The following is a 72089-nucleotide window of genomic DNA, read 5'->3' as shown; positions in this document are numbered from 1 at the left end:
GGTAACGCCTGGAATTGATGTTCCATAATGAAAGAAAAGTTTCCCCATTACTCCTTGTATTTACTAACCGAATCATTCTTATGACACTTTCTTGTAACGGGCGCAGTGTACGCCGCACGCTGTAAACCGCCAAACCAAAACCCTAATGAGCATCCCCCAGTTTGTGACATGTGTTGATGTCTCTAGTGTTTTCGTGGAAAACGTGTAGCATGTTGTTGTTGTTTGGCAAGTTGAGCTTGGGAGACTTGCCGGCTCGGTGGTGACCCTCGACGGTCGAGATTTTTTATCTTGAGAGGAAGGGTAGCTGTTGATTGTTGCATCCCTTCGTTTGGTATACAGCGGCATGAAAGCATGGCCGGCATGGTTTGACATGGTTAGGCGTGGCCAAGCTAAGATTTTGGCATAGTTTAGGCGCGGCCAAGAACAAGGGTTTTGGCATAGTTTGGGCGCGCCAAAGGTTGCCACGCGTTAGCTGGTGACATTGGACGGCTAAGATCAGCATCTTAGATGGAAGGGCAGGCGTTGATTATTGCAACCCTTCATTTTGGCAGCCAGCGTCGTGCATGGCTTTGGCATGTGTTAAGCGCGGCCAAAATTAGGGTTCGGTGTCATGACCAAAGAATGGGCATCGTAGCCAAGTTGGTGTCGTGACCAAAAGTTGCCACAAGTTTGGTGGCGAACTTGCACGGCTGAGATCTTGCATCTCAGGAGGAAGGATAGTCGTTGATCGTGTCTACCTTTTGTTTGGAGACCAGCAACATGGTGGTATGGTTGGCATGCTCGTGCATGTTTTAGGCGCGGCCAAAAATTAGGGTTTGGTACAAACCGTGTATTTTTGGCGTTGGGATAGAAGTTGCCACGCGTTTGGTGGAGAACTTGTACGGCTGATATTTGCATCTCAGAATCAAGGGTAGCCGTCGATTGATGCAACCCTTCGTTTGGCTTGGAAGGGAAGCACTTGCGGCTTGGAAGGGAAGCGGGAAGCGCTTGCGGCTTGGAAGGGAAGCGCTTGCGGCTTTGTCTAAATTAGGGTTTGGTATGTTGCAACTCTAATTAGCGCCCTTTACTAGAATCGCTGTAGAATTCTCGTACGGACTCGGATTTTGATGGTCCGCCCCTCCATTCTATACAGAAAAGAATTTCCTATCTATCTACATCATAATATTTAGGTTTTGAGCTCGCTTGGGAGGTGAAAACAGCCCGAAAGTAAAACTCAGGAAGAATTCAGGAGGGATGTTGGTAGCCAGCGGCATGGTCGGCATGCTCGTGCACGCTTTAGGCGCGACCAAAAATTAGGGTTTGGTACAAACTATGTGGTTTTGGCATTGGGCCAGAAGTTTCCACGCGCTTGGTGGCGAACTTGGACGGTCGAGATCTGCATCTCAGATGGACGGGTAGCTGTTGATTGTCGCAACCCTTTGTTTTGGCAGCTAACGTCGTGTATGGCTTTGGCATGTGTTAGGCGCGGCCGAAATTAGGGTCTGCATAAATCGTAATGTTTGGCTTTGGGCCGCAAGTTTCCATACTTTAGGTGGCGAACTTGGACGGTCGAGATCTGCATCTCAGAAAGAAGGGCAGCCGTTGATTTTTGCAACCCTTCGTTTTGGCAGACATTGTTGTGCACGGCTTTGGCATGTTGGGACGGCTGGCATGGTCGGCATGCCTCGGCGCGGAGACGCGGCTGGCACGACATGCCATTGGCACATGTCGCACGGTTGGCATGGTTGGCATGCCTTGGCGCGGAGACGTGGCTGGCGTGGTTTGCCATTGGCACGGTGGTGCGGCTGGCATGGTTGGCATGCCTTGGCGCGGAGATGTGGCTGGCACGTCATTCCATTGGCACATGTGGTGCGGCTGGCATGGTTGGCATGCCTTGGCGCGGAGATGTGGCTGGCATGGTTTTTCCGTTGGCACGGTGGTGCGGCTGGCATGCCTTGGCGCAGAGATGTGGCTGGCACGACAAGTCATTGGCACATGTGGTGCGGCTGGCATGGTTGGCATGCCTTGGCGCGGAGATGTGGCTGGCACGACATGCCATTGGCACATGTGGTGCGGCTGGCATGGTTGGCATGCCTTGGCACGGTTTTCCATTGGCACGGTGGTGCGGATGGCATGGTTGGCATGCCTTGGCGTGGAGATGTGGCTGGCACGGCATGCCATTGGCACATGTGGTGCGGCTGGCATGGTTGGCATACCTTGACGCGGAGATATGGCTGGCACGAGATGCCATTGGCACATGTGGTGCGACTGGCATGGTTGGCATGCCTTGGCGCGGAGACGTGGCTGGCATGGTTTGTCATTGGCACGGTTGTGCGGACGGCATGGTCGGGATGCCTTGGCGCGGAGATGTGGCTGGCACGGCATGCCATTGGCACATGTGGTGCGGCTGGCATGGTTGGCATGCCTTGGCGTGGAAATGTGGCTGGCACGGCATGCCATTGGCACATGTGGTGCGGCTGGCATGGTTGGCATGCCTTGGCGCGGAGACGTGGATGGCATGGTTTGCCATTGCCACGGTGGTGCGGCCGGCATGGTTGGCATGCCTTGGCACGGAGATGTGGCTGGCACAGCATGCCATTGGCACATGTGGTGCGGCTGGCATGGTTGGCATGCCTTGGCGCGGAGATGTGGCTGGCACATGTGGTGCGACTGGCATGGTTGGCATGCCTTGGCGCGGAGACGTGGCTGGCATAGTTTGCCATTGGCACGGTGGTGTGAGAATTAGGGTTTTGGCCTATCGAAACCCTAATTAGCATTGAAAAAAAGGTACCCTGGTAATTTTCTCGCAGACATATTAAAGGGTCCAATAAATATGCTTGGTGGAGACATTATTACTCAAATTTTGTGACGTCACTGTCTGAATAGGGTTTTACGATTTTAATCCTAAACTAAAAATCACCATCAACACACAGCATTCCAATATCTTTCAACTGGAGAAGTAATTCTTTGTGTTGATGCTTTTGGAAGTCCACTACTGCTCCTTGTTAACTGAATCTGTACCACTCTTTTCACGGAGAATACAGATAGCCCTACAAAAATTATATCGGAATCCAAACCAATTAGCAAATCTTCAATACGAGTTATCGACATCAATATGGTGCAATCAACATCGAAATATTATAGTTGGTGATGGAGAAAAACAAAAGCAATTTGAAACTCGTAGTAAGGACCTAAGACATCTGGCCTTTATGTGTGTTTCCCCTGAGACTTATCTTAAGAAAATGATTGTTGGTGGATTTGATGACGTCTCTGAGATATGAAAAAAATCCAATAGAGATTGACTTCATTTCTCATTTTAAGTATTTATTCACACAATTATCTTTGGTGAGAAATGATATGCAGGTTTGATAAAATGAATTTCAGTGTAATAATATATTAGATGATTATTAAGATACTCTTCGAAAAAAGTTTTATCGAGAGAGAATATAACAAAGGACATCTGTAATTACAAGACTAAATGAACGCTCAAGTAAAAAAAGAATGAATATGAATGACTACTAAATCTAATAGACCACCCGTAACCTACTACATGCATCAAAAGAGGTGTAGGAAAAAAAATATTAATAATACACACCTACAAACAAGGAAATCTAGAGAAGTTTGAGACAAACATCAAACAAAAGAAGAAATCCCTGGAATGACAAACAAGTCAAAGAACTGAACAAGAAACAAAAGATCACTAAATCTCAACAATCCCCAATAGTTGATGCATAAGCCTTGTGAATGTTGGAATGAGTAATCCCATTGTGAATAAGTCAGCAAATTGATCCTCAAATGTGGTGAAACTTCTACAAATTTAGACTTTCCCGGCATGGAAAACAAGATTAGCATCTAAAGCAATTTGTTAAAGTCTGCGGGCATCCAAGTCAAAACCAATTGACAATGAGTAGAGCGTCCATTCTATATTATACTTTAAGTTAATTAAACGAATTATAGCGATGTGGGACTATTGTCCTTTCACACGCCCCCTCACGTGTAAGGCCAGTCACTGGGTCTCACACGTGGACCTACGTACGAGTTACCAGTTAATCGGTAACAAGTGTACACAGGTGAGTGACTAAATCGTGGGGTACACCTCGTCCAGTATAACCTACACCCTGGGTGTACAACTGACAAATTAGGTTAAACACTTTGGCCAGTAACTCGGCCTATACCAGCGTACGGAGGTCTGGGTCTGGGGCTTAACTCTGATACCATGTTAAAGTATGCGTTCATCCAATTCAAAACCAATTGGAAATGAGTGGAGCGGCTCTTTTATATTATATTTTAAGTTAATTAAGCAGATTATAACGATGTGGGACTATTGTCCTTTCACACAATTACACATGTTTTGTCACAAAATATGAAGACTGCTGAAGCAACAAAACTATTTAATTACTTTAGAATATATATAAGAAATCCATTTCACTGGCAATAGGTAAATACTTTTACTCTTCCTAAACTGAATATTTTAATAAAGTTGAACTTCTTTTTTGGAGACTAAAAAATTGATGAAGACCCTAGAAAAACTACATATCCTGATGTATATCCCTTAGTGCCAAAGCATCCAACCAAATGTAGTTGCAGAAAATCCTACAACACACCTCTTGTATTATCATGACTATGATTTCTAGATCTAAACTTATTTGATATGAAAATAAAGATAAAGATAATGAAAATAGAAAATAAGACACAAGATTTACGTGGTTCGATCAATGTGATCTACATCTACGGGGTTAGGGATCTTCACTATGATTGTTTGTAATTACATCTTGATTACATGGAGACTCCATTAATGAGTATTTGGAGCTCTAGGTTCTTGAAGGAGGAAGAAGAAGGAGATAATAATAATACAACCAATTTCTACTTTCTCTATCTACATAATGTATCCTCTCCTAAAGTGTGTCTCTCTTTCTGATTATCTATCTCCTTTCTCTCTCTTGCCTTTCTCTTTATATAGGTGTTTATATAGTGGATGACAGCTAATGTACAACTAACATTTCCCCTAATTTCGGATCTGGCTTGCGACATTTTCGCAAGCTTACAAATGTAACATTCGCAACATTCCTAATTTTCGCAAGATCATCACACTTTTCTCATGTTTAAGTTGATGTCATCTGTTATATCGTTTCTGAAATCATCTTGCGATGTCTTCGCGATGTGTTGTTAATAATTTCGCAAGCATATTCTTCTGTGCGAGATTCTGATCCTACATCTTGCCTCTTTTTTCTTGAATATTGCTTGAAAAGCGATCTTTAAGAAAAAATCCACCTTGTTGTAGTTGTTGGAGGAACGAGCGAAAGAATATTGGACTTGAAAAGTACTTACTTGCCTTTATCTTTTGTGAAGTTCCGCAGCGTTGCGAAGTAAATAAGAAGTATCAACTCTTGAAGTATGTGAAGTATGAAGTATCCTTGAAGAAGTATAAGAAGTACTCAATCCTCGAAATTTAAGAAGTATTTGTCCTTGAATGAGAATAATAAGTATTGCCTCTATTCGTGCGAAATTATTATTCCATTTTTGGTGAGGATTCTTGTTGCTCATTAGTGAAAGTCCACTTTGGAAATGATTCTTTCCGAGGAGATAAAGAACATAGAATGTTTTCTTGGTAATCCATAGTTTCCTCTATTCTTTATCTATGAGGGTAGAATCTTTGAGAAAATGTTGAATGTGCGAATTGTTTCTTCATTCTCATCTTGCCTCTATCTCATGTTTTCCGCTCATACGATAGTATAATCTCTTCAAGTTTCTTATAATTGTGCGAAATAATTGAGCGAAATAATCATATCGTTCGGAATAATCATATTCTGCGAAATAATCACATTCTGCGAAATTCGGACACACTCTGCGAAATTATGAACAATCTTGCGAAATTCTGAACAATCCTGTGAAATTCTGAATAGTTCTTCGAAATTCTGAATACTCCTGCGATATTCTGAATAGTTCTGCGAAATTCTGAATAGTTCTGAGATATTATTCCGTAAAGTTTTGTAAAATACTTATGCGAATCTAATGCTTATGTAATGATTATGTTAATAAAATGTGTATGCGATGCTTATGCCATGAAATTCTTATGCGATGCTTTGATGATGCGAGTGTGATGCTTGTATGATGAGAATTCTTATCTATTGCAATGTATAGTCAATGTTTATGTTACTTAGCTCATTTTGCCGTCTACAATTGATGTAGCTTTAAATTGCTTTCATTCTTCATTTCTCTGGCTTTTTCTTTAGTGTATGCATTCATCTTCGTGTAGTTATTGTTCTTCACAAGTTCTTACTTGTGTTTCATCTTTCCTCTTTCCTACACTATTAGTATCTCATAACAGTATGATCATAATATCAAGTTTTCGGCATTTTCACTGCCTCAATTTCATTGTACATATTCGCAAGCTTATTTGCTTACTCATTTTCTTATGTGGTCTTATTTTTCCTTCCTAGTTAAAGGTCTTATTTTGCCACCTCTTGTCATTGCGATAAAATCGCAGGACGTCTTTGCACTTTCATGCAAAAACCCATTGATCTTGCCTTAACTTTTTCTTTTGTATTATTGCCTCTTCAGGATATTTGTGGAAATATGACAGACCTATATATTCTTGCGAAAATAAAGCCCATGACATTGCCGTATTGCGACGAAATCGTAGGACGTCTTTACACTTTCATGTAATGACCCATTGATCTCGTCTTATCTTTTCCTCTAGTATTATTGCCTCTTCAGGATTGTTGCACAAATATGACAAGCCTTAATACCCTTGCGAGTAAAAAGCCTCATGACATTTGCGTCTTAAGACACTTATCAGCTCCCTAATGGAGGGTGCCGCCCTTATCTTCCCCCTGGTTGCCCCTTCAAGGAGGCGTACTTCTACCATACAAGGTTAGCTCCTCCCATCCAGTCTTAACAACAACCAGTTATTTTCGTATCCTTTTATCCCTTTTTCCTATAGGGCTTATGGTTACGATACTGCACCCTAAGTGGGGTTTTATTCGGGCCGAGTGTAGTATAAGCCAAGACTTGTCAAGAATGTCAAGGTACGGTTCAAACGCCCCTGGTACTCTTGACTCAACCGTGTACCTCGGCGCCTTGATCAGATTCTGCACTTCTTGGGAGAGTCCTTATTACCTTAGTCGCCTAACCTAAGTCATATGCTTAAGCTGAGAATCCAAGGTGCCTCTCCTGGATGGGTTTTATTGACCCCAAATCTCCATGACTCAGGTTCCAGGGGCGGTGTAACCTTTTCCCTGAGTCATGTAACAGGTACCCCCTTATATGACGTATTTTAGGTCTTACATTTGCCTCTTGCGAAATTGTATTCGCGAACTAGGGTGTACGCCATAAAGGTTCTCCCCTTTCTTTTTGTTTCTGCGAAATTTTCGCGTTTCTTTATTCTCTCATTCGTCTTTTCATTTCTGTCATTTCTTTCATCAATTCTTTCATTCTCATAATATCATATCATTTGAAGCAAAATAAATATTCAAGAGAAATTCTAATACATTGTAATTCTGAAATCTTTGTAATTCTGCGATTGTATCGCGTTTTGTAAATCAAATAAAAATTGTTTTTATTCTATGCAAAAGAAATATTCTAGAGAAGTATATAAATTGAGTTTTCTCAGTTTTCTGTAATTTTGAAATCTCGAAATCTTTGTAATTTTGAAGTCTTTGTAATCTTGAAATCTTAGTAATCTTTATAATCTTTGAGATCTTGAAATCTTTGTAATCGTGTGATTGAATCGCTTTTTGTAAATCAAATCAAAAATATTTTTATTCGTTATTAGTATAAAGTAAAATGTTTAAGGAAATGGTACTTATCTTTCATGTGAGTCGCTGTTGTTGTCAAAGAAGTGAATAAATGCCTTGAAATGTATGAATTTCGCGCAGCAAAAAGAAATGTGAGAAGTGAGACTTGAACCCTTGACCTGCTTCTTGGATTTTCTCGTACCATACCAACTGTGCTAAGCCTCTCTTGTGAAAATAATTAAAGTTCTTGCGAAGTAATCAAATTCCAACCGTGTGAGAGGCACTTTTGTATAAATTTCGCGTAACAAAAATAAATATGCGAGAAGCAAGAATTGATCCCGCGACCTGCTGCTTGCATTCATGCCTCCTTACCAACTGTGCAAGCTTCTTCTTTACGAAATATCTCTGCGAAATTATCATCAACTCTCTTCTGTGCGAAATAATCATCAACTCTTTTCTGTGTGAACTCTCTCATGCAAAATAATCAAAAACAAATATGCGAATGGCAAGAATTGATCACATGACATTCTCCTTGCGAAGTATCACACTGAACCATCTGTGACAACTCTGCTGTGCGAAATAACTAAACAACTGTAAACCTTTATCCTCATCTTCACCCTTAATATCTTAAATATAAATATGCGAAAAAGGCACGCGTGAGGTGGGAATCGAACACGCGACAATGAGCTCATAAACTTCGCACATGACCAATTGCGCTGCCTCTTGTTTGCGAAATAATAAAACAATATTGCAAAATTATTCATTTGTTCGCTCTCTGTAAAAAAGAAGAAAACTATGTTCGCAGGCAATTCGAACACGCGACAATGAGCTCATAAACTTCGCACATGACCAATTGCGCTGCCTATTGTTTGCGAAATAATAAAACAATATTGCGAAATTATTCATTTTTTCGCTCTCTGTAAAAAAGAATAAAACTATGTTCGCAGGCGAATTCGAACTTGCGACCACGAACACACATACTGCTCTCTGGACCAATTGTGCAAGAACCTCTCTGCAAAAATAACGCAGAACTTTTTTCCTTATTCTTTTATTCTCCCATGCAAATGAGAAGAAAATGAAAAATATGTGTCTCTGCGAATTCGAACCCGTGACCTATTTATTGTTCGCTCAACCTTAAACCATTTGTGTGAATTTCTGTTTGTGCCAAAAATTACATCGTATGCCTCTTATCTTATCTTCGTCTTTCCCTTGTTTCTTCTCCTAAACATGAAAATCTTCCACTGAAACTTCCATTTTTTTCCTTAAATTTCACCACAACAACTAATTTTTTCTCTCACTCTTTACATGTATTTTAATTGTTGATGATGTTTACTCCCTGAAAGTGTGATTTCTTCCATGAAATTTCCATTTTTGAACTTAAACTTTGAAGATCAAGAAAAATATGAACATTAGCTAATCTTCATGGAAACTTCTTGAACCAACAAGCTACAGGAGGGATAAATTCTTTACTCCTCCCTGTTTCTAGCGCCAAAAATGTAGTTGCAGGAAATCCTACAACACACCCCTTGTATTATCATGACTATGATTTCTAGATCTAAACTTATTTGATATGAAAATAAAGATAAAGATAATGAAAATAGAAAATAAGACACAAGATTTACGTGGTTCGATCAATGTGATCTACATCCACGAGGTTAGGGATCTTCACTATGATTGTTTGTAATTACATCTTGATTACCTGGAGACTCCATTAATAAGTATTTGGAGCTCTAGGTTCTTGAAGGAGGAAGAAGAAGGAGATAATAATAATACAACAAATTCTACTTTCTCCCTCTACAGAATGTATCCTCTCCTAAAGTGTGTCTCTCTTTCTGATTATCTATCTCCTTTGTCTCTCTTGCCTTTCTCTTTATATAGGTGTTTATATAATGGATGACAGCTAATGTAAAACTAACATTTCCCCTAATTTCGGACCTGGCTTGCGGTATTTTCGCAAGCTTACAAATGTAACATTCACAACATTCCTAATTTTCGCAAGATCATCACACTTTTCTCATGTTTAAGTTGATGTCATCTGTTATGTCGTTTTTGAAATCATCCTGCGATGTCTTCGCGATGTGTTGTTAATAATTTCGCAAGCATATTCTTCTGTGCGAAATTCTGATCCTACACCAAATATGAATGAATATGCACCTTTATATTACCATCTCTAAGAGTCATACCAAAACCAATTGTGCCATTCGGATACCTCGAAATTCTTTCGATCAATTAATAAGAAAATGTGTATCTGTAGAACCATGCATAAAAGAAAATGTGTATCTGTAGAACCATGCATTATAGAGGGTTATAATTAACATCAAAGCAAGTGTAAGGCTTAGGGTTATAATGCATAAACTGTGTGACATAATTAACATCAAAGCAAGTGTAAGGCTTAGTGTGTGTCAAATATTATAATCCACCTACTATTGTTTTATATTATAGAGGGTTATCCAATAACTTCCCATCATCCATGGAAGCTCAAGAAATTTTCGTTAGTATTGTGTCATAAGGCTTACAGTTTTATTTATTTTCTTTTGCAATTGATTCCACGACATACTTCTTTTGAGTCAAAAAATAGATCAAATCATTTAATTATTTCACGACAAACTTTGACTTAAAAATAATTATTAAATTATTCATTATACTTGAAAAGGCCGGGATATAACAACCACACCCAATATTTCGTTTCGTAATTTGGATAGACAAACTCCATTATACTTTTAAGAGAATCAACTAAACAGTTAGACTCACTGCAAGAAAACTCGGGTTAAGCGACCAAAATCCTAGCAAGAGCCCAGAATTTCAGTGGCTTTAACAGTCAAGCAACCAAACTTGCAAGTACTCGTCAGCTGGCTTGCTATTAATTTATGGCCGTTAAATTTGACCCACTACCGGATATGTTTGCTCGCTTAATATCTTCTGCAAGTAATCTATAACGATCAAAAATGTGCTTGTATAGCTATTTACTTTGAGACACCTCCCCTTTACAACTCAAAATCCAATGGTTGATTAAACCTCTCTGAGCGATTAACTTCCACCCACCACCTGTTCAAACCAGAATTTGGTTTTTGAAGTAGGGATTTGCAATCTTAGTATTCATGCAGCAGTCTTAATAGGATTTATACGGAAACATGAAAACTCATTCAATTTAATGCTTAATTTGACTCAAATGATCAAGTAAACTCTTTCCCGCTACCGTCCAGAAACGGAAAATAAACAAAACCCATCCGAGAAACTTAATGGGAAACAAATGAATCCTACAAAACATGGAAATCCATTCAATTAATGTTTTGAATCACCAGGATTCAATGTTTGGACATGAAAATTGAAAATTTGAACATGAATTGGCTGAATGAGGCTAGTCTGACCATAAAACCTAAAGTTTCCCAGTTTCAGACTCTTACCTCAACACCATATTGCCAAAATGTATCACTCCAGAGAAAAAACCAAATTTTTTCATAACCCAAATATCAAGACCCTTCATTAGACAAAAATTTTACCTCCATTTAAATAATCCACTTCTTAAATCTCAAAATTTTACCTCAAATTACATGAACAGACAATTCCAAAAACTCAACCGTACCTAATTTCAACCAAATGAAATCCCTGTTTGCAGAAAATAAAATTTTGTTCCTTAATTCAATAAAAATCTCAAATTGATATCTCTAAGAAAAGTAAATCAAAAAGAAAAATAGATTGAAAGAAAAAATCTAATAGAGAAAGATACAAACAGGTATAAGATCAAAACAAACCCATCGGTAGAAAAGCTAAATAAAGGAACAACCTTGAATCTTCATGAGGTGAAGATCAGCTTGCTTCTTAGCAATTTTGGGTGAAGAAACATTTCAATCACTCAATTATCAACATTAACTGCACAAAATCGAAGTAACAAATTGATTAAAACCCTCAAATTTTGTTAACAAATTGTCAACTTATAAAACCCCTGGATTTGATAGGAAAAGATTATTCACACAAAATTAAAAAAAAAAAATATTAATCAAGATCTGATCAACTATAACTTTCTCAGGGAATAGAGACGGAAATCAAAACTGAATCATGGATTTAGCCCTAATTCTTCATTGGTGAAAATGGATGGCTATGAGATACGGTTTGTCCAGCAAAGGTCTAATTGGATTCTCAATTTCTGAGAGTTTCTTTCAAACTGTGAGCTAGATGTTAAGGATCAGAGCTTTTTTTTTTTAGAAGAATGGAAACTGAGAAAGAAAGGGGTAAAATTGATAAGGTTTCCAAACAAGAGAGAGAGTAGGTGAGAGTTTCTACCTCAGGGTTTCAGTTATGGAGATTTACCAAACTTAAATTTTAGATTTCACCCAAAAAAGAAGCGCCAACATTCCCGCCAATTCATTTGACCCAAGATGTAGTAATCTGTATTCTTTTTGTGTTTTGCGTTTATAGCCATACGATTGAAGACTGTGGCTTTCTATTGGCTAGATACATATCATGCAGATCATATTTGATAGTTTTTGTGTTTTTTATTGGCTAGATATATATCATACGGATCATACATGATAGCTTTGGTGTTTTCTTGGCTAGATATACATCATGCGGATCATACTTGATGGCTTTGGTGTTTCCGATTGGCTAGATGTGTATCACACAGATCATATGTGGTAGCATCGGTTTGGTGAGAGTCCTATGTGACTTCAAACTTAGCATGAAGCTCCGGGAGGGTTCTGACTTCAAACTTAGCATGATACATCATCGAAATCGACAAATATGAAGCTCAGTGTCAATTCGAACTTCAAATGTGGTATAATGGCGTACAAACTGCGAACCAAGAAGCTACGGGAGGGTTCTGACTTCAAACTTAGCATGATATATCATCGAAATCGATAAATATGAAGCTCGATGTCGATTCAAACTTCAAATGTGGTATAACGACATTTAATCTATGAACAAAGAAGCTCTGGAAGGGTTCGGACTTCAAACTTAGCATGATACATTATCGAAATCGACAGATATGAAGCTTGGTGTCGATTCGAACTTCAAATGTGGTATAATGACATACAAACTATGAACCAAGAAGCTCTGGGAGGGTTTTGACATCAAACCTAGCATGATATATCATCGAATTCGATAAATATGAAGCTCAGTGTCGATTCGAACTTCAAATGTGGTATAACGACATTCAAACTATGAACTAAGAAGCTACGGGAGGGTTCCGACTTCATACTTAGCATTATATAAGTTGGAAACTTGGTAAGCACGAAGAATCCATCTATTTACATGTAAGATTCCTTCAGAATATTTTCTGAAATCTTAAACAAACCCTATTTTGGCATATTGTATGCAAACCCTTGCTCCAAGATTGAAACCTGCCCGGGAGTGGACTACTATAAGTCGGTAATTTGGTAAGAGCGATGAATCTATCCATTCATAGGTAAGCTTCCTTCGAAATATTCTTTGAATCCTTAAACAAACCCTATTCTGGCGTACTGTATGCATACCCCGTCTCCGACATCGAAACCTGGCCGGGAGTGGACTATTATAAGTCGGGACTTGGTAAGAACGATGAATCCATCCATTTACAGGTAAAATTCCTTCGGAATATTCCCTGAAACCTTAAACAAACCTTATTCTGGCATATTGTATGCATACCCTGGCTCCGAGATCGAAACCTGGCCAGGAGTGGACTACTATATGTCAGAAACTTGGTAAGAACGATGAATCCATCCATTTACGGGTAAGATTCCTTCGGAGTATTCTCTGAAATCTTAAACAAACCCTATTTTGGCATATTGTATGCATACCCTGGCTCCGAGATCGAAACTTTGCCGGGAGTGGACTACTATAAGTCGGAAACTTGGTAAAGACGATGAATCCATTCATTTACATGTAAGATTCCTTTGGAATATTCCTGAAACCTTGAACAAATCCTATTTTGGAATATTATATTTATACCCTAGCTCGAAGATCGAAACATGGTCGTGCGTGGACTACTATAAGTCGAAAACTTGGTAAGAACGATGAATCTATCTATTTCTAGGTAAGATTCCTTTAGAATATTCTCTAAAAGCTTAAACAAACCTTATTCTTGCATATTGTATGTATAACCTGGCTCCAAAATCGAAACATGTCCGGGAGTGGACTATTATAAGTCTGAAACTTGGTAAGAACGATGAATCCATACATTTACAGGTAAGATTCCTTCAGAATATTCCCTGATACCTAGGATGGTAGTGGATTCGCTAACTAGGTCGATTTGGAAACTAAGTCAAATTTTGATTATTTTTACCCAAAATGCCCTTTATCCAAATTACACTAATGACTGGGATGAAGGATGGAAGATTCAGATAAGTATCTAGGAGTCACTTTGTTAATGGGAAAGGAAAAAACTAAAGCTTTTAAGCTTATTCTTCAGTCTTTTGGCTTTAGACTCAAAACCTGGAAAGGTAAAACTATGAATTACTCTGCTAGGAAAACTATGGTTAAACATGTGCTTAATACTCTTCCTTTACACAAAATGGGTAGTTTTAGAATTCCTAAAACCATGATATCTCAAATGGATACTTTACTAAGACAATTCTGGTGGGAAAAAGAAAAAGGTATTTTCTTTATTGGTTGGAACAAGCATATGAAAAAGGTCTCACCTTTGACATATAATACTATTTGCTCTGATGATGTAAACAATATTGTTTCTTTAGATACTACTCCTGGAGAGGTTTGGTCTCACCTTTGGCACTGTAAGGTTCCTCATAGAGTTCAGCTTTGAATGTAAAGCTTTGGAACTGGCAGTGGACTGGATGGAGGAGATGCAGTTAGATAGAGCTATTTTTGAGATGGATTCTGAGAACGTGATCAAGTTTGTGATAGAGCAACAGTCACAGGTTCATTGGTTCAACTCAAGCATAGTTGAAAGAGTTAAATCTAAGAGCTAGCATTATGGAAAGGGATATCCCTTCCTTATCCCTCTCCATCCCTCAAAACACCAAACCCCCAAGTACTATGGTCTCCCATTTCCATTGTAGGGAAGGGATATGGAGGGATTCCCTACAAGGCTGATCAGAACTGATCACCCTTGTAGGGAAGGCAAATCGCACGGGTACTCAGTACGCGTATTATTTTATGCTTTACGCGTACTGAGTACCCGTAAAGCCGTTGATACGCGTAGTAAGTACGCGTAGCTTTTCACACGGCTGATCAGATCGACAGACATTTAGTTAAAATATTAGATAATTGAAGAAGTTGATGGAATCCGGCTAGTGAGGTCAACCGATATTGGGTTAGATTGAAGAAAAAAGTGAGGCCAATGAAAATTCGTTTGTACTGATAGGTATCATGGAATCCATGAAAAATCTAGTGAGGTAGAGTTATATGTGTTATATAATGTGTGAAATTTCCTAAAGGCGATGGACATTCGATTGGAATGATAAATAACTGAATAAGTCAATGGAAATCAGTTTCGGAGAATATTCTGATGGAATCTTACCTATGAATATTGGCTGGATTTATCTTTCTTACGAAGTTTACAACTTATAGTAGTCCACTCCCGGCCAGGTTTCGAGCTCGGAGCCAGTTTCTTTATCGAAGTCGCCAGAAAAGGTCTAATTATTCACAAGTTACCTTTGGGAAGCAAGGTGTAACCGGTCACACCCGGGAATAGGGGAAGCTATGCATACGCCTTGGATCTGACTTTCACTAGCTGGCAGTGATACACATACACCTTGAGCTTGAATTCGTGAACTAATCATAGGTATGCATATTGTTGATGGTGGATTTTTTTGACGATGATTAAATTCGTAAAATTGCATCGAGAATTATATATCTCTCACCACATAAGAGATTTTATCTCTAGCAACCTGGTAGCCTGAGTTTGTATACTGGATAACTAATTCGACCGAGGAACCATAAATTCTGATATTTTACCTCTCCATTTCATCGGATAGCTAAATCTACTGGTGAATATTGGGTTATTCCAAGTAAAATCAGACATTGTTGAGCAAAACCGAATGACACTGGTGAATATTGAGTCAATACGAGTAAGTTCGATGAATATTGAGTCAAAAGGGGAAGGTACGGTATGCATACCCCTTTAGTTTGAGTTCGGGAATAGGGGAAGGCACGCATACCCCTTGGATCTAACTTTTACGAGATGGCAGTGATACGCATAGCCCTTAAGACTAGATTCGTGAACTAATCAGAGGTATGCATACCCGGTATGCATACTGGCCGGGAGTGGACTACTATAAGTCAGAGACTTCGTAAGAACGATGAATCCACCAATTTACAAGCAAGATTCCATCAAAATATTCTCTGAAACGTTAGAAAAACCCTTTTCTAGCAACTTCGAGAAAGAAAGTGGCTCCGAGTTCGAAACCTGGTCGGGAGTGGACTACTATAAGTCAGAAACTTCGTAAGAACGATGAATCCACCCATTTACAAGTAATATTCCATCAAAATATTCTCTGAAACCTTAAAAATTTCTTTTCCGACGACTTTGAGAACGAAAGTGGCTCCGAGTTCGAAACCTGGCCGGGAGTGGACTACTATAAGTCAGAGACTTCGTAAAAACAATGAATCCACCCATTTACAAGTAAAATTCCATCAATATATTCTCTGAAACCTTAGACAAACCCTTTTCTGGCGACTTCGAGAAAGAATGTGGCTCCGAGTTCGAAACCTGGCCGGGAGTGGACTAGTATAAGTAAGAAACTTCATAAGAACGATGAATCCACCCATTTACAAGTAAGAATCCATCAAAATATTTTCTGAAATCTTAAACAAATATGATATTCAATTAGTACGAATTCAAATAAAATTCAAGAAACTGTACCGACGAATAATTCAAATTTGACCAAATATGATATTCAATCAAATTTACCTTTTACACTTCTGATTTGTGCCCACATAATTGACGATCGACGTTTTTGCACATTTAGCCGATTTGCGTGCGCGTTTTTAGGAAGGGCCAAGGGATATAGGGACATCCCATTTATGCCCACATAAATAAAAAGTCACCAAATGCATGTACTAAATATGAAAAACCATAAAATCAACATGTTTAACTTAAAATGTTTCATAATTTGATATACACTCAATTTATACTATAAAATGAATTGTTCTAGGGTTTCTTCTTCACATTTTCAAGTTCGTTCTCTCTCTGTTTTAGGTTTAGTAGCAGCGGCTGCAGGACAATCGAGGGTTTCTCTTCATCGCACACTAAATTCTTGGTAAATCATTGTTCTTTACTTCGATTTTAATTTCATGTTTTCTTTTTGAGCATGTGCACCTTTAATTTTAAGCTTTTAGATTCACTGTCTAAGGTTTAATTTGGGGATTCATCAAAAGTATTGATTTTCATTTTTAGTCTTTGAAGTTGTCTTTTTGCTAATTTGAGCTTTGATTTTAAGCTTAGGATCTTATTTTGAGCAGTCATGTATTTCATTTTAAGATTCCACCATCTAGGGTTCAGTTTGGCGATTAATTTTTTTTTTTTTTTTTTTTTTTTTTGTCTTTTGATGTTTGTGTAATTCTCTTTTACATTTGTTTTTGGGATGGATGGAATCTTCCATTAACCTTTGTCTTTTTTTCTTTTTCTGTAACTTGTCTTGTAACTTAAAAAGAATGGAAAAACTCTAAATCCTTTGATTTACCTTACGTTCCATGGATTTTTTTCTTTGAAGTTCATATACCCTTGCTGTAAGTTTTGTGTGTTGGTAAATGTGAAGTTTGCTTGTTGAGTGATTTCCCTATTTTAGAAATGGCTAGAAATAGAGTTTTTTTTTCTTTTCTTTTCTTTTGATGTATCTTTTTAGCTGCTTTAATCTTTGTATAGTTCTCTTATAAAAAAAGAAAGAATATTTACCCTTAAGTTTTATGGATTTTTTTTTTGTGAAGTTCATTTATACATTTGCTGTAAGTTTTGGGTGTTGGTAAACTTATGAAGTTTAGCTTGTTGAGTGATTTCCCTGATTTTTGTTTTCATAAATGGCTAGAAGTAGAAGCGGTCTCGTGAAACAAGTTTCACGTGGTGATCCCATGACCACTCCACAGTACTCTTCTTCTCCCCCAACACAAGAAAGGGCGCCGGCTAATATGCGATCAGTTAACGGTAACAATATTACTTCCCCTTTCTCGTAGTTTCTCCCTTATTTTGTTCATCGTTTCATTGCATTTGTTTTTATATCTAATAGTTTTGTTTACGGGTTACTGCGACAATTGGTGGTACATTTTTAAATGTACCAAAGTCCAGGAAGCGACCTGCTGCAGCACTAACAACTCCTCAAAGGTTGTTAAAGAGAAGACAATCTGTGGTAGATACTGCATTACAAGCAGCCAGTCCTCAAAGGCCCCAAAGTTTAATTCAAGAAAAACGATCATTGTTGTTGTGTGATGTAGAAAAGCGTCATTCATCTGTTCCACCACATACTGATGTTGAAGGCAACTCCAGTCAACGTTCTGCTTCTAGGCATCTATCTCATCCACAGCATGTTGAGTTTGAAAATCGCAGCAGGAAGCATTCTATCTGTGCACCGCAGCAGTCCACGGGTGTCTCCTCGACGACATACTCTGAACCATACCAATGGTACAGAGAGTTTCGCCAGAAAAGCGTATGATAGGGTAAGTCTTAAATTGTTTATTGATTTCTTTTCCTTGTTCTTCATGTGTTAATTACTTTTAACGGTGGATAACTCACAAGTTATATTTTATTAGGCGCGCAAAAATCTCCCAGTTGATCCCTCAGCATGTTCATGGTAACCCACAAGGCTAGGAAGCTTGGTAAACTGTGTATAGATTGGCACTTTGGCAGGTACAAATCTTCTTCACTCACTAGTAATAAGTTTGAATAATGCTTGACTTATTTTGCTGGTTAATAAATTCAACTAATAAAAGTAATGATGCTTCACTCACTAGCCATTTACTTCAAACTAACAACTAATAATGTTTGTCTGAATTTGAATGATAAATTCAACTAATAACTCTAGCATATGAGTGATTTTTAAATTTGAATATGAATATGTTGTAAAATGTATAGCATGTGCACAACCAAAAATCCATAGACCATCATTTAAACCTGAAATAGTTGGTTACATTAGTCGCTGATTGATTTCAGGAGATGTGCCTGTGTAAATATCTGTTTTTTTTTTCAATAACTGTAGTTGCTTCTCTAATATCATAAAGGAACTGATCAATTTTCCAACCAATCTGAGGAACTCTTGTGTTTGTGTGAGTCAATGTCTCTAAAGTTTCAGGCAGTTACTTTGTGTTTGTTTAGTCGACAGATACGCATCATTGTCTTTTTTTATTGTTGGTCTGATAGCAATCTGTAGTTCAAATTTGTGTAGCCTTTTGGTTATGCATTTGTTACTGTTGGCATGATAGCAATATTTTTATTCTCCCCAGGACTTTCATTAGCACATGTTGCAATCTTTAATTTGAATCTGTTTGGAAATGGTCGCAGAAAAATTTACTTTATCTTTTTAGGCAATAAAACCTGCAAAGAAAAGAGAAATTGCACATATAATAGACACATGCCTTTTCACTTGTGCAAGTTCTTTTCATCTTTGTAAAAGACTCACAGACATGCCACTTATTTGGGTCACTAACTCTTAGACCTTAGAATTGTCCCATGCATATCTTTTAAGCAATTTAAATTTGTATAGGAAAGATGGAGGCAAGAACTTTCTGTAACATGCTCAACCTGTTGGCATGATAGCAATATTTTCGAGCAACTCAGGAGGATATGATGATTGCGCGTAGTTTTCCTATTTTCAGGATTCATTAATTTTTTGTTCGTTGATGTTTTAATGTCTGCATGCTTTTGTGTTGTCAAACTATGATTTGTTTTGACATTGGCACCATTATGCCACTCATGAACCAGATCAGTTCAAGTTTATTGTTGCATATTTACATATCCTCCACGAATAAAGTGGCAGGCATGCACTATTTTTCTTTGCAGACTTTGGGTTCTTTAATGATACATAAAACTTTATTTAGGATAGTATTTGATCCATTCATCTTTTACTTTTTTGCTCCAGTTACTGCATTTTGAATGAACATTCTGGTTATTTTATGATTGATGTTTTGTTTAGTATATTCTTCATAGCAGCTACATAAGCTTGAATTTTGAATTAGTTGCTTGTTTTACAACCTGTATGCAGACAGAAATGAACCAACTCAGTGAGCAGGTTCGTCGAGGGGAAGTCAACTACACACCTGAAGAAATATATGCAATGGTTGTGGATCCACGTCGAATTGGGGCTAAGCGTGCTTGTAAGTCAAAAGTTGCCACCCGCTTCAGGTTATATGAGAAAAATAAAGCACAAATGGCTGCTCTTCAAGAACAGCTGGACTCTGAAAAGAAGAAAGTTGTGCTGGGATGAATGATGATTTGCAGGTAGATGGGTGTGCTGATGACAATCAGGAGAAAGAATTGTCTGGCGAGGATGAATAGTCTGAATGTTGATGGATTTGCTGTTGATAATTTGGAAAAATGATATAATCTGAATGTTGAATGTGCAGTTTTTTTTGGTGAACATACAGGTCCAAAGGTTTTCATTGGCTCGTTTTCTTACCTTTTTGTTTGGACCTGTATGTTTTTTTTTTTTTTTTTTTTTTTTTTTTTTTTTTTGCTTTTTGGGGATGACTTGCAAACCAGTACGTTAACTTGATGGTTTTGTTTTTTTTGTAACAAGTTAATTTTCTTGGGTGGGGATACTGAAGTACATATTACATGTAACGGAGGAGTGGTTTTTATAATCAGAAGTGGATAATTATAATTATAGATTCTTAATTAGTAATTAACTCCATTATTGATTTTTAGATTGTAATTAATTTTCGGATTTACTAAAACAGGAGCACAAAAATTTGGTTGCTTAAAAAGTTTAAGCAACCCCCTTCAGGTCGTATTTCATTTGCTCCTGGGGTGCTTGGTCTAGGTATTAAGCAATCAGAATAAATTTGGTAGCTTAGAAACTTAAGCAATCAACTTCAGGCCAAGTTGTTCCATGTATCTATTAACTAGGTATTACACTTGCTCTATTATGGTTGGTATATCTATGAAGCGATCGGCGTTTCACTTGCTTTATTATGGTTGGTCTATCTATGAAGCAATCGGCGTTTCACTTGCTCTATTTTGGTTGGTCTATCTATGAAGCGATGGATATTTTGGTTGCTCCAGGGGGGTCGGTCTAGCTCTAAAGCGATCACTATTTTGCTTGCTCTAGGAAGGTCGGTCTAGCTATGAAGCAATTAAGAAAAAAGACGTTATATGATAGTTGGTTGATTACTAAAGCGATTGCCTAGCTGCTCTAGTCTTGTAGAGATCCCACCTTTTGCAACTCAAGAGCGAGAGCCAAATTAAGTCGCTTTAAGGGTTAGAGCGACTCAATATGGGCTTTTTCAACCAAAAATGCCTGGTCGCTTAATCCAGTTTTTCTTGTAGTGACTCAATCTATAAAAAGTATATCGAAGATTTTTATATCTCTATCTCTTGTTTCAATCCGCAATCAGCAAATAGGAATTTGCGAGACCGATTGAATATAAGAGGATTAACTTGAACGATACCAAAGACCAATGTTCAAGTGTCAATCAATTCACTCAACAATCCAAAGGGGCCAGATACAAGAACTGACTGATCTTAACGCACAACCTGTGATATTTCTATTATATAACAAAAATATAATGCGGAAAAGAAATACACAGACACCCGAATTTTGTTAACGAGGAAACCGCAAAAGCAGAAAAACCCCGGGACCTAGTCCAGAATAAACACACACTGATTATAAGTTGTTACACCAATTTCCTACTACCTATTCGGACTAGATGTAATACCTTCTTCAACATTTCTAAAACTCTTAGCAGAATACCGATTCTCTTTAGAAATTCTTCACGCAAATCTTCTAGTAGAACCCGAAGTTCTCTTTAGAAGATACACCAACACGATTGATACGATTTGATATTTTGTTTGCACAAAACACCGGTTTGATTTCCCTTTAGATGTGAATCAAGGTTTTGGAAATCTTGTGTTTATTTTGATAAAAAAATTACTAGGTAAAAGTAATATCAAAACAAACTTGTAGATTAGGGATTATTATACTCTTCAATGAAGGAAGAGAAACCTAATAACTCTACAACAAGAACAACTAGAATAAATCTAGAGATATCTTGTTTAAAACTTCTCAAGGATTTTTACGAGATGCCTCAATAAAAGTTTTTCTTTCTAGTCTCCGATTTCGACTAACAAGTGTTGGTATACGATCGGAAACTGAAATCTATAAAAACCTAGGGTTTATGATCAACAACTCTTGAATGGTTTTATATCAGAAGAGAAAACCTTAGAATAGACAAGAGGTGAAAAACCTAGATTACAAGTTGTATAATCAATCACGAAGATTTAATTCAACTTGGCTTTGTGATCCCCAATACAAAGACTTTTATCTCACTCTTGTTCACGAAGAACAGAAGACATGGAAACAACCTGCAAAGCTTACGCCAATTTTCCAAAAGGGGATGAAAAACGTGTAAACTCACGAACCCTTTATTTATAGTGAACAATATCTTGGAAGCTAAGCAAAGCTATTTTCCTTTTTCAAGACTCTCCTAATTATGAGAGTCTTTCCTAAGTTATAAATATTATGCATAAATAATTAATTACCAAATATTTATTTATGTGAATAAATCACATTTTAACTTAGGCAGGAATTAAAAGTTATCACAAACACTTTAATATGGTAGTCAAAAATGTTTGGATTAATATCCATCTTTCCTAACATCACCAACTTGACCAAAAATAGCTTTTAGTCACATAATTGGGCCCAAGTCCGTGAACTGTTACAAATAGCCCATGGATTGTTTCCTACTAACGAACTGTAACAATTACAGCAACACTTATAATTGTTACTTTAATAAATCACTCATAACTTCATCGTTATAACTCGGAATTGAGTGATTCTTGGCTCGTTGGATTCGTAAGCTCATTCACTATAATATGAGATTTTTTATAAGGATAAAGGTTATTTTCTCCAAGGTCCTGAATCAAATAACCTCAAGCATATATACATAAATGTACATTTACCGTCATCGGAATTGTTCCATAGAGTGAGCATATATCTTGATAGATTAGAAAGGTAGAATTGAACAAGAATCCAAATGAAATAAATCACATACCTTTGTTAATGAAGTACTTTTTGATGTGTTCTTGTAGTCTTCAATCTTCAATCTTCATCCTTTAAGGATAGCTTTGATTCAACTTCTTAGACCTAATCTAGTCCGAAACTATCTTTAGCATGCTATATCAAGAATGCATTTTGGAAACTAAAATTGACAACTAACTTGACATACCAACGCTAGTGGGTTCAACCGAGCAGTGCTCTAACAATACTTACTGAACTCCCTGTTAAAATGATATCATTAACATATACAAGCAGAGCCAATAAACGAATCATCAGAATGAAGAATAAACATGGAATGAATAGACTCTAGATTTCCATAAGAAAGAAGAGATGAAATAAGTTTTGCAAACCATTTCCTTATAGCTTGTTTCAGCCCATTTAAGCTCTTCTTCAGATGATACCCATGAGATGAATAAATCTTGGAGATTATTGCATGTAAATATTTATTTAATCACCATGAAGAAAAGCATTTGACACATCAAGTTATTTGATGGGAAAATTATGAGTGACATCAAGATTAAGAACAATCCTAATAATGATTCTTTTTTTTACTACTAAATGTTTCTGAGTAATCCGTATCATCTAACTCACTATATCCTTTGACGATAAGTCTTGACTTGTACCTTGATTCTTGAACTATCAACTTTATCCCAAACACCCTTTTACGACATAAGATGCTCATATGCCAGACGTGGGAGCAACAAATCCCAAGTACCACTCCTGTCTAAGGCCTCTACCTCATAATGATGAATAAGTTGGATATGGAAGTGTTATATATCCACCACTATCTTCCTCAATTTTTTCCCCTAATTAGTTCAGACTCATGTAAGCCTTTCATACGGTACGGGAACGATGAATCCTTAAAAGGATGTGCGGTCAGAGACTGAAAGTGGTGAATGTTGGAGTTTGATATTTAAACTCAACACATTTGTATTTTAGTTTTGAATAAGTCTGTAGATTGAGTCTCAAATTAGTTCCTATTGAATAGGAAGTGCCATTAAATTAGGATATTTCGTTTCATTATTTACTGGCTAGTTAGTGACTAGTTTAACTCCTATAAATAGGAGAAGTTCATCTTTGTTTTCAATTACTGAAAATCTGAAGTTTAAGTGAATATAGTTCTTATTCTTCACATTCTACTGTCTTATCTTTTATTGCTTTCTTTCTCAGATTGTGTTCGAGATATTGCAGGTGCTAATATCTTACATTCGACATCGTGAGCTTGTGCTTGATTCTTGGTGTTTCCGCTGGTCACACAATGCAGTTTAGGTGTTTGATTAAAGGTTACAATGAAAGATTCAGTTCAGCCTCAGGTTTTATAGTTCAGTAGGAAAATTATGATCGATGGAGCATCCAGATGAAAGTCTTGTTTGGTTTTCAGGATTGTTGAGTCTGGATTATTTGATATAAATGATCCAGCAGTTGGTGCAGCTCTTCCTCAAGCTCAAAAAGATGATTTGACTGAGAACATAAAGAAGGACAAGAAAGCCTTGTACTTCATACATCGATCTCTGGATGATGCAGTCTTTGAGAAGATTGCAGGTGCTAAAACATCTAAGCATGCGTGGGAGATATTACATAAGGCTTATAAAGGTGATGGAAAGGTTAAGAGTGTAAGGTTGCAAACCTTACGAGGTGAATTCGAAACTTTGTCTATGTATGAGTATGAATCTATTTCTGCATATTTTTCTAGAGTGCAAACTGTCGTTAATAAGTTATAAGAATTAACGAGGAAACTATATCAGATTTACGTGTTATAGAAAAGATTATGAGGTCTCTAACAGAATCTTTTGATTACGTTGTTGCTGCCATAGAAGAGGGTAAAGAGTTGTCTACTCTAACCATTCAGGGACTGGAAGGTTCACTGTGTGCTTATGAATACAAAATGAAACTGAGGAAGATTGGTTCTTTGGAACATGCTATTCAAAGTAAAGATGTCATTACTAAAAAGGGAAGCTCCAGCAAAGGTATAACATCAACTTCCGGCAAAGGTGACTCTCTACGTAAGAAGAAAGACAAATCCAATGTTCAATGTTATCAGTGTAAGAATTGGGAGCATTATAGAACTGAATGCAAAGTTAAGACGCCAAAGAAGAATTCTGAACATTCTAATTATGTTGAGGTTGAGGAAGCAGAAAAGTTTTTCTTTGCTTGCAGTGTATCACGAGAAGATCATGACAGTAACGACACTTGGTTTTTGGACTCCGATTGCAGTAATCATATGTGCGGTAGCAAGGATTTGTTTTCCCACCTAGATGAATCTTTTCGTGGAGTAGTGAACTTCAGAAATAAAGCCAAGGTTCCTATTTTGGGTAAAGGTAAAGTGCTCAGTGTCTTAGTTGATAATTCCCATCATTGCATTCGTGATGTTCTTTACGTACCTAGTTTGCACTGGAATTTGTTTAGTGTGGGACAATTATCTGTGAATGGGCTTCGTTTTGTCATTGATGATGATGTTTGTACTATTGAGAACCGTAAGAAGGAGCTGGTTGCTACGGTGAAAATGACTAAAACCCGTTTATTTCCTCTACCTATAAAAACTGAATTTGTTTGTGCATTCAACAATATTGTTCTAGATGACAATTGGTTGTGTCATTTTCAATTTGGTCATCTTAACTTCAGCGGACTTCGTTCTTTAGCAAAAAAAGATATGGTCACAGGGATTCCATTATTGGAAGAAGTTCATCGAGTTTGTGAAGGTTGTATCTTTGGCAAGCAACACAGACACCCGTTTCCAGTATGAAAGTCACGAAGAGCAACAAGACAGTTGGAGATTGTATATTCAGACCTTTGTGGTCCAATGCAGACTGTATCACATGGAGGTAATCGTTATTTTCTTACTTTCACTGATGATTACAGTAGAAAGACTTGGATTTACTTTCTAAAGAACAAGTCACAAGCTTTTGAAACTTTTAAAAATTTCAAAGTTTATGTTGAGAAGCAAAGTGGTAGCAGTTTGAAGATACGTCGCACTGATAGGGGGGGGGGGGGGGGTACAATTCCACTGCTTTTGGTGATTTTTGTAGAATGCACAGAATTAGACACCAACTCACAGCCAGCTATACTCCACAACAAAACGGTGTTGCTGTAAGGAAAAATAGAACTATCGTTGAGATGGCTCACAGTATGTTGCATTAGAAAAGCTTACCAAAATTATTCTGGGCGGAGGCAGTTGCATGTGCTGGTTACATTTTGAACCGGCGTCCCACCACAAGTGTTATTGACATGACTCCCGAAGAAGCATGGAGTGGTTATAAACCAGATGTTGCGGCTCTTCGTGTGTTTGGGTGTGTTGCATACGCTCATGTACCAGCTGAAAAGCGCCAAAAGCTTGATGAAAAAGGTGAAAAATGTATTTTCCTTGGTTATAGTGAAATAACTAATGGTTACAAGCTATTCAATCCAACCACCGGTGCTGTCATTGTTAGTAGAGATGTTGAGTTCTTTGAAGACGAAGCATGGCAATAGATAAGTGCAGAAAAGGTACATATGGGAATTGAGTTAGATGTCATCGAGGATGAAGAAGCCGAATCAGCAATGCCTATTGTACCAGACAGTCCTACAACACTTGATCTGAATACTTCTAAACCTGATTCTCCTCCAGAAAAAGTGCCAGCAACTCATGTCTCCACACGAACTCATTCTCTTCCTGCTCGTTTTCAGGATTACATCCCAACTAATGATAATGATGAATCTGACGAAGAACTTGTTAGTTTTGCATTATTTGCAGATTGTGATCCCATGTGCTATAAAGAAGCAACAAGCAACGATGGATGGGTTTGTGCAATGAATGAAGAAATTCAATACATCAACAAGAATGACACCTGGGAGATGACTACTCTTCCTCCATGAAAGAAATCAATTGGAGTCAAGTGGGTGTATAAGACTAAGTACAAGTCTGATGGAAGTGTGGACAAGTTGAAAGCACGACTGGTTGTGAAGGGCTATAAGGAAAAGGATAGAGTTGAGTTGATTACTATGAGGTGTTTTCTCATGTGGCTCGACTTGAAACGATATGTCTAGTTATTTCCTTGGCTGCACAAAAGAAATGGCAACTTCACCAAATGGATGTTAAATCAGCATTTCTTAGTGGCGTACTTGAAGAAGAAGTATTTGTGGATCAACTTGTTGGTTTTACAAAGAAAGGGGAGGAAGACAAGATTTTGCGACTGAAGAAAGCTCTGTATGGACTTAAGAAGGCACCACGAGAATGGTACACTCGTATCGACTCTTATTTTCAAGAACAAGGTTTTCAGAATTGCCCACATGAACCCACTTTATACATAAAGACAACTACAAATGTAGATATTGTTATTGTTTGCCTATATGTGGATGATTTAATCTTTGTCGGTTCTAATTCAAGTATGATATCTGAGCTCAGGGAGGCTATGATTAGTCACTTTGAGATGACTGACATGGGTCTCATGTCTTATTTTCTTGGACTTGAAGTTGTGCAGGGAGATAAGGGCATATTTATTTCCCAAAAGAAGTATGTTGCTGATGTATTAAAGAGGTTTAAGATGGACTCTTGCACTCCTATCAATACACCGGTGGAAGCTAGAGTGCAATGGGATCAGATTGGTAATGATGAGTTGGTGAATCAAACTCATTATCATCACCTAGTTGTGAGTTTACCCTACCTAACAACAACTAGGTCTGATATTACATTCAGAGTTGGTTTGATTAGTCGATTCATGGAGGCACCTAGTCAATCTCATCTACAAGCTGCAAAAAGGATCCTTCGCTACATAAAAGGTACACAAACTGATGGTATTTTTTATGCGTCGTCTAGTAACTATGAACTTGTTGTCTATACTGATAGTGATTGGGATGGTGATCATATGGATCGTATGAGTACTTCTGGTTACATTTTTCTTATGGGTTCTAGTATAATTTCTTGGTCATCAAAGAAGCAACAAGTGGTAGCTCTGCCAATTGCTGAAGCAGAATACACAGCAGCAAGTGCTACTGCATGTCAAGCTATTTGGTTACGTCGTTTGTTGGAAACCTTGAATGTCAATCAAGTTTCTGTAACTAAGATTCATTGCGACAATAAGTCTGCAATTGCTTTAGCAAAAAATCCAGTGTTTCATGGAAGAGCTAAGCATATTGATTTCAAGTTTCGTAAAATTCGTGATCTTGTTAAGCATGGTGAAATTATTCTGGAGTATTGCAAGTCAGAGGAGCAGCTTGCAGATATATTCACTAAACCATTCAAGAAAATTGTTTTTTACAAGCTGAAACAGATGTTAAGTGTTTGCAGTTGTGAGTAATTATGTGTTTGAGTTTAAGGGAGGCTGTTGGAGTTTGAATTTTAAACTCAACGCATTTGTATTTCAGTTTTGAATAAATCTGTAGATTGAAACTTAGATTAGTTCCCATTGAATAGGAAGTGCCATTAAATTAGGAGATCTCGTTTCATTCTTTACTGGCTAGTTACTGATTAGTTTAACTCTTATAAACAGGAGAAGTTCATCTTTGTTTTCGATGTACTGAAAATCCGAAGTTTAAGTGAATACAATTCTTATTCTTCGCATTCTACTGTCTCATCTTTTATTGCTTTTTCTTTTTCCTCTGATTGTGTTCGAGATATTGCAGGTGCTAATATCTTAGGGTGAACTCTTAATGATGTGCTCCTGAATATCATATACCTTAAGACACGTATTGGGGGACAATATAGGGATGCTTTTGGAGGATACGACCATGCGAAGCATTTTCGTGTTGGGATAACAATTCTTGAGTCGAGAACCAAGATGAATGACTCATATAAGGACTGTATGGAAATAATTTAAAAATCTGACGCACCGCTATTGTAATCCATTTAGATGCAAACGTATGGCTACATGGCGCACAATCCGAATAAAAGGACTTGCATGTAGTTATCATTTAAAAACTGTTGCACCGCTATGTCTAACCATTCAGAGGCTAACGTATGGCTAAATGGCTGAGAGAAACCGAGATAAAGAGGTTTTTTACGTTTTTCTCTCCCATTACTCTTTCGTCTCACTTTTACTTTATCTCTGTGAGTCTCTGACTTATTAGTTGTTTTAACCAACAAAAAACCATCTGTACTTATCCTTGACGAAAGCAAAATTAGACATATTAGAAAAAGGAAGATCAACAATACAAAAGAAGAAGAACAAGAGTGAAGTTATTTGTGGGAGTATGAAAGATCTCTAGGAGAAGATCCATGTGTTTATTCTTTCCATTTTGCATTTAGATCCACATTTAAAGAACACAAATTTTCTTCTCTATTGGTCTTACTTAGTTATTCGGGTAGATACTTGAAAGTTGAATCTATGTTTGTGTATTTTTATACTTGCAAGTTGTAGTTGTTACTCGTTTTGCTTAATATAAAAAAATACTAGATGAGAAGAGAAAGTAAAGTAGATAAGACGGGACAGGCACTTTGATTGTGATAGAAACCAGATGGTTTATATTGTTGCTTCCATCCATATTTTCTTGCTTCCTTAATCACAAGCAAATCCTAATCCTCGTAAAATATTTTGAGTGCTTTCTCTTCTTTCAGAGATAGTACCACTGTTTTCTCTAGAATATAAAACCATATTAGGGTCCCAGTTTAAAAAACACCAATCTTGGTTGATGAAGAACATGTATGGAGATGGTACTGAACTAAATCATCATCAAGAGAATGAGGAAAAACATGATGATGAAGATGATAGAAGAAGAAGAAGTCCTGGTAATAACTATGAAATTATGATGAACTGGGAAGATGAGGTACTAGTAGGTGCCGAAGAAGATCTTCTGCATGTGATGTCTTATGAAGATTTTCCACCTTTACCTGATTTTCCATGCATTTCATCGTCACCCTCATCTTCTTCTTCTTCTTCTGCACCACCATCAACTTCTCCTGTGAATCAACAACATCAGCACCATCGATCGGCTACATCTTCAGCATCTTCATCAGCTTCTTGGGCTGGCAAGTCTGATCTTAAAGAAAAAGAATATCATGGCAAAAACTTATTATCTACCGCAGATTCAATTGAGATTCAACAAGATGAGCTTAATCGATTAGATTCTGGAGACTGCATGGATGTTATGGAAGGTTTTAGTGAAATGGGTTTGTTTGATACTGATGATATTTGGGATCCCTCTTGTTTCTTTCCTTGTGAAGAAGAAGAAAAGGGGTTTGATAAAGAGGACGAAAAGTGTTTGGTAGTCGGAGAAAATGATGATAATGAAGAGAAGAACAATAAGCCATCTGAAGATCTTGCGTTGGTTTTCTTGGAATGGCTAAAGTCAAACAAAGAAACCATCTCTGCTGAAGATTTGAGAAGTATTAAACTTAAAAGATCTACAATTGAATGTGCAGCTAAGGGACTTGGTGGAGGAACACAAGGAATGAAACAGCTGTTTAAACTCATCCTTGAATGGGTTGAAAACAATCATCTTCAAAGGAAAAGATTGAAAGAAGAAGGCCAACCTTCATCCTTTCCAGCTTCTTATAGCAGTCATCAAAACCATAACCCTGATTCTCATGAGTTCAGTTCATTCACTCCTGAATCTAATTTTGTACCAACTGCTAATCCATGGAATGCCTCACCAAATGCAGTAGTACATCCATCAATTTTTGTGTCTGATCCTATGGCATCAGGACATGAAGTTTATCCACCACCGGAACCCATGCAGGGTTTCATCAGTGGACATCCTTCTATGTTTGTTCCACATTTCAGTCGAAGTTCTTACCTATCTTCAGCGTTCGATGCATCTTACCATCTTCAAAATCAGCCACATCACCAGCCACCACCACTAACTCATCATTACTCACTCTCTTCTCATCCCTGCGGTGCTTCATATCATCATCAAGATCCTCATGTTCATCATCTTCAACCACCACCACCTCTGTCGAGATCTAGCTCAAACTACCATCAAAATCAGTATCAACTATGTCATCAAATATTTCAGGGCGGCAATGGTATAACTAGTACCAGTGATGTATCATTAACTAGGTTGGGTTCTTCAGCTACCAAAGAAGCAAGAAAGAAAAGAATGACTAAACAAAGGAAGATTTTTTCTCATCATCAAAGACATGCACAAAACAATCACCAAACAAGTACATCGGAACTGCGGCAAACTAGGGTTTTGAATGATACAACGGCCACTAGTTAACAAACTTTCAACAATTGGGTGTCTCCGTCTCCGTCTCCGTCTCCACGGCCGCCCACAACTGTTTGTGGTTTGATGTCCCTGGTTATGATGGTTTTGGATGGTCCGCCGCTACATGCAAATCCACCACCGCGGCCCACCCAGTCTCTTAACTGTCGCAAACAAATCAATAGTAAATATGGAAAGAGGAAAACTGACACCATGTAACTTTGATTGTTTACTTTGAATTTACCTTGTAATTTGAAGAATTAGATTATAATTATTATATATATGAACAGTCAGCTTCGTCTTTCTATGGAATTGAATTATCTCTTCTATTTGCTTCAGGAAAAGTAATATCCAGTCTGAGATTTTGGTTTCCACAATGTTTAGGAGGGTCTTGTCTATTCTTATTTGGGCTTTATCGAGGCTACTTCTGTCACCACCTTGTCTATAATTGTTCAGGTGTTTTGGGTGGTGGGTTTTGCTTCTCCCATGTCTGCAATAGTTTCTCATACCTTTACGCATGGTGCCCAACAAGAACTAGATCTTGGAATTTAACAAGAACATGTTGAGTAGTTTTGCGGCACTTCTGTTAGCTTTTTTGGTTGGAGCAAATGCCATGTATTGTTCAAACTCGCAGCATAATGTGTACTTGATTTTTCTGGAAAATCAATGATATTACTCTACTTTATAAAAAGTGGTGGGTCAAAACAGGCGGTAAATTTCTGTCAGATATGGACTAGATGGATTGAAATTTGGTGCATCTCACAACTTCCACATTTAAAAAGTGAACTATACCAATGTCTCCACTCCGAAGTGCAAAATCATACTTTTTGAAGACAAGGTACATTTTTCTAAATTGATTTGGACTTCAAATGGAAAATAACTAAATTGTCCAGGTAGGAAAAACAACCAATGATTTTCATCTTCAATCAGTAACTTTCATATTCTCCATAGAAAAAAGCCGTGGCTTTCGTCAAAGCAGTTCATATTGATATTGCAGCGGCACATATGGAGCTTACTACTCTGAGGTCAATTGCAGAAACAGCAGCGTTTCCCTGGAAGATTGTTCGTTCAAGTACGGACAAGAGGCAGGAGGCAGAGTTTGTAAGGGTATCTCTGAATTCGATCGATGGTTCATCAAGCCAATTTCCCGAAGAGGTAGAGTTAAGTGTATCTCAGGATTGAATGGTGCATGAAGCTTGGGCCGTGTGGCAGTTGAACGAGCTTTTACAAATACCCCCAGAGAATACCTGGACTGGACTCATATAGTGTAACTGTGTAAGACTGTTAGTTTATGTTATTTTAGTTTTGTTCCCATTAAGTTGATACATAGGCATACGAATATATGATTGCTTCATAAGCATGGATGCAATGGGTCTCATTCAAACCATATTCTAGTCATACCTCTAACTCATACCAAAGTGTCTACACCAATAGATTGGCTAGACTTCATAAAGTCAAACTGTTACCATCTTAGTTACTCCTCTACAACCTGGAATTTCCCAAAGAACAACGATAGGCGTTCAATTTGTACCAGCCTAATAAGGGAGGAGACTAGTTCACCTCAATGATCTTAGAAGCATTGCCATTTTGGTTTCGACCGTTAAAGAAACGAAGGATACAAAGTCCTGTCAAATCGTGTTGTATTTCTCGAACATAACTACCAGCATGACTTTTAATGAGAAAAAAAACATATACTGTTGAAGGGTATATATCAAGCTAAGATTACTGAATATATAATCATAAGGATCAAGAGAAATCTGAAGAAATATTGTGTTATTACGATAGAACAACCAAAATAAAGAATGAACCAACACATTATCACATGGATTTGCAATGCAAAACATCACTCACGGAGTATTTCATGGGTGCATAATAAGTGCGAGAGTATTAATTTATAATCTCCTTGATGATTTCTTCCAAGAAAAGAACTTGAAATTCAATACATTTTCTTAAAACTAATTCTACCAGTGTATTACGTACTCCAACAGAATGCAAAATTCACAAATATCAGAAGAAGTACTTATAAGAGAAAAAACAACAGTAACTTTACTTTATTACTCGTATTATAAACTTTTGTGAACACAACTGATTATTCTGATGACAACGGAATCAATAATTCTCCAATACCCAAACCACCATTTCTCTTTTTTCAGAAGCAAAACAATGAACAAACCCCAAAATCCAACTACAAATCCCAAAGCACTAACACCGTAAAACAACAATATCTCATGTGCATCGTCTTGATCTTCTTCAACTTCAGTTATTTGATTAGTATCACCAGCACTAGTATTACGGCCACCCTCGCAAACTTTTTCTGTAGGGAAACCACACAATAAATCATTCCCAAAGAAAGCTGAACCACCCAAACTCAACGTCTCAAAGTGATCTCCCCTTGGAATCTTTCCGCTCAACTTATTGTAAGATAAGTTAAGAAATCCAAGAGAGTCTATCGATGTCAAAGATTGTGGGATATGTCCGGACAATATATTCCAACTTAAATCCAAAGACTCTAGAGCAGACATGTCCCCGAGAGTTAGAGGGATATCACCTGACAAATGATTGTGTGACAAATTAAGCAAATAAAGTCCTTTCAGTAAAGTTATTTCTTTTGGAATTTTTCCTTCAAGATTATTGCACGATAAATCGATAGATGAGGCATAGCTGTATAATAACACAAACTCGATTTTGTTCCCTTTGATCATCATCTTCAATCGTACGGACATCCAGGCATCACCTTCAATTGAGAACGTGTCATTAAATCTGCTTATTAGCTTCTTCAGGTTCCCTATGCTGCTAGGAATCAGACCTGTGAGACTGTTTTGTGATAAGTCCAAAATACGAAGCTGACGCAAATGATTCATATCCTCAAGGATTGACCCATTGAACTTGTTGGACCTTAAAGAAAGTATCTGAAGGTCATGTAACAAAGAAAGTTCGGCGGGTATATTCCCTTCCAACTTGTTATTTGCGAAGTCGAGAACTTTCAAGTATTTAAGCTTACCGATGGATTTAGGAAGAGTACCACTAAGATTGTTTTCATTTAATAAAAGATATCTCAATTCTCCAACTGTTTCAATCCGGTTTTGTATATTTCCAGTGAGATTGTTGGTGCCAAGATTCAAATATGTAAGATTGGTGCACTGCCATATATTAGTAGGTATAATCCCCGAAAGAGAGTTACTATCCAAACCTAGTAATGCCAAGTTGGCTAGATTGCCCAACGCTATTGGTAATGACCCAGTTAAGAGATTGTTAGAAAGACTTAATTCTCTTAAATTGGTCGAATTACCGAAAGAAGCAGGGATTGCACCAGTGAGCTTGTTTTCGCTCAAATATAATATTTCCAACTCTGTTAGATTGTTTATTCCTGTTGGTAATGAACCGGTGATGTTGTTTGCAAACAAAGACAAACCTGTAAGAGACCTTAGCCTACCAATTTCTAAAGGTATGATGCCAGAAAGCTGGTTTTCATATAGGTAAAGAGTGTCCAGGCTAGTCAAATTTGTTAAAGATGCAGGGATTGAACCAATTAGATTATTCTTATATAAATATAACCTGGTAAGAGACGTTACCCTACCAATATCTAGCGGTATGATGCCAGAAAGCTGGTTTTCATGTAGGTAAAGAGTGTCCAGGCTAGTCAAATTTATTAAAGAAGCAGGGATTGAACCAATTAGATTGTTTGTGTATAAAGATACGCTAGTAAGAGTCCTTAAGCTACCAATTTCTTGAGGTATGTTGCCAGAAAGTTGATTTATGTATAGCCAAAGGTTGGCTAGGCTAGTCAAATTGGTTAAAGACGTAGGGATTGAACCATTTAAATTGTTTTTGTACATAGATAAGGTAGTAAGAAAGTGTAAGCTTCCTATATCTTGGGGAATGATACCAGAAAGGTTATTTTGGAATAATGATCAAGTGATCAAATTAGTCAAATTGCATATTGAACTAGGGATTGAACCAGTGATATTGTTTGTGGACAAATCAAATATGGTAAGAGAGTGTAGTCTTCCTATATCTTGAGGAATTGTTCCAGAAAGTTGATTTTTGAAAAGGGAAAGATAGTCTAGCCTAATCAAATTGAGTAAAGAAATGGGAATTGAACCATCGATATAGTTTTCCGACAATTCTAAAAGGGTAAGAGATGTTAGCCTTCCGATATCTCGAGGAATGACACCCGAGATTTGATTTTCATAAAAAGATAAAGTAATCAAGTTAGTCAAATTGCATATAGAAGTAGGTATTGAACCAGTGAGATTGTTCATGTAAAAACTTATATCAGTGAGAAAATATAAATTGCCAGCTTCTGCAGGGATGGATCCACTAATTTTATTTTGAGAAAAGTCTAAGTAAACTTGTGAGCGACCCTATTTCTGATGGAATATGGCCAGAAATTTTATTGACAGAAAGATCAAAGTGGGTAAGTTTTGAAAGATTACTGATTTGGGACGGAATGGTTCCGAAGAGTTTGTTCTTGCTCAAGTCAAGACTAACAAAGTTTGAGAATGATGAAAAGTTAAACTTATGGAGCGTACCTTCTAAACCCAAACCTGTTACATTCAGTTCAGTGACACTTCCATGGTTGTTACAAGTGATTCCGTACCACTTGCATGGATTCGTTTCTGTTGCAGTAGAATTCATCTTCCAAGAAGAGAGGAGAGAATGATTTTGGTTAACAAGGGTAGATTTCCATTTCAAAAGAGCATCTACTTCTTGCTCTACTTGAAAAGGTTGTTTTGTAGTAGTGGAAGAAAAAGAAGAACCAGAAGCGAAAAGAAGAACACCATACCATGAAACTAAGAATACTAGTAAAGTATATGTGGAAACTTTCTCTCGTTTTAACATTTTGAGAGAAGAAGAAGAGTTTTTGTTTTGGGCTAATGATCGATTAACTAAATACATATATAGTCTATGTAGAAGGGGTTTTAGTAAACAAATATTACTTCCACCACAAGATTCAGCGTTTTCTTTCTGCTGACCGTTGCAATCAGTGTACGTAAGAACTAAGAAGTGCAATCTAAGTATCTAACCACCCCCGACAATAATAGCCACCAATGAATGGAGAAAAACCCCTATAAAGAACGTATTAGTTACTGCCACCACATAAGCCTGTGCATATAATAAATATATTTTATATTGGTCAAATATGCCGGATCAATAACTACAAGATGAAATTCAAACCTGAAATCATCTCTCAGAGCTGTATTCAGAGAGATATAACGCAATAACGTGTACACTCTAGAAAATAACTTTATTGAATTTATTTTCTAAGTGATTATGACTAATTGTAATTTATGTGTCGTGTGATCTTCCAATTTATCATCGTAATGTATACAATATTGAAGCAAGGCCATCCTTTGCTCGTTACTTATAGAGGAAATGAAGAGCTCCCCCATTTTATAGCTGAGACTGTTGGGAAAAATTACACTTGTGAAAAATTCAATTTTATTAATCACAAGTTCATTTACACACACTGAACTTTACACTCAAATTCTCACACAGCCTTACCAGGAGCTAGTTCACTCACACTTATCTTACCACTCCACTCACTGACCTTACTAACTCTCAATTTCTACTCACTTCACCGATCACTCAACTCTCACTTGATCGATACATTAAAAATGAGGACTAGCCTCCTATTTATACTATCCTACTGAACATTCTAGAGACCGCCTATATGAACATACTAGAGTCGGACTTAGCTAGATATTTCTAGCACCTAATTTTTCCTGTTTACTCTAGATACTTCTATGCTTTTCTAGATAATTTGTACTCTGGATACTTCTAGAGAATTACCAAACGGACATGAGCTTTATTGGGCTTTCTAAATGAAGTTTGTGTTGATATCTCAACACTCCCCCTCTTCCTGTACTCTGTTGAAGAAATTGCTTTAGTTTATGCTATCGTTCTTGTCTCCTTAGACGTGTGCCCTCCCCTTTTTCTGGTGCTGGCTCTTCCTTGCTTCTTGGAGTACCATTCTCTCGGATTGTTATTTGTGTTGGGGTTTTGTTCCGTGAAAATTCTGGAACTTACCGGAACATAATTTGGGTGTTTCCTAAGTTATGTGATGTGTAACGATGTAATAACTTGTTATGATAATGAAGATTCTTGGGGTGGTTTTGACCGTGGATGTAGCCTACAAAGGTGAACCACGTAATTTTTGTGCCGTGTGTGATTGTCTATTATCGTGTTGATTATATATTCGTGCTAGTATTATTCGATCATGCTAATCTAAATATGTAAGAGAAGTATTCGAGCTAAGTTATCTAAAGTAGGATGTTTCATGGAATTGACTTCTATGGAAACATGTCGGTTCGAGATGAATGTAACCTCGGTTTTCTGACAAGTGGTGTGGTGAAGATGGATAAAGATGGCAATGATTCGGTAATTTGAACAAGAGGTTTCAAAGTAGAGAAAATCTTGGTTCGTAGCAGAATGTTATAGATCGTGAAGATGATGGGTAAATCAAGATCGATCAAAGAAAGAAGAGGTCGACATCAAGAAAGACTCGACAACTTTGTTGGATGTGACTATGATTCGTGTTGAAGGTGTTTTCTTTATAAGAGAAGATTGTTCGTGGGTTCAACTGGCGTCTACAAATATTGTCAGGAGAATGTTTCGAATCATGGTGGTGCTAAGTGACAATCGTTCATACACAACATATGAAGGTTGTAGCGTGTTTTGTCTACATGGAGGATGACTCAAGATTGTTGGTTCTTAGAGTTGTTTAAATCCGTCTGGAATTGTTTGATGACTCAGATCAAATAATGTCAAGTGTTAGACATGTGTCGAAGAAAAAGTATTCTACAAAAGGTGGAATAATGAGTGATCATGGCGACGAAGTAGTTTGATACAAGTAGTTCAAAAACTTGTATAAATTATTTGAAAAAATTGTTTGTGGTGATGCTAGAAGATCGACAAATAGCAATTCCGGTGGTGCAAGTGCAAAGGAGGAATTTGGCTTAGGTGGCGGTTCAAGCTCAAAGTACAAGACAATTTTGATTCGTGCTAGAGATGGTGTCCGCGAGGATGACCTTGTATAAGGTGGTAAACATTCATGCTTTGTTGGAGTGAAGACGAAGGTTTGGTTCACGTCACAAAAGGTGGTGATTGTTGGGGTTTTGTTCCGTGAAGATTCTGGAACTTACCAGAACATAACTTGGGTGTTTCCTAAGTTATGTGGTTTCCTAGTTTTGGATTTCCTAATTAAGATGTGAGTCTATTTTTAGGAGTTCTAAGACTTGGAGAGCAAGAATTTTCCTACTATATAAGAGGGCTTATATTGTGAGTAGAAATTTATTCTCTTGGTTAATTCTCTAGTAGAATCCTCTGTTTATGAGAGTGATTGGGTCACAACCGTTGTGTCCTACAATGGTTGGTGATGGGACAAAATTCATGTGAGATGAGTGACTTGTAGAAAGAGCGGGTATGGGAGAAATCTAGGGTTTCTAGGGTTCGTATGGGAGAAGCTAGAATTCATGATGTTCTTCATCTTCTTGTTTAAATTGGAAGCAACCATGGCGGTGGAAGTTTATGGAAGAAGAAGAACAAAGGGAGAGGTAACTCTTCGTAATATGTCTTGTTGTTTCTAACGTTTAACGCTAATGGGTTGCATAACTAGTTGATTATGTGATGTGTAACGATGTAATAACTTGTTATGATAAATATGATAATGAAGATTCTCGGGGTGGTTTTGGCCGTGGATGTAGCCTACAAAGGTGAACCACGTAATCTTTGTGTCGTGTGTGATTGTCTATTATCGTGTTGATTATATATTCGTGTTAGTATTATTCGATCATGCTAATCTAAAGATGTAAGAGAAGGATCCGAGCTAAGATTTCTAAAGTAGGATGTTTCATAGAATTGACTTCTATGAAAACATGCCGGTTCGAGATGAACGTAACCTCGGTTTCCCGACAATTTGCTGCGTTTTTTGTTCCCTGCGTGTACTTCGTATGTTATCATCTTTGACTGTAGCAGCTAATTCAAATTCCTCGGATTGGTCTTCTTGCACCACATTTAGATTTTGATACTGTTTAAATGGACAAAAATGTAAAAATAGCCAGGATGTAAACAGTTTCATCCTACCTATTTTCAAATACTTTTTCTTATTTTTAATTTACATCAGGATGCATCCAGTTTCATCCTTGCTATTTTTTAAGTTTAAGTCAGGATGAATCCAGTTTCATCCTTGCTATTTTTTTGGTGTCCATTTCACACATAATAATTTTTACTCGTCCATTTGAACCATGTTTGAAAAATATCAAATGACCCATTTTCCGATTAAATTATGCATACTTCTCTTTTTTAGTGATACAGATCTATCATTGGAAAAAGAAAAAAAAAACTAATAATGAGAGGGAGTATATCTTTAAACGCATCAATCAAACAATTGGTCTCATAAGGCGCGCGCCTATGTGACAATTCGAGAGACTCGCCTCACTCCTAATAATATCTACCATAGTCCTCCTCCCATGGAGAGGGGTATGGTATTGGTGCGCGTGAGCCATACTTGTTTCTTTCTTTCTGATTCCCTACCACTTGCATGGATTCGTTTCTGCTGCAGTAGAATTCATCTTCCAAGAAGAGAGGAGAGAATGATTTTGGTTAACAAGGGTAAATTTCCATTTCAAAAGAGCATATACTTCTTGTTGAACTTGTAAAGGTCGCCTAGTGGAAGAAAAAGAAGAAACAGACGCGAAAACAAGAACACCATATTGGGGGTGTAAATTCGGGCAGGACAGGCCGCCAGACCCAAAAACTAAGACAGGTCGGGCAGGCCAGGCTTAATATTTGCGAGTCCGTAAAAAATTTAGGCCAGACATACCGGGTAAAAATAGATAATTTGCTACCCAAAGTCCGCCCAAAATCCGCTTTTTATACGGGCAGACCAGATCGGACCGGACATACCACTATTTTGAAAATATCTTTTTGTTAAAACAGTTTAAATTTTCAAATGGATGGTATTAATTTATTTATTTTTAATACAATATCATTTTCTTTCTAACATTGCATATCATAGGTGATAGTATTATCACAAAATTGGTTAAAAAGACCAAAATCAATAATTCCTGGGTGAAATGGACAGTTAGATTTTGATACTGTTTAAATGGCCAAAAACATAAAAATAGGCAGGATGTAACCAATTTCATCGTGCCTATTTTCAAAAAAATTTATTATTTTTAATTTAAACAGGATGTATCCAGTTTCATCCTTGCTATTTTTTAAATTTAAGCTAGGATTACTATTTATTTTTTTGGCCATTTCACCCAAACTATTTTTTATCCGTCCATTTGAACCGTGATTTAAAAATATTTGGACAAATGACCCATTTTCCATAGTTTTATTTTATATTTACATTATAATGACAAATTTCTTATTTTAGCCTATAATAAATAATTAATTAGATTACAATAAATTCTCTAAATAAGAAAATTTATTACCATTAATGTTTTGAAAAGTTTAATTATAAGTAAAAACAACTATATATTTTATTTTTCTAGATACACAATTGACAATTATAAAATGGTGACTTTTAAGTATTTTTAAGAGGATACTAAATGATTGATGGTTTTCAGGACGGGCACCAGGCCGGGCATCATAATTGATTGCAATGCCCGAGCCCGCCCAATAAATTAATCCAGGCCAGGCGGTCTGTGACGGGCCATAACAGGCTTTGGGCTACTTCGGATACAGGCAGACTCAGGCGGGTACAGGCATGCCGAGTATTTTCGGTTATTATTTACACCCCTACGCCATGCCATGAAAGTACTAGTAAAGTACATGTGGAAACTTTCGCTCGTTTGGACATTTTGAGAGAAGAACAATAGTTTTTGTTTTGGGCAAATGATTGATTAACTAAGAGCATCTCCAATGCTAGGGGTCAAGGTCTTAAATTGATATGACACATAGGATTTAAGACTTTTTCTACCAACTTTTTATCTCCAACACTACGGTGGAGGTCACAAAAAAAGATGATATGTGCATGTGGAGACCAAGTTGGGGTAAAGGAGAAAGTCTTATTTGACCCTGGGTCTTAATTCCACATCATCTTTTGTCTCTAAATTTAGACAAAAAAATGTTGGATAGGACCTTGGGGATTGGAGATGAAATTTAGGTAGAAAGTCTTGCCTTTATTATTTTTTGGTATGTAGTGAATGATCCACAACCAAAAGGTCTTAGTACGACCTCCACATAGGATGACCTTGACCCCAAGCATATTGGAGATGCTCTAAATACATATATAGTCTATGTAGAAGGGGTTTTAGTAAGTGAAAACTACAGGGAGACCCATTCTCCCAGACTTTTCCACTATGAAACCCACGCTCAGAAAAACACAGGCGCGCACCCATTTTCTGGAAGAAAATTATTCTCAAACCCATAATTTCTGAAATTATGTTTCGGTCTTTCTTTTCTTCTTCTTCTTCTCAGATTCGTATCTCCCTACAACTTTCTTTCCTATCTGCCGACGGAGTTTAAAATCTCGATTGAGATTAGAAATTGCAGCAACCAAGTTGGGTCCGTTTGTCAACTGGATTGGGTGTATTCAAGGGTTCGTTTGTGATACGAATCATCTACAGTTGAGGTAATGCTTGATAGGAAGAAGTTAGGGTCTGATCTGTTGATGTAATTGATTGTAATTGATTATGAATGAAGTTTTAGAAGATCAGATAAGTAATTTGGTGAAGTTGCAAAACTGAAATCAACAAAGAAAAGGGGATCTGTGACTGATTGATTAAATGGGTTATGGTGGTTGTGTTCGAAGAATCGGGAGATCGAGATGATGTAGAAGTTTGGGTTGTATTTTAACTCAAGAGAGCCAGGAAAGAATAATTTCTTACATCCCCTCTTTTCTCTGTCCAAGAGATGTTGTTGTTGTGGTTGATTGTGACAGTAAATGATGATGATTGAGTCTAGTTTATAATTCCTGGAAGAAGTTGAGTTATCAGGCTGTGTTGAATGTGAAATTGCAGGAATTTGAGAGCTGAAGGAGATGGTTTCTCAACATACAACAACACCATCAGGTAGCGTATATCAACTGTTCGACAGAAAATCTTAACCACCATCTTATTACCACCTAGTTCGCATCTGTTACAATGATTGCTGTTATGGGCATTGCTAATTATCTGGGTCGTGTAAGAAGAGGAGAAGAAACAAATGTTGCTGCAGATGTTTGTGTGGGTGTTGTGTGTTATTGCCGTGAGTTTGAAACCAGCAAGATATCGAAGGATACATGGTGTCTATGGTGAGGGTTTGGTACAGTTTTGGCAGCGAGAAAAGAAGGAAGAAAAGGCTGCAGAGTGATTCACAAATTTGGTTAGTGTTGTGGAAGATTTGGTCAAGGCTAAACAACAAGAACATAACCAGCTGCAGCTGCTTGACCGCACCATTTCCTTGCTAGTTTGTTGTGCGCTTGTGGGATGAGTACAAGGGTTGTTTCCAGCGGATGTGGCGTTAATTAGAAGCCAGTAGGGTGAGCTAACTTGGGTACCAATTTGTTTCAGCATCGGATAGAGTTTGGGTCCTTGAAAATAACTAAGAAAGAGTGTAGTTTTCGTCAGTTTTATGAGATGAATGGCTGCAGATTGGTGGTGTTTAGTGTTTTTACCGAACAAGGATTGTTGGAGGCGGTTTAGGGTGAGACATTACAGGGTTTAGCACATCAGGTTTTGACAGAAGAAGAATTATCAACGGAAGCTTGGTTTGCTGCCAGGATTTGACTTGAATCTGTGATGTTTTATTCTACGCCTGCAACAATGGATATGAGGGTGTGCTTGTTGTCCGAGATTGAAGAGTCTGATTTTTGTCGAGATATAGATGGGGAAGTGTGAAGTTGGTGGCAAGTTATGCATGACACGTTGTTATGACTGCATAACATGTCATGCGGTCGAGAAAATGTCTGCATAATCTTTCATGCATCAAGAAAATAACTGCATAACCTGATATGCATCCAAAAATATGGCTGCATAACGCATTATGCATCCAAAAATATGACTGGATAATGCATTATGCATCAATTTTTTCTGTATCCACTAACATCAACCAAAACAGTGGCTACATAACTTGTCATAGATGAAAATGGATGCATAACTTGATATGCATCCAAAATATTGTTGCATAATGCATTATGCATCGAGAAAATTGTTGCACAATCTTTTATGCATCGAGAAAATAGATGCATAACCTGATATGCATCCGTAAATATGGATGCATACTGCACTATGCATCATTTTTTTTATGTACGCACTAAATCAACCAAAACAATGCTTACATAACTTGTTATAGATGCATAACTTTGTTATGCAGTCGAGAAAATGGTTGCATAATTCGTTATGCGTCTGCAGAATGTGTTATGCATCTTTTTTGGTGGCTGCATAATGGTTATGTATCAAGTTTTCGAAAATTTTACATAAATTGGTGATCACTTCAGATTTTTTCGTGAAAAACAAAAATTTGATATTCTTGTTTGTACTCGTTGCGTAGCTCTCTTAAAAAGATTTCCAACGATATAAAATTTGTAAAATTCCAAGGTGCGGATTTTTAGATATGTAATGTCCAAGTTGTGTTGCCAATTATACCGTTGAAAAATTAGGGTGCATAACGAGTTATCCCTGAAAAAAATAGTATACATAACCCGTCATGCGGATGCATAATCCGCCATGCAAACATATTTAATAATTTCATATAATTACGGGAGTTACAAAAATAATTTGGGTGTCACTGTACCCAAAATTAATTGTGGACCTGACAATAAGAATATTATTTTCTTTTGGGTCTCCCCCTAATTTTTCCTATTTATTAGCCATAAGTAAATGATATTTTGACTATTTTAGTTGGTCTTCTCCATTGGGGCTGAGCAGAAAAACCGTAACCGCGGATTTTATCCGTATCCGTCTGCAAAATTGCGGGTGAAAACCAATCCGCAAGAGTTATGGACCGGACACGGGTGCATTTTCAAATCCGCACGCGGTGCGGTTACGGTTGCGGTTGGGATTTGATAACCGCGGATTACCCGCACTATAGGACATTTAGGAAATTTAGTAAATGTATTAAGGATAATATGGGAAGTTGGAGTTTTATACATAAACATCTTTATCTTTCGGTGAAACCTAATAGCATCAGTTTTTTTTTGCGAGAGGAAGAGACCTAATAGTCTCAGAGGAAGAGACCTTCGATTCTTCTTCTTCTCTGAGCAAATTAGTTGTTCTCTCATTCATCTTCTTCTCATCACAGTAAATATCCTTCTGATCTAAAGTCTCTCTTGCTACCAAATTAGTTGTTCTATCATTCTTCTTCTCTGAGCAGCATCAGCATCAGTAACTGTAAGTAGTTCTCTCATTTTCATTTCTTTTGACTTTCAATGATTATTATATGTTCTAGTGATGTTGATTTCGTTTTAATTGGTTTGGAATTTTCTTAGATTTCAAAATAATTTTGAGTATGTTTGATTTAGGGTTTTCTTAAATTAGTTTTTTTCTTCCCGTTTAGAGATTTTGGGTGATTTGGTCGGTAAAGACCATCATCCCTGGTTGAAGTTTGTATTATCAGTGTTGAAAATTAAACCAGTATGTTTGATTATTAAACCAGTTGTGGGTGTGGATTGTCTAATTCATCTCTGGTTGAAGTTTGTATTATCAGTGCTGAAAATTAAACCAGTATGTTTGATTATCAAACTAATTTTTGGTTTGAAAATGAATTTTGTTATTTGAATGGAGATTAGGGTTTGTTATTTGAATGAATTTTGTTAGGTTATACTAAAAGTAAAGTTTGTGACTGTACCGATAATGATGTTGCAATATCTACTGTCAATGGGTATGAACAGGAGAATCTGAGAGCACTGTCTATTTACCTTGAGCTAATATTTCATGATCTTACTTGCTTGACCACACTTCTCTATCAAAGACTACAATATTTATCTATATACAGATCAATTGACTTAATATCTTAGAATGTGTTTTCCTTGTTGTGTTCATTTACCTAATGTGTTAAATTTGTTAGCAGATGGCTTCAAGTACTGAGGGACCTTCTATTCATGTTGACGATCCTGATGAGAGCATGGCTACAGTTAACCCGGCAACCGTCGAGAGCATATCTACAGCTACACCATCATCTCTGGTTGAAGTTTCAAAGCCTCCGAAAGCTTCTGGTAAGAAGCAATCAGACTGCTGGCAACATTTTGATAAGCGTCTTGATCTTAAGCCACCTAAAGTTCAGTGCAAGCATTGTAAAAGGAAGTTTTCATGGGGTAAAGACGATATGGGGGGTTCTAACTCTCATGGAACAACAAACATGAACAACCATATAAATCAAAGAAGGTGTCCTAACTACACTCCACCTGGACAACAACAGTTAGCCTTTCAAGTAAGTGATAATGGTGAGACTCGTTCCGTTGTGAATCACTCGTTTGACCAAGATGCATGCAGAGCAGCCCTCACCAGAATGATCATCAAAGATGAATTACCTTTTATGTTTGTACAGCGTGAAGGCTTCTTAGAATTTTGTCATCAACTAAAACCTAGGTTTGATGTTCCTTCTCGTTTTACTGAAGCTAAAGACTGCATGAAGATGTATTTAAGTGAGTAGCACAAATTCAAAGATGAATTTAAAAAGTATGGTAGAAGGTTATGTCTCACACTGATACGTGGACTTCAGTTACAAACATGAGCTACATGGTGTTGACAGGTCATTATATTGATGAGAAATGGGTGTTAAAGAAGAAGATATTGAATTTCTGTCCAGTTACGGATCATACTGGTTTGGAATTAGGTAAAACAGTTGCATCTTGTCTTTTATAGTGGGGGATTGAAAGGGTATTCACTTTGACGGTTGATAATATTAGTTCTAACAATGAAGCAGTTGCTTATTTGTCCAAGAGAGTTGTGGGTTGGAAGGATGCAATTTTTGGAGGAGAGCAATGCATCTTAGATGTGCAGCACATATCCTTGCCTTAGTGGTTAAAGACGGTATGGATTTGTATAATGAATCTATTTCTAGGATAAGCGAGGCCGTTAAGTTCGTTAGAGGATCAACAGAAAGATTGAAGAAGTTTAAAGAATGCGCTGAACAACGGAAGATTAACATCACCAAATTTCTTAGCTTGGATTGCGAGACTAGATGGAATTCTACTTATCATATGTTGAGTGCAGCTGAAAAATATGAGGAGGCATTCTACCAATTTGAAGAATTAGGGTATGCGGATAAACTTCTTAATCCCCCTCGACCACCAACAAGAGGTAAAAAAAACGTACCAGCAGTTCCTAAGGTATGGCCCGTTGCTTCTGATTGGGAAACAGCTCGTGCATTTGTTAGATTGCTAAAAACTTTCTATGATGCTACATTGAAATTTTCTCGATCAACTTATGTCACGTCTAATTTATTCCTCGACGAAGTAATTTGTATTAATGACGTATTGCAAGAATGGGTTAAGAATGGTAATGTGTTATTGTCTGACATGGCTGACTAGATGGTTCTCAAATATGAAAAATATTGGGCAGTGGATAAAATCAACAAAATGTTATACATTGCTGTGTTGCTTGACCCACGACGCAAGGAAGCCTATCTTAGATTTGCTTTGACAGAGTTACTGAAAGAGAATCATGTTACAGTTGACCACGAGGTCCATGAGATGATGACTGCAGTGAAACTTATTTTAACAAATATGTTTGAGGAGTATGCACTGTTATATAAAGGGGATGATACGGATTCAAGACCAACAGCTTCAGTACAGACTTCTCGTTCACTAGAACCTCAGAATCCGATCAACAGATTTGTTGAGTCTGAAAAACATCAAGAAACAGTGGAGGGAAAAACAGAGCTGGATATGTATTTCTCAGAGAAAAGAGAGGATTTTAATCCACAATTAGATATTCTGAATTGGTGGAAGGTTAACTCTTCCAAGTATAAGATCTTGTCCATGATAGCTCGAGACGTGCTTGCTATGCAAGTATCAACAGTAGCTTCAGAATCAGCTTTCTCCACGGGTGGTCGTGTTCTTAATGAGTTTCGAAGTTCCATGCTGCCAAAAACAGTCCAAGCATTGATCTTTGCTCAAAATTGGCTTCTAGATAAACCAATCAATCTCGAGGAGCTGATAGAAGCGGTTGAAAAAATTGACTTAGGTAAATCTCAAACCTTGCTTCCTTTGTTTTTGCATCTTTCTCTTTGTGATCAGCCTTGCACTAATTAAGTTGATTTCTCAAACCTTGCTATATTTTGATGTGATGCTACAACTTTGGGGCCTATGGGGCATAACTTTTTGTGTGCAAATGTGACCTGATTAGTTCATTATAGGGTCTGCGGGCATAAATTTCTATTAGTCTCCTTGGAATTTGTTAGTCATAACCAATCTTAAAACTTTGGCTTGTTGTTCCTCAATGTCGATTGGGTCTGCGGTCTAGTTGTGATCAGCCCTTTTAAATGGTCTTTACTAACCAATGCTGATTGGTTTTTGTTTCTTCTTGTTTATTGCTGCCTTATATCTGTTTGTGACATTGGTTCCTTCGGCTTATGATATATCAAATCAAATTAGGAACTTATGATCATAATGATGCCTAAATTTAGTGTTTACTGATTATCTATAACTCCTCATTTTACAGATGCGGCAGAAATCTTGGAGGAAATTCCAGACATATCTATCATGGATTGAATAAACTAGTACTCGAATCCAAGGTCTCTTTTTCAGTTTTTGGCATCAGAGATTCATATGGCTTTGCACCAGACTTGTTGCATTTGAATTAGTACTCTTTTGTGTTAACTGTTAACTATCTTATGTCCTTTGTTGCTTTTGAATTACTGAATTAGTACTCTTTTGCTTTTGAATTACTGAATTAGTACTCTTTCTGTACTTAGTTGTTATTTTATGTCTTGTGATCAAATCCGCGGTTAATCCGCAACCGGCCCGCAAAATCCGCTGATCCGCAAGGACAAATCCGCGGGTGATTGGGCCGGTCACGGTTTGAATTTCCAAATCCACAACTTTGACGGTTTGGTTACGGGTGACTCCTAATCCGCAACCGTCCGTCCGTTGCTCACCCCTGGTTTTCTCATATTTTCGCTTTTTCGTTTGGGCCGGTCTAATGATCTTTCTTCACTAGCCAGCTCAGCCCAGTGCAACGTAATAAAGTTGAGGTTACGGTGAAAAAGAAGTTTTGTCTCATTAGCCAGGTCAGCACCAATATGGGCAGCTGTTTAAAATGCTATAATTCCAAAAGAGTAGTTCTAGACACATTGGCAGTCTTCATGAATGTTAAAATCAATAAAACGACTGCCAGTCTTCATGATTCATACGATACGACAGTTCATCAACGGATTGGCAGCATTGTACGTGGCTGTTCTGGTTAGGGCTGCACATGGGTGAATTGGGTCGGGTTTGGCCTCACCCACCACCCAACCCATCAATGGTGGATAACAAAAGTTGTCACCCGCAACCAATCTAACATTGCAATGGGTCGGTTTTCATTCGACCCACATTACTGTGGGTTGGATCGGGTGGGTGGTGGGTTACCCATCATAAAATACAATGAACATTACATTACATTTACAGACTTATTCTCTTTACAGTTTCTACTTCATATACTGCGGTTTCAGTTGATGGTAATATAGTATTGCAGCTTGCTGCGAAGAAGAAACAAAATTGAAATAAGAATTAAGAACCCGGTCGAAAAAATCCAACCCAAAATCAATCTTAGGAAACAAAACCCTAATTAGTAATTACAATGATTCCTAGTCTCACCTTCGGTTGTTGGTTTGCTACTATACTGGTGACTATGTTGATTGATTGCTGCTGGTGATGCTGTGATTTGATTTACAAAGCGAAGAGAAAGTGAAAAAAAGAAACTGAGTCTGAGAGGGAGAGAAGAGGCTGCCGATGAAGGGAACTGAAGAAAAGTTATCGATGATTACGGTTAGGCCATTATATATCATTACTCCAACGGATATGGTTCATCTAGGATAGGTAATCTAAGGGTTAGAATTAACTTAGAAATATTTAGGTGGGTGGGTGGGTTGGATCGGATGAGGGAAGCTGCCACCCACAGTCGACCCATCATACGATGGGTTTTGATGCTGTGACCCATAATCGATCCGCTCCTAGATGGGTTGGGTCGGGTACAGGTAATTTCGGACGGGTGTGGGTTGGGTTGGTTTTGTGCGACCCTAGTTCTGGTATTGGTTTTGGTTTTTGTTTAGGGATGAGAAAATTAGAAAGAGGATTGGTTCATTTGTAAATGCAACTTCATTATGCTTATGGGGTTTTCTTTCTTGTAAATTCTTTTTTGGTGTTGGACATTAGAATTGTGCAAATGTAGTTATATTTTCTTCATGTCCCTGTAAAATTGTAAATGCAGGGATTGATTATCTTATATTTGTTCTTCTCTTTGCTTGACAAACATAAAGCGGCTTCCAATGATGGTGCAAATATATTAACCCCAGGATCCTGCTTTTGGGGTAGCACTTGATTCATGAAAACGTGTCACATTAGCAAGCCTAGTTATCTTTCATAGAATTGCACACCTTCAACTAAATCTTTATCAGGTAGAATGATGATTGGTTTTTGTTTAGAGGCCGTAATTTTTTTCTGAATCACCACATTTCTTGATTCACTACTCCCACTAGATTCTCTATTTCAAAGAATCTAGCTAGCATTTCCGGTTTCAACAATCATAGTGTCACCATACCCCAAAGGTTCAAGTTTTCTTGTTCTTTTGTTGCTCTTCTTTGAGCCCAGCCCATTCCCACATAAGTTCCATTTCTAACTCTTTCAGGCTGTACCCACTTTGACATCAAAACTGGCAGAAAAGACGGTCTTGATTTTGCACAGCACCAACTCTATAAAGATAATCCATTGTTGGAACGCCTTGAAAGCAACAGGTCCAAAGAAAAAAATGAAACTTTGAGAGGCATTTTTGGAAAGTTGTTTATGTGGAAACCTCAACTACTTGTAATAATATTAGAGGAGGCTTGATTAGCAACTTGGACACAAAGCAGAATAATGATGTTAATTCTAGTACAATCGTTTAAAATGGTGGGACTCATAATCAACCAACTCAAAAACCATGCTTTATCATCTTCGGATATGAATCTCGCACCCAGAAACTCTCTTTGAATGCTAAAAGACTAGAACAACAAGTGCCTTGGTTAACCTGGCATTGTTCTCTGAACCGTCAAAATGCCCAGGTGTTAGAATTCAATAAAAAACATCGTTGAGTAGATTTTAGAGGCCAGCTTTATTCAGGTCATCAAAGTAGGATGCTCCTTTGTATCGCAAAAATTCGCTGTTAAAACATACAAAGCATAAGTACATTATCAGTACATTATCAGAATGTCAGGTGATATTCGTCACAATGTAAACAATCACAACTTGAGTTCCAACTCGCCAACAGCACATTTTAACCAGCTTCACTAAATGTTAGAATGAGCTGACAGATATTCAAGCCAATTCATAAGCCTGCTTAGCCCTGGTCAGCACTCTTCATTTGGGGCTCCCAACAACCTAGCATGTAACAGAAAAAGATCGGTCAGTTTTATTAACAATGGTGCAAAGAAAAGCAAATGGATAATACGAGCATCAGTCTATACAAACCTGAAGATGTGGAATAGTTGCTTCAATTCAGTATCCTCGGGAAAGAACGCTTGGTTCATAACCAGTTCAGCTAATTTCCAAAACAAACCAAATGAAGTCCCATTATTACATTAAGTTACACATGTCAGTTCAGCACAAGGGCTCAAAGCAAGATATGTTGAAGGATAAAAAAAAAAAAGGTAATTACCAAAAATACAGCCAACAGACCCCAAATCTACTGGAGTTCAGTAGAGTAGTGAGTGGCTACGAGAACTTCTGGTGCCCTGTAACAAATGGTCAAGATCTGCAAAAAATTGCAACAAGCAATCATGTTATCATACGTTCAGCACACTCGAATACAAATATAACAAGATGTGTCATGTTAGAATGTTTCATTGGAAATGTGAATGCTATAAGCTAGCCCAAGATCTGATGTTTTAAGCATCTTTGTCTTTGGATCTATAAGAAGATATGTGCTTCATTGGAAGCGTGAATGCTCTAGCTAGTAAAATTTCAAGACAATTTTTAACTGTCTTACACGTGACTGTACGCTGTCATCACTAATTCAGATGAATCTAAACCAACAATTGAATATGAAATCGAAACTGAACATGATAGTACTGAGTTTGAATGAAAATTATATTAGAAACCAGATCCAAATTGAACTTTAAAAACCGAAAATCACTCCGGATCTGAAAACTTCAACACAATCTCAAAACCTAGTACAAATATAATGACCTGGAAACTTCAAAATACTCCAAACAGTTTAGTAGATTTTACCTGCAAGAGTCAAGACTACACCATATATGCCTTCATTTGATGCCCAATTGCACAACGTAGGTGCAAGGTTCTGATAAGACATGAATGGAGAGATGATCATTAGACATACAATAGATACAATAAAGAGAAGAACAGCAAGCAAATCCACAAAAAAAAGACACAAAAAGAGCTTCAAAGCTCATACATGATCCAAATTGTTTCAGCTTCTTCCAGTTTTTTTCGTTAATTTCAAATAAGTTAACCTAGGGGTAATACAGACTACCCAAAATTAACACTTGTTTCATCGTCCCCAAAGCGATTCAGACACAATCTTTCCATTATTTCATCGTCCCCGTATCGATTCAGAGATAATCGAACTATTAACAACCTAACCACAAAATAGATTATTTATGTCCAACAATTCTTGACCTTTTCCGAATCCCAATCTACTTTTCAATTTTGAAATGTTGATGTTAATTTTTCCAGAACGATGTTTCTATTTCTCCCATTCTTTTACCATCCCCCATTAAGTTCGCACAATTTAAATCTGAGTACACAAAATTCTAGATCAAAAATTTTGATTTAAATTTTGTAAGCCTTGTATATTTGTTTCTCTTCACTCTTCCTAATCACATTCTTCAACTTCAGTGCATTCTGGGTACTTACATACTTGGATATTGGCAACTCTAAAGACTGGTACGAAAGTGCTACATCACAGTTTATGAGATTTAGCTAAATGTATTTTGATCTTCTCTAATTTGTTGAATTTCATGAACCTCCCATATGATTTTGTTCAAGTTCCCAAACGTTCATTACTATACATATATCATTTGGATTCACCAACAACCAAAAATAAGATCGCATGATGTCCCTAAAGCATCTATACAACCATACAAGAGATTAAGAAAACTATACCATGCTACTCACCTTCTTCTTAAGCTCTGTTACAAGACCAAAATGAATCTTTCTGAAACCTTTGCATATTCAGTAAAGAACATGGATGACAACAACCTTCCGGTTTCCAGAAACATCAACTTGTCTGCAAAAAAATTATGAAAAACTTATGTCAATAAAGTCTAGCAACCAAGGTAAACCCATAGAGAGTATGTTACAGAACAATAGATTGAAAAACTATACCTTGCTACTGAACTTCTTCTTAAGCTCTGTTACAAAACCAAAAAGACTCTTTATGAAACCATTGTCAGTGAGGAACATGGATGACAACGGCCTTACGGTTTCCAGAAACATCAAAAAATTATGAAATGCTAATATCAATATAAAGTCCAGCAACTAGGGTAACCCTTGGAGAGTATGTAATTGAACAAGAGATTAAAAAACTATACCTTCCTACAAGAGTATGTACATGACTCTTTCTGAGACCTTTGCGTAGTCAGTGAGGAACATGGATGACAACGGCGTTACGGTTTCCAGAAACATCAGCTTATCTGCAGAAAGATTTATAAATTACAAAATACTTATATCAATAAAGTCTAGCAACCAGGATAAAACCATAGAGATTAAAGAGTATGTAATCTTACACTGCTGAGCTGATGTAAAGTTCCTTCAAATCACGGTTGAGTTCATTGTTTGTGTTTCCCAGATCAAGGCATGCCTGCAAAGATAGCAGTAACAGACTTAAGTTAACCACGACATGAAGGAGGATGAAAACTAAACCAATAAGGGGCTCCAATCTAAAATATTGAACATAATTTATCGAAGATGCTGAACTACAAAACTGAGCAACTGTCCTCAAAAAAAGCCTAAGTGTTGGAGACAGTAAAGTAGTAGTACAAAACAATGTTAAATATTGATTCAGTACGATACTACGAAGTAACTAACAGCTCAACAATTCTTTCAGACAATTACAGTTCCTTCAGACAATTACAGAACTGATCATAAATGTGCCACGGTAAGATTTAATAAGAAAATAACTAAAAATTATCAAGAGGGAAACAAAAACAATGCAAGTCGTACCATACAACAGATACAAAGTAAGCAAATAACAGACACCAAAATGTTGAAGTACTATATGTCGTGGTTACCTTAAATAATCACTCATGCCTACAAAAACCTCCATGTAACATTTTTTTCCGACTAAATTGTACATTCCGGTGAGAGTGAATATTGTTGCTATTCTATGGATTTACCACATCGTTTCACTTACCTGTCATTCTTGGTGATGGGCCAATTGTAAGAAAATGAAGTTCTTACCGCAACACCATGGGACAGTAAACCAAAGATGAATAAAAAAGACACATTTTACTGTCAGAATGTTTCCATAATTCTAATTTCTTCTACATTGTATATTTACGACATTAAACCATGAAATACTGAATTCCCATTGAACTTTAATGCATTATCATCCGAGGTCTGAAATAGAGACGCTGTATAACAGATAGATTAAAGAAACTATGCTTGAGAAAAGCAGCTGACAACTACAAAATAACCTGGCTATGTTCTCTGAACCGTCAAAAAGCCTAGGTGTTAGAATTCAATTCAAAACATCAATAAATAGATTTTTGAGGCCAGCTTTATGCAGGTCATAAAAGTAAGGATGACCCACTCATTGCGGACAGTCTCTGTGAAAGTTTGTAGCGCAACATTTGCTGTTAACACATACAAAGCGTAGGCACATGATTAGAATATCATGTGATATTCGTCACAATGAGTGAACAAGCTCAATTTGAATTCAACTCACCAGGAGCAGATCTTGACCAGCTTCATCAAGGTTAGGACCAGATGACAACTTCTGTGAAGACCATTGTCAATATTCATGCCAATTCATTAGCTTGCTTACCCCCTATTCATTTGGAGTTCCCAACAACCTAGCATGTAACCAAAAAATATCAGTCAGTTTTGCTAACACTATATGGTGCAATGAAAAGAAACTGACAACATGAGCACGAGTCTATACAAACCTGAAGATGTGGAGTAGTTGTTGCAATTCAGAGTCCTAGGGAAGAGTGCTTGATTCATAACCAGTTCAGCTATTATCCAAAACCGGCCCAAATAAAGTCCATTAGATTACATTAAGTTACACATGCCATTGCAGCACAATGGCTCAATGCAAGATATGTTGAAGGAGGAAAAAAAAGTAATTAACTAATTACCCATATTACAGCCAACAGACCACAAATCTACTGGAGTTGAGTAGAGTAGAGAATGGCTCCAAAGAAAACTTCTGGTGCCCTGTTACAAAGAGTCGAGATCTGCAAAAAGTTGCGGCAACCAATCAAGTTATCATACATTTTGCATACTCAAATACACGTGTAATTCATTGTAAGGGTGGATGCTCTAGCTAGCAGCTAATCCGAGATCTGATGGTTTAAGCATCTTTGTCTTCGGATCCATAAGAAGATTATGAGGTTTCAAGATGTGTTATACTCATGCGTGTGCTTCATTTGAATGCCCTAGCTAGGCAAGACAGTTCTAACCGTCTTTACACGTGACTGTACACTGCCACCATTAATTTGAATAAAAAGTAGCTATTTAAAAAAATTGGAAACTGATTAAGCTGAGTCCACAGCTAATTCAGCTGAATCTAAAGCAAAAATTGAATACGATATCAAAACTAAACATGATAGTAATGAGTTGTAACTGAATTAAAATTATACTAGAAACAGGATCTAATTTAAAACCTAAAATCACTCCAGATCTGAAAACTTCAGCACAACCTCAAATCCTAGTACAAACATAATGACCTGAAAACTTCAAAAAACTCCAAACAGTTTAGTAAATTTTACCTGCAAGGATCAAGGCTACACCATATATGTCTTCATTTGCTGCCTAATTGGCCAATGTAGGTGCAAGGTTCTGATAAGACATGGACGAAGAAATGGTCATTAGCAATACAGTAGATTCCATACGAGATAAACATCTACAAATTATTCAAAGTTGGAGCGGCCACTGTTGAAGTATTAAGACAAGATAAGCACAGCAAGCAAATCCACCGCAAAAGAGTATTAAAGTTTATAACCAAAACTAAGATAGCATAATATATCCTATGTTATCTATACAACTAAACAAGAGATTAAAAAGAAAATAAACTATACCTTGCTACTGCACTTCTTCTAAAGCTCTGTTACAAGACTAAAATGAATCTTTCAGAAACCTTGGCGTAGACAGTAAGGAACATGGATGAGAACGGCCGTATGGTTTCCAGAAACATCAACTTCTCTGCAGAAAGGATTTAAAAGTTAGGAAACACTTAAGACAATAAAGTCTAGCAATCAGGGAAAATCATAGAGAGTATGTAAACTTACACTGCTAAGCTGATGTGAGGGTCCTTCAAGTCAGTGTTGAGTTCATTGGTTGTGTTTCCAAGATCAAAGAATGACTGCAAAAGAAAAGCAGTTCCAGACTTAAGTAAACCACAACATGAAGGAGAATGAAAACTAAACCACTAAGGCATTCCAGATAGATTAAAGAAACTATGCTCGAGAAAGAAGCTGAAAACTACAATTTTACCTGGATTTGATCTCTGAACCGTCAAAATGCCCAGGTGTTAGAATCAATAACATCGTTGGATAGATTTTAGAGGCCAGCTTTATTCAGGTCATCAAAGTAAGGATGTTCTATTGCTTTCTTTGCTGATAGCCTCTGTGAAGGTTTGAATCGCAACATTTGCTGTTAACACATACAAAGAAGAGGTACATGATTACAATGTCATGTGATATTTGTCACTATCTCAATTTGAGTTCAACTCACCAAGAGCAGATCTTAACCAGCTCCCCTCAAGGTTAGAATGAGATGACTGATATTCAAGCCAATTCATTAGCTTGCTTAGCCCTGGCCAGCGCTCTTCATTTGGGGCTCCCAACTACCTAGCATGTAACAAAAAAAGATCAGTCAGCTTCATTAGCTATGGCGCAAAGAAAAGCAAATGGATAACATGATCACGAGTCTATAGAAACCTGAAGATGTGGAGGAGTTGCTTCAATTCAGTATCCTCGGGAAAGAGCGCTTGGTTCAGAACCTGTTCAGTTAATATCCAAAAACAACCCAAATGAAGTCCCATTAGATTACATTAAGTTACACATGTCAGTTCAGCACAAGGGCTCAAAGCAAGATATGCTGAAGGATAAAGAAAAAGGTAAGTACCAAAAATACAGCCAACAGACCGCAAATCTACTGGAGTTGAGTAGAGTGGCTCCGAGGAGAACTTCTGGTGCCCTGTAACAAATGGTCAAGATCTGCAAAAAATTGCAACAAGCAATCATGTTACAATACATTCAACATACTCAAATACAAATATAACAAGCTGTGTCATGTTAGAACGCTTCATTGGAAGCGTGAATGCTCTAGCTAGCCCAAGATCTGATGTTTTAAGAATATTTCTTTTTGGATCCATAAGAAGATAATGCGGTTTTCAGATGTGTCATGCATGTGTGTGCTTCATTGGAAGCGTGAACGCTCTCGCTAGTCCAATTTCAAGAAGTTTTTAACTGTCTTCACACGTGACTGTACACTGTTACCATTGTTCAGGGTAATAGTATGATAAACCTAAAGCTACTAATTCAGCTGAATCTAAAACAAAAATTGAAAATGAAATCAAAATTACACATGATAGTACTGAGTTTGAAACTGAATGAAAATTATGTTAGAAACCGAATCCAAATTAAACTTTAAAAACCTAAAATCACTCCAGATCTGAAAACTTCAGGACAACCTCAAATCCTAGTACAAACATAATGACCTGGAAACTTCAAAACACTCCAAACAGTTAAGTACATTTTACCTGCAAGAGTCACCATATATGCCTTCATTTGCTGCCCAATTGCACAATGTAGGTGCAAGGTTCAGACAAGACATGATGGAGAGATGATCATTAGCCATACACTACATACAATACGACAAGAGAAGAACAGCAAGCAAATCCACAACAGAAGACACAAAAAGATCCTCAAAGCTCATAAACTGGTATGAAAGTGCTACTTCAACTTCTGCCAGTTTTTTCATCGTCCCCGAAACGATTAAGACACATTCATTCCATTATATCATCGTCCCCAAATCGATTCAGAGATAATCAAACTATTAACAACCTAACCACAAAATAGATTATGTATGTCCAAAAAATTTTGACCTTTATTCGAACCCCAATCTATTTTTCAATTTAAATTTTGATGTAAATTTTTCCAGAACGCTATTTCAATTGTTTCATATTTTATCTCATCCTTTTATCATCCCCCATAGATTTCGCACAATTTAAATCTGAGTACACAAAATTCTAGATCAAAAAATTTGATTCAATTTTGTAAGACTTTTCCCTTCACTCTTCCTAATAAATTCTCCATCCTAACTCCATCAACTTCAACTTCAGCGCATTCTGGGTACATATTTACATACTTGGATATTGGTAACTCTAGAGACTGGTATGAAAGTGCTATATCACAGTTAATGAGATTTAGCTAAATGTATTTTGATCTTCTCTAATTCGTTCAATTTCATGAACCTCCCATCTGATTTTGTTCATGTTCCCAAAGTTCAATACGAAACATATATCATTTGGATGCACCAACAACCAAAATTAAGATAGCATGATGTCTCTAAAGCATCTACACAACCAAAAGACTATACCATGCTACTGACCTTCTTCTTATGCTCTGTTACAAGACCGATATGAATCTTTCTGAAACCTTTGCGTATTCAGTAAGGAACATGGATGACAACAATTTTCTGGAAAAATCAACTTGTCTGCAAAAAAATTATGAAATACTTGCTCTGTTAAAAACCTATACCTTGCTACTGAACTTCTTCTTAAGCTCTGTTACAAGACCAAAATGACTCTTTCTGAAACCTTTGCATAGTCAGTGAGGAACATGGATGACAACAGCCTTCGGTTTCCAGAAACATCAACTTTATCTGCAGATAGATTTATGAATTATGAATTACTTATATCAATAAAGTCTAGCAATCAGGATAAAACCATAGAGATTAGAGAGTATGTAATCTTACATTACTGAACTGATGTACATGTCCTTCTAATCACTGTTGAGTTCATTGTTTGTGTTTCCCAGATCAAAGAACGACTGCAAAAGAAAAGCAGTCCCAGACTTAAGTTAACCACAACATGAAGGAGAATGAAAACCAAACCACTAAGGGATTCCAGGCTAAAATATTAAACATAATTTAATGAAAATGCTGAACTACAAAACTGAGCAACTGTGTCCTCAAAAAAAGCCCAAGTGTTGGAGACAGTAAAGTAGTACAAAACAATGTTACATATTGATTCAGTATGATGCTACGAAGTAACTAACAGCTCAACAAGTTAGTGGTTACCTAAAATAATCACTCATCCATACAAAAAGTCCAGCTGCTCGTGAAAAAGAAGAACAAACTCAATAAACAGGGACAAGGTAATCCTGGCCAATAGTTCAAACATAGTTATGATTTAAAAGGTATATCGAAGATAAAAGAAAATACCTCATAAATCCACTTAAGAGTTGAGTGGAGGACTGATCAGTATGGCAAACCAGAAACTTGTGCAAGAAATAATCGCGCATAAACACCCAAAATAAGAATATAAATCTCAATATAGCATGAGTTTGAGTTCCTTCATATCTCTCCTGAAGAACCATCCTAAAATTTCATATGAAAAGGCACGAATTATTACAGAAAACCACTTCAGTAACACTAATTTCAAAAGATAATATAGTAATAGACGATGTGAATAAGAGACTCACATATCAATGTAAGTTATGGCTACTGAGCTGATGCCAAAAGCCTTGAGACCACCGCTGATCTTGCTTCTGTATAATCCCCAAAAGTAAGCAGGACATCAAGAAAACCTTCATATAAACAAGCAACAATTCATGATGGTAACAGTGATGAAGGGAAAAGATCCCTTAAACTAAAAAACAGACTCAAAAAGATCAATTTGTTCAGAAAATTTCTCTCTTCACAATAAAAACCCTTCAAATGGAAGAACTTATTGAATCAAGCTACCTCCAAAGTAATTGAGAAGCTAAAATCAAATATACCAATTGTAATTAAATTCAAATATAAGGAAACAAGATGGTACTAACAGATATATCACAAGCACATTCAAAAAAAAAAAAAAAAAAGCTTACCGATCAGAAATGAAGTCTTCGGCCATTAACAAAATCTTAATGGAAACCCATCCCACGATAAGCAAAAACTTATAAATCCACCACAGAGAGAAAGATAACAACCTAGTTGAACAATACCTTAACTCCATCGCTACGATTCTCACCAAAAAAATCCTTAGATTTCACCCATCAAACCCTAACTACAGTACTCTTTATTTTGCTCTCACAGTTTAGAGAAGATGAAGAGGCAAACAACCCCAATGGGGGTATCCAGTTGGGTTAAAAACTTATAATAGAAAACGGGATACCGATCCACCGGTTGGAACCGTTTTGTTTTTATTTTGTTTTGGATCCCCATTTTCACCGATTTCCTCCGTGGACATAGAGTTGAGATTGTCGATCGGTGGTGATTGGATTAGCAGGGGCTAGTCCAGCTTGCTAGGTCTGCTTAGGTAGATAGTCCTGACCGTGTCGTATTAAAAAAAAATCATAAAAAAAAAACTGGTATACCACGAACGCGAACATAAAATTGTAGGAAAATGTGAATATCAATCTCCTGATTGGTGTAGTTGCATCTTTTCTGATGGCTACACCCACGTAAGATTAACGACTAAAAACTACTTAAACACATAAGATTTAATATGAACAAGAAGTAAATAGCATGAAATGTAAAGATTGACACAAGCATATAACGTGGTTCGGCCATGAAGACCTACGTCCACGGAGAAGAAGATGTTTTCTTAATGATTATAAGGTCTTACCCTTGAAAGTGTTACAAATCTCTTCTAGATTTCTCACTTTCTCTTTATCTAAGTCTCTCTCAGGAATTTTCTGTAGAAAGACCATCTAAGATTACATAAGTTGTCCATCTCCTGATACATGGACTGTTATTTATAGATAGAATAAACTCGTGGTCGCTTGATCGTCCGAGTTGGGTGAGCTGTCTTCCCTCGTCCTGGCTTCCTCGGGCTCGTTCTATACCTTCCCTCGTGATGGTCTACTTGGTCCTCCCTCCGATTTATCTCGCTCTCCCTAGGATCGTGCTGCCCTTTTGTGGAGAACCTTGTGCTCCATCACCTCTGGGTCGTAGTATAGATCGTCCGAGTCTTCCGTCACGATGCCCAACTATCCTAGTCTTGTTCTTATCCCTCATTAAATGCAGTCTTTCTTTTTAGACTTGACCGTCTGAGCGGATTAGAACTTTATATATACGCGTTCTTCATGTGGCGTCTGTGCAGTTGCCTCGACTGAGACAAATCCTCCTTTTTAGAGAGTGATTCGATGCTTCTACCTTATCATCTCATCATGTATTCATCCCTTGAGATGTTGACATGTGGCCATCGGGTATTTTACCCACACATTTTGCTCCTTTTCTTTGCAACTTGCCGAGGGCATAATGGGAAGAAAATTATGTAACCGCCGCACCTTTTCCGACACGTCCTTGGTTTACGCCACGTATGCATTTTTAATTCGCTTTTACCCGTTGGACTTGAGGCGCCGATTGGTGGTCCTTTGGTTTCTTATAAAATCTATTGGGAGGAGAGAATGTCGCCTTTAATATCTCTTTTCAGAGTTCATAACTTTTTCATTCTTTCTCTCCTTTATCTCTTGTTGTTTCTTCTTAACTTATTGTCTCCTATAAAGAGATTTACAATGTCTGGGAGGAACTCCCCATCTCGCTTCTCAAGACGTTATGGTCCCTTCTCTTTCTTCATTCCCCTTTTTGTTAGCATCAATGATTCTTGTCTTCATTCCCCTTTTTGGGTTATGTGGTTATTACAGTCATTTCGACTGGTAACTCCCCTTTTTTGCTCCGACTGCAAAGCTTTGCCGCCATTGTTACCGGCTGTTCTTGCCGGTGTATGTTTGTTTTGGTCTAGTTTTTCTTTGTCGTGTTAGTCATTGTTCTAACTCCTTTTCTTTCATTTGCTTTTTTTATCATCCCTCGAAAAGCTCCGATGAGAAATTCCAGTTCTGAGCGTGTCTCCGGCCAGTCTGACGAGGCGTTTTTGGAATCGGTGAGGGTTAGGCATCGTCTTCAGCGATTTGATATTTCTTTTGCCACTCTAGAGGGGCAGTTTGGTGTTCTTTCCAAGGATATCTTCGAGAAGAACCCTTGCGGCCCTAACGAGATCATAGTTTCAGTGGGCCAACTTGACGCCGGCCTTCGTATTCCTCTGTACTGGCCGTTGAATCCCTTCCAGTACGAGATATTATGTAATCTTGATCCTCAGCGATCCATTTATCAGCCCAATGGTAATTTCTATCGGATCGCCCGAGAGTGTGATCGCTGAAGTCAAGGCAAGGTTACTCAGCACGAGTTGAATCGATTTACTCCCGCTTAGAAGGATTTATATACTTCTGATACTTTTGTGGAGAACTACTGGTGTCACCAATATGATACTTATGATGGCTTTGGAGTCGGGATTTCTAGGTCTCGGAGGAGTGCTCGAGACTCTCAGTATCTGTCCGGTTTGGATCCTCCTGTTGCTACTCAACATACTATTCGTAAGACTCACGATCCCAAATGGCCTATTGCTCCTATCCGAATTATAGGTCCTTACATTTATGGTTGGGATGAGATTGGCAATATTCTTTCTTGTATTCCTGAGATGCACGCTCATCTGCTTTCCTATAGGCCCTGGGAGCTCAAGTGGGTCGTCCCTCGTAGGCGTTTGTCTCAGTCAGCCCGGGCTAGCGAGGATTCTAAGGTAAAAAATACTTGTCCTGATTTTTTAACGTATATATATATACACCTTTCCTCTGTTTTTTGCCTTAGCAGCCAGTGCATTTGTGTTGTTTGGCAGAGGAGAACGTTGACTGATGGTGCTGGGCCATCGAATGCTCCTGCTGCTGCTATTGAATATGTCATGTAAGTGGATATTGATGCTTTGTTTGGTGAGAATGAATTGTTGGATGTCACTGATGCTTTCTTTGAGGAACTTGATCAAGATATGTTGGCTGATCTTACCGATCATGGCGCTGCCTTTGGATCGGAGATAACTCTGCCCTCGGCGAGGGATGCTGCTGACAGGGGAGCAGTTGTTGGTGGAGGAGTAGGTGATGGTCTCGCTGTGACTCCGAGTGTTGGTGGTGGTACCCCAAGTGTACCAAACAACTTTGCTAGTGGTTTTCCCTCTTCTCTAGTGGGTTTGTCTGGTGCTTCGTCTTCTACGCCCTGGTTTAGTGGCGGATCCGAGTCGATGAAGATCATGTGCTCGGATAGGTATGCTCAGATGAGCGAGGACGAGCAGGCTCGTGTTCTGGCTTTTTTGGATAAGTCTGCACAGCAACAGCTTGTGCTATCGGTATGTGATGTTTTACTTTGTTTGGTTTTTCATTTTTGTAAGATTTGTTACCTCTTAAAGCAACAAATTTTTTTCCCCAGTTTTAAATGGTATTGTTGTATTTTCAGAGCAACAATTTGAGAATTAGTATGCTAGCCGAGTCTCGTGTTGCTATGAAGAAGGCTAAAGCTGCTGAGCAAGAAGTTCAACTACTTCGTATTGCATTGGCGTTGGAAAATGATGAAGCATTGGCCTTTTGCCAGGACAAGAAGGAGTTAGAAGGTATTTATCTATTTTATATCTTTGATATTGCACCTTCTTGGTAGGGATGAGGCTTCTGAAATAGTCCCTGTATTGGTAGTTATGGTCAAACGATTGGTGGAGCAGTTAGATAATGTTGGTCATAGGCATGCTAGAGAGCGCAGTGATCTTAGACTCAATGTCAGCGCGCGCCAGTGTAAGATTGGCTCCTTAGAGCAAGATAATACGATGTTGCATGAGGATGTGGAGGTACATCGGAAACGCACGGTGGAGCTACGGGACTTGCTTGATAAGGCTAAGAGAATAGTTGTGGAGCGCTCGGATGAGATCAAGATGCTTCGAGCGCAGAAAGATGGGCTTATTAATTGGCAATGCGATCATATGCCCATCATAACACAGGCTGAAGAGGATAGGGAAGCACTGAGAAGGCTTAAGCGGGATTATATTGCCTTGGAGAGGGAGAGGGATAGGCATATGTTATCCTTTCCTCATGCTGATATGGTCGTAACTCCTGTAGAAGTCCGGCTTAGTGCTCTAGATGCCGAAAAGATTCGATTAGAACAAAATTTAGCCGTTGTTTTGCGTGAAAACGAAGGTTACTTATACATATATTTGTGTATTGTTTCGCCGTGATATTTTGCATGAGCTAATCTTTTTTGATTTGTTCTTGCATAGGCTTGCAAGCAAAAGGATGAGTTGGAGCGTCAACTGGAGGAAGAAAGGGTGGTTAGGCAAGGCCTTGATCAGGAGCTTAATGAGTTGGTGAGTAGCCACGAAGAGGAACTGGCTGCTGCTCATGCCGAGAGAGATGAAAATCTGAACAATATACATGCGGAGTACAAAGTTTTGATGACCAAAGCTTGTAAGGCTGATGTTCTTCGGGATCGTCAACGAGCTGCCAGAGCTGCTGCTGCGAACACTGTGGTTCCTCCACCAGTCGTCGAGCCCGAGTCCGTACAGAATGTTACTATCGTCGAGGATGAGGAGGGCGATGATCAAGAGGCTCCTAATGACGGACAGAGCTGAGCGTGTCCATTTTTTGGCGCAAGTGAAATCTCTCGCTTTAGCTTTCTTCTTTTGGTTTCTTATGTTGAACATAAGTTTATAGGTTTGGTTGCTCCTTTGTAGAAACATTTTCATCTTTATTGGAAAGTCCTCAATTTGTGGGAGGCATAACTTTATTGTTTTGTGGTAAGTCCTCGTATGTGTGAGGCACTTTAACTTTGTTGTTGGATGTTATTAACATTGCTATTTGTCGACTGCCTTCTTTTGATCGTATGATAATTTATCATGATCTGGCTATGAAAGAGTTTTGACTATACATTGCTGGTCCAACCTTGGGTAACATATCCGAGGAGTGATCAGTTCCTTAGTTGGATGTGCTATCTCTTATGGTGTTGGACTTAGACTGTAGTAACTTTCGTTTATCCTTCGTTTGCTTTGTTGTAGCGCTCGTTGTCGGAGCAATTGTTCTCTGAGGCTGTTGTTGAAGCGTGCTCTCAAAGGTGATACCTTGGTTGAGTAATTCTTACTTTGGCGTGAAGTAGAGAAGTCAAAGATAGGTATCTCCTATTTAGGACAGGATATCGTCCGATATCATGATCGTGACGATGTTACCTTAGGTTTGTAGACCATGTAAGGTAACTTAGGGTTGTTTACCTGTATTGTTTGTAGAATGAGGGTGTGTCCATCACCATTCCATTGTTGTTGATGGATTCATCTGTCTGATGTGTTTGTGAGAAGTGCAAGTATGATATGATTAGTCTAAATGCGTATACAGAGTAAAGAAAAGACGTACATATGCAATAAAGATTATATAATCTAAAAACTAGAATCACCATGTAGACAAGTAATACACAAAAGGAGTAGTTTTATTAATTTCAAAAGAGGGTGTGAACCCTTAACACATTTCGAGGGAGGTTTCATGACCTCTTCACAAAATAGGGGCTTAAGGACCTAACCTCAAATATGAACCTACTAGACATCAACCTTCGTGGTCCGTGTGATGTTCTCAGTGAGAGATACGCTATGAGTCTGCTAATAATTCTCATTAGCTTGCGATATCGGTTGGGATTTGTCTGCATCCCAACTTGTGAAGTAAACTTTTTTGGTAATTGGCTATCTTGCCATAGTCTGATTGGGCTTGGGAGCCTCCATTGCCTTCTTGATGAGTGGCCAGGGTTTTAGTGTAGAGTCTTCTGGGGTGGGAATCCTTGTTTGCTCAAGGTATGTTCTTGGTCGAAAATGATGTTGCACATTATCCTTGCTAATGCAGTGGTTGTAACCTGAGTAACTATCTAGGAAAGATAGTATGGCACCTGTAGGTGCGGCATCTATACCGGCAAATTTCTGTGAGATGTTGTAGAGGGACTCCTCCAATAATTTTTGGGTGCTAGTATAGGCTATTTTGTTCTTAAGAGTACTTTCAATCTTGGTGGGAGTACGAGGTCTGACTTCTCCCTCCTTGGGGAGGTCCTGTAATTGTTATAAGGGTCGTGCGATAGGCCCCGAGGTTATGGTGTTGCACGAGGCCTGGGCGTCAGGTAAGCGTGTTGGTGCGCCGCTTATTGCAATGTAGTCATGGGCTTCAATTGAGTTAGCGACACCTCTAGCCTTCCTGGCCTGCGTTTTTGTAGAATTTACTTTGTTCTCGTTGTTTTGGGCGTCCATCTTGTAACAATACTTTGCTTCTCTAGAGTCTCCAATAATTTCTTCCACTCCATCAGGCGTGGGAAATCTTAGCCTTTGATGGTAAGTCGAGGCCACTCCTTTGATTCTGTGGACCCAGGATCGTCCGACGATGGCTGTATAGGGTGACAGTACATCTACCACACAGAAAGTAGTTAGGGTAAGGATTCTTCCAACCCGGATTTCTAGTGTTATCTCCCTTATTGGGCGGGTTGATAACCCATTGAAGACGAATATGTTTTAGGTTGAGGGTATGAGGCACTCGTCTTTGAGGCCCATTTGTTTGAACGTTTCATAGAATAAGATTTCTACAGAACTGCAGCCATCGATTAAGATTTTGGGCATTGCCCACGGTCGTTCTTTAGTCTTTGCTTCCTCGCCCTCGTGCTCGGGGAGTGCGATGGCCATCGTGACCATGAGTGGGTCGTTGTGGCTCTGTCCTCCTTCTGGTGCCTCCGAGGCTGAAAAGCTGATAGGCAATTTCATCCATTCCTCTATTGGGGGTTCTCTGGTTACACTAAAAACTTCATCGCATTTGAAGTTTCGTTTGTGAATTCGTCCAGTAATATTTCCTTCTCGTACGGGGGTGGTTATCGCCGAGTGTGATATGGTATTATAGCCCAAGTACTGTGCCTCGCGAGGGATCTCCACACGATGTATGGGTGCCCCAGTGATGGGTGGGGCTGTTGGTTGTGCAATATATTTTTGGAGCTTTCCCTCGTTAATCATATCTTGCAGTACCTTCTTCAAGTCCCTGCACGAGTCTGTCTTGTGGCTGTGAAACTGGTGGAATTCGTAGAAGTCAGTCCTATTTTTAGTTCGTTCTGGCTACTGACCTTTATTCCATGGGTAAGTGATTTTATGATGTCCGTCGATCTTCTTTAGGATCTCGGATATGGGGGTATTCAGTTTTGTATAGACTGGGTCAATGAACTTTACCTTCTTCTGTTGGGTCTGGTCCCTTCATTTCCATCCACCAGTCCGATGCTTGTCAAACTGGGTTGACCCGTTGTTGGATCGCCCTGCTCCTTGGGCTGGCAATGGAGGGTACTGTGGTTCTACCACATTTGCTCCTCTATTAGTTCCTTTTGCCATCTTGTCATAAGTTTCATCCTGAAGTCCCTCCAAGGCTATGTAGTCCTCTTGGATTTCTCTTAATTTGCCCAAAGTTTTCGGCATGGACTCATACATGCGGACAAAGAGAGGGTCCGTCTTTCTAAGGCTGTTCTTGAAACCTAAGATCGCATAATCTTCAGGGACCTTGCCGATCTCAACACATAGTTTTCTCCATCATGTCACCAGGGAACGAAGTGACTCGTTTGGTCCTCTTTATATTTGAAAAAACGCATCAACTTCTGGTCGGATTCGACTGTTGTGAATATATGTTTCTAAAAACAGCTCGGATAGGTGAGCAAACGATTTGACCGAGCCTTTAAGTAAATTGTTATACCACAATAGGGCTTCATCCCTTAGACTAGCAGGGAAAAACTTACACAACACCACATCGTAGTGGTCCCATTGGGTTAATGTCATACGATAAGTCCGAAGATGTTCAATTGCATCTCATGTTCCTGTGAATGAGGGTGTGAACGCCGGTAGGGAGAATTTCCTAGGGAATGGCAATCTTAATATATTTTCAGACAAGGGAGATTGTCCTGCTTCTTGCATGACTACTGCCAATTTCTTATTCTCCTGCTTCCATGTAGCTTCCCTATACATTACTTCAAGTCGGTTGACTCGTTCTTGGAGCTCGTCCTCCTTTCGCCTCGTCTCATCCTTCTTTCTTCTTCCCAGAGCTCTCTTGGGTGAGAAGGATAGTTCATGAGGCCGATGCCTTGATCGTCCTGAGTCATCGTCTGATTGTTCAACGTATGATACAACCTTAGAGCGTGTTGTTATCGTGCTCTCCCCTCGCTTGGGGTTTGTGGACGTGAGATCCTATGGTCTCACCGTCGATTTTGACATCGTCGATTTGGTTCTTGTTTTGTCTGTGTTTGGGGTCAACGTCTGATGACCCCTCGGATGGGCTATCCTCTTGACCGGATGCACCTATACTTCCCTTTGGTAATCGATCTGTTGTTTCCTCGTTTGAGGTGTCAGGGATGTTAATTAACTCGTCGTCTTGTAGGTGCTCAAAAGGGTTTTCCTCCTCTGGGATTTCTTCAATGGTAGCGAGTGGTACCTTCTTTGTTACTTTGCGTTTTAATCTGCGGTTTCTCCACTCCAGCTTTTTATTACTCCTTTCTAATTTCATCATTCTCTTATCCTGAATCTCTTGGGTTTTCAGGATGGCTTCCATGGAAGCATTAGCATCGGCGAGGCCTGAAGGGTTACCCTTCTTGGTCTCGGAGCTTACTGCTTGTCTCGGCAAGCGGTTCAACCCTCCTGGTTGAGTAAGATGAATGTCATCATGCTTCTCGAAGGGGTTTCCCTCGCCTTCGGAGCTATAATTATCAGTTAGTCCTTCCCGATATCGATCATCTGGTTGTCCCTCGCCTGGGACCAGAGCTTCACCGGGCTCCATATCGTCGAGTTCTTCTGTTTGGGATCCACCATTTTCTCTTTGGCTCGCACGAGAAGATCGTCGTGTCACCATTACCTTCCCTGCAACATATGAAATAATACTTAATTTGTCTTTTCTTCAGAAAAGTGGGACCCTAAATTTGCAGGTCACGTGCAATTACTAAGTCATAGTTCAGGCTAGACAGTTTAGTACAGGAAGACTTTGCAGTAGATTTTGGAGACATGTGAAAATTTCAAAACATTCCCTCCTTGGATGAGGTGTTGATGATGGAGAAAAGGTGCTTTTCCAGTCCTTCGAGGAAATATCTCCTTTAACACACCATACCCTTATATATAGGGAAAGAATCTAATTATGACGATTGAGTACGTTTTCCCATTCTAGGAAATATATCTCATCATCTCTTGGGTAATGATTTCAAACAAACTTTGAGTTTGATGAATGATTATATACTCATTAATTCCTCCCCTTGACTTAAATTTAAGTTTTTAAGAAGGAGATTAAAGATTGTGTTGAGTTTGATGATGAACATCATGAAAAGTTGGTCTTTTCAACTCTCATATGGTGATTTCTTCCTTATGTAGCTTACTGACTATCATCTCTTCCCAACTCTTTCATGGAGGAAATCGTTTGAGCACCGAAGCGTTTGAAGCTCCATATTTACTCCGATCTGCAACTCTCCTGAGCTACTTGAGGAAGGCTTAAAAAACTTGAAAATAACAATAAATCTTAAGAAAAAACAAAGAAAAATTTGTAGATCTGTTGATTTTGAGGTTCTACTAGACTTCTTAGATCGTGAAGATCAATTTTGAGTCCGAGCTCAACTCATTCATCTTAACAGAAATCTACTTTGCAGTGTAAATACATTTCTCATACAGAGATTATGAGAACGATATAGAGCTGTTATTAGGGAGGTAGATTAGATCTTCATACCTCCCTGTTTCTAGCGCCAAAATGTAGTTGCATCTTTTCTGATGGCTACACCCTAGTAAGATTAAAGACTAAAAACTACTTAAACACATAAGATTTAATATGAACAAGAAGTAAATAGCATGAAATGTAAAGATTGACAAAAGCATATAACGTGGTTCGACCATTAAGACCTACGTCCACGGAGAAGAAGATGTTTTCTTATTGATTATAAGGTCTTACCCTTGAAAGTGTTACAGATCTCTTCTAGATTTCTCACTTTCTCTCTATCTAAGTCTCTCTCAGAAATTCTCTGTAGAAAGACCATCTAAGATTACATAAGTTGTTTATCTCCTGATACATGGACTGGTATTTATAGATAGAATAAACTCGTGGTCGCTTGATCGTCCGAGTTGGGTGAGCTGTCTTCCCTCGTCCTGGCTTCCTCGGGCTAGTTTTATACCTTTCCTCGTGATGGTATACTTGGTCCTCCCTCCGATTTGTCTCGCTCTCCCTAGGATCGTGCTTCCCTTCTGTGGAGAACCTCGTGCTCCATCACCTCTGGGTCGTAGTATAGATCGTCCGAGTCTTCCGTCACGATGCCCAACTATCCTAGTCTTGTTCTTATCCCTCATTAAATGCGGTCTTGCTTTTTAGACTTGGTCGTCTGAGCGGATTAGACCTTTATATACACGCGTCCTTCATGTGGCATCTGTGCAGTTGCCTCGACTGAGACAAATCCTCCTTTTTAGAGAGTGATTCGGTGCTTCTACCTTATCATCTCATCATGTATTCATCCCTTGAGATGTTGACACGTGGCCATCGGGTATTTCACCCACACAATTGGAATTGTATTGGAAAGAGATATTGGACTGGAATGTCGAAAGGCCTTCAGTTTAATGCTTTCCACAAAAAGAAATATATATAGTTCATAGACACAACGGAAATTCCTTAAGTGACACAATTTAATCCTTTGGGGCCCTGGTGAGTATGACACATATTGGTGCGAGTATGGCTCCATAAAAATAGTTGTGAGTTATGACTTTGAAAGCTCAGAAGAATAAAGAGGAAAGTTGGAATGGTAGGGTGTTATATTCAAAGGTATCGTGCTTGTAAGAGGCAAGTTGAAATGACAAGGACAGGGAGTTGTATTTTAAGGCATCGTGCTGGTAAGAGGAAAGTTGAAATGGTAGAGAGTTATATCAGGGGCGGAGCACGGATTCAATAAACACATATTATAAATGGTAGAGAGTTAAATGGGTGGGCAAGTTACCAATCAACACATATTATAGGGGTTGCAAAAGGGTTCAAATGACTAAAAATGGGTTATATTAGTCCAATTGGGCTTGGAAACTCACATTTGAAGGGGTGCAATTGCACACCCACCTCTCATTTTGGCTCCTCTTCTAAGTTATATTCGAAGGAATCGTGCTAGTAATATAGTGGAAAAAACAAACCAATGGACCATTGCTTGGTAGAAACGAAGTTGGCACAATTTGTTAGAGCATTCTTCGGTCGAACTCGCAAGCATTACTATCTCAAGCTTGTTTGTCAAGTTTAGTTGCCAAAACCATAAGTCTTGATTTTTAGTCTACTTATAGCTAAGTCTCGGATTAGGATAGAAAGTTTAGTCGAGCTTTAGACTTCAAGTCGTTCATCGAATAAAGACAAAGAACTACTCAAGGGAACTTTTGGAACTTCATCAACTAAAGGTATGTGGAGACTTGAACTCATCTATCACTCAAAAGTGTATATACTCTATCTCCTATTTGAGACAAAAATCGGATTGCTATATAGACTTCAATTATAGACATTTGATATTTCGAGCAGAGTTTATCTCGCGTATCTATTTTTTGAAATATGTGTTGGTAAGCTTTCTCTTTAACCAAGTTCATCTTTTATTATTGACGCAAGTCAAAAGATGATCGTCTGAAAAACACCTTGTAACATCTTACATGATTTGTTTGATGCAATCATTTGGTGTAGACGACTCGGATTGTTTTGTATTGATCATTCGATCACTTGAAAATTGCTTTGGATATAATAGTTGTGTGAGACATCTATTGTCGTCTTGTAACAATGTTTCAATGATTGAAATGAGAGTTTAGAACATAACCATATATGGTTGGATATAAACATAGTGTGTGTATTCACATTTGTGTAATTTCCAAGTCCGGGAACCATAGTATGCGTACCCATACGCGTATTGGTTGGTGAATGGAAGTCCTGGACCTAAGTATATGTACCCATACGCGTACTTCCGTAAGTCTAAGTTCCGGAATTCAACTGAGGTTGTAAGTATGCGTCCCATTCGCGTACTGGCGAAACCATTAAACTCTTATTTCAATTATTGAAACTTTCTTAGAGGATGACAATAGCCGTTTCCACACACTATTAGCATCAAAGCAATCTTATCAAGTTATTGAAATAATCATAACGAAACATTCCAAGTCTACACCAAATGATGTATCACACAAACCATGTAAGATGTTACTCGGCAATTTTCACATGATCATCTTTTGACTTTCATCAAGAATATAAGATGAACTTGGTCGAAGCGAAAGCTTGCCAACACATATTTCGAGAAATATGTAAGCGAGTTAAACTCAGCTCGAAATCTCAAATGTGTATAATAGGAAACTATATTGTAATACGACTTATGTCTCAATATAGGAGATAGAATAGAAATAGACTTTCCAACTGATAGATGAGTTTCAGTTTCCACATACCTTTTGTTGATGAAGTTCCACAAGATCCCCTTAGTAGTTCTTCGTCTTCAAATGATGAACGTCGTGAAGTCTAGTGCTCAACTACACAATCAATGTCCTAGTCCGATACATCTATAAGTAGACTAGAAATCAAGACTTATAGTTTGGATCACTAACATTGACAAACATGCTTGAGATAGCAACGCATGCGAGTTCGATCGATCAGTGCTCTAGCATTCTCCCCCTTTGTCAAATTTAGTGAGAAAACTATCAATACATATGGATTACAAAACAAATAAAAACTTTGTAGCTTCTCATCCAAATTCTTGATCTCCTTGGCATCTTCAAAAAGACTCGAAATCTTCGTCACTTCTAAGTACTCCATGATT

At 38.0% G+C, this 72089-nt stretch overlaps 2 protein-coding genes and 1 long non-coding RNA gene across 16 annotated transcripts; 1 reads left to right on the top strand and 2 right to left on the bottom strand.

Annotated features, from left to right (window-relative positions):
* Positions 1-29590: 29590 nt before the first annotated feature.
* Positions 29591-31082, top strand: LOC113321271 (B3 domain-containing transcription factor ABI3-like). Its single transcript, XM_026569171.1, has one exon. It carries the CDS (start codon positions 29624-29626, stop codon positions 30977-30979), a length of 1356 nt encoding a protein of 451 aa, XP_026424956.1. The 5' UTR covers positions 29591-29623; the 3' UTR covers positions 30980-31082.
* Positions 31083-33027: 1945 nt separating this feature from the next.
* Positions 33028-34800, bottom strand: LOC113325329 (probable leucine-rich repeat receptor-like protein kinase At1g35710). The gene has a single exon (XM_026573528.1). It carries the CDS (start codon positions 34798-34800, stop codon positions 33028-33030), a length of 1773 nt encoding a protein of 590 aa, XP_026429313.1.
* A 15098-nt stretch (positions 34801-49898) lies between these two features.
* LOC113322064 lies at positions 49899-59578 on the bottom strand. 14 transcript variants are annotated; one of them, XR_003346944.1, is made up of 26 exons: positions 59348-59578; positions 58961-59065; positions 58701-58856; positions 58557-58590; positions 58233-58306; positions 58016-58139; positions 57016-57971; positions 56379-56470; positions 56192-56253; positions 55986-56101; positions 55746-55904; positions 55541-55614; positions 55331-55454; positions 55022-55091; positions 54389-54487; positions 54197-54265; positions 53977-54103; positions 53842-53884; positions 52817-52890; positions 52622-52723; positions 52416-52506; positions 52206-52317; positions 51300-51369; positions 50728-50823; positions 50541-50610; positions 49899-50450 (listed from the first exon to the last, which is right to left on the bottom strand). It is a non-coding gene; the product is annotated as an uncharacterized LOC113322064 (long non-coding RNA). The 14 variants fall into 14 exon arrangements; XR_003346943.1 differs by lacking the exon at positions 53842-53884 and having other exon boundaries at positions 57016-57046; positions 57867-57971; positions 58075-58139; XR_003346946.1 differs by lacking the exon at positions 53842-53884 and having other exon boundaries at positions 52194-52317.
* Positions 59579-72089: the final 12511 nt, after the last annotated feature.

This window comes from Papaver somniferum, chromosome 11, assembly GCF_003573695.1.
Source record: "Papaver somniferum cultivar HN1 chromosome 11, ASM357369v1, whole genome shotgun sequence".
NCBI lineage: Eukaryota > Viridiplantae > Streptophyta > Magnoliopsida > Ranunculales > Papaveraceae > Papaver > Papaver somniferum.
Note: the sequence above shows the minus strand (reverse complement) of the source record. Positions and strands in the feature narration are given on the sequence as shown.

Bases quoted from the DNA above. Each gene is read 5' to 3' on its own strand.
- LOC113321271 (XM_026569171.1), top strand. From the start codon at position 29,624: ATGTCTTATGAAGATTTTCCACCTTTACCTGATTTTCCATGCATTTCA.
- LOC113325329 (XM_026573528.1), bottom strand. From the start codon at position 34,800: ATGTACAAAAACAATTTAAATGGTTCAATCCCTACGTCTTTAACCAAT.